We start from the raw sequence: 72,089 nt of genomic DNA on the forward strand, positions 1-72,089 counted from the left end.
TGCTATTCTCAAACTCTGTGTTTGCTTTCTTTTGTAAGTTTGTATTAAGTTATTATTTATTATTTATTTTATTTTATTTATATCCCGCCCTTTCTCCCAGTAGGAGCCCAGAGCAGCAACCAAAAGCACTAAAACACTTTAAAACATCATAAAAAAACACTTTAAGATATATTAAAACACAACCATTAAAAACATATTAAAACAAAACATCTTCAAAACATTTTTTAATAAAGCTTTAAAAACATTTATAAAAAGATTTAAAATATATTAAAAAACAATTGTAACAGCTGCAGACTGGGAAAAGTTTCTACTTCAAAGGCTTGCTGAAAGAGGAATTTGTCCTCCTTACACATAGAAATAATTCAATAGGTTTCTTACGAATATAGATTGATAAATTTATGGAAGAGTAGATATTTATAATATGTTGGAACAGAAATGATAAAATCATGTTCTCTTTTTCTTCTTTTTGTGGTCTAACATGATTTAAAAAGTTTGTTTTCCCTTATCTAATATTATTATTATTATGTGCCAATTTTTAAGCAAAAAAAAATATAAGGGAGAGAAACAGTGAGAGTGAGAAGGATGAAGTATCTATGAATTTTGATAATTAACATAATATATATATATATTGTATATTTTTCTGTTTAGGACACTGGTGTTAGAGATATTGAAATAAAGAACGAGTCTGCTACTATGGAGTTTATACTGGTTGGCCTAACCAGCTCCCCGGTACTACAGACATTTCTTTTTTGGGTATTCACATTCATCTATGCCACTGCTTTAGCGGGTAACTGTCTCCTCACCTTTACCATATGCACTTGCAGGAAACTCCACACTCCCATGTATTTCCTTCTCATCAACCTATCCTTAGTGAATGTCCTATCCATCTCAGTTACAACTCCTAAATTGCTCCAGACTCTTTGGACCCACAAAAGGACCATCTCTTTTCATGGTTGCATCATACAGGTCAATTTTATACTTGGGGCTTTGGGGACAGAACTTCTTCTCCTCTCATTTATGGCTTTTGACCGCTATGCTGCTATCTGTCATCCTTTGCAGTACACAGTCATCATGAGGAAGGAAGTGTGTGTTGGCATAGCCACTGGAGTGTGGGTTGCTGGGATGGTCCATTCTGCTATTTATGCTGGACTGATGTCACAGCTTTCCTTCTGCAACTCTAACATCATCAATCATTTTTACTGTGATATACCCCCACTATTAGAGCTCTCATGCTCTGACACCAGTTTAAATGAGTCCATGACATTTGTCTCAGATGTGATCTTTGGAATCGGTAGTTGTGGGTTGACTCTAACGTCCTATTTTTTTATCCTGAGGGCTATTTTCAGAATCCGTTCCACTGAAGGGAAGAAGAAAGCTTTCTCCACATGTTCCTCACATCTCATTGTAGTCAGTTTTTACTTTTTCTCAATCATCTACACATATATAAGTCCCAGCTCAGACAATGCTCTAGAAAAAAACAAATTTGTTTCTCTCCTTTACTCAGTGGTAACCCCAGTTGTTAATCCAATTATATATACTCTAAGAAACAAAGATTTTAAAGAAGCACTCAAAGCCCTCATTGGAAGAGGCAAGCTGCTCCAGAGATTTCATTCCTGAGCTACAAAGAGCTTCAAATCAGGGGTGGGGATAGGTTTTGTCTTGTAGCCAGCCTTCCTTATCTCATGGGGTAGCCACATGTCTAGGTGGGGCATGGGGGAGATGCACATAGCACCAGCCAATCCCCCCACTGGTGAAGAGGATGTGAGGGCTAGGCCAGAATGGGGAAAATCAATGACCTTCCCCATAACTCCTCCTCCATCCAGAGTGTGTTAATATAAATGAATGAAGTTTAATTTGTTGAATTGTCTCACACTTTTTAAAAGAGATCTCCAGGATTACCAGTCACAAAAGCTTGATTTTGCCTATAGCTACAGTCCCCTTTTACCTATGGTCTGTCCTGTACTATAGGATGTGTTTGTGAACTCCTCCTTGAGAGTCCCTCCTTCTAGTTTTCTTCCTGGCCTTTTGATTTTCCTTCCTCTTGGAAAACGTTTTAATTGGTTGTTATATAAAGGAGAACTAAGCAATTGGTAACTAATTATGGAAAGTATCTGGAATATTTTTTAACTGGTTGCTGGGTTGGTTTTTCGGTCCAGAAAAGGCCTCATGCTGAGCTGTACATATTGGGAAATCAGAAATTATAAGTGAGTTATAGCTTAGGTGTCCAACCAGCCAGCTATCTAACTGTAGGGTACAGAGCAATATTGCTATTTCACAAGGGTTGTTTTCATCCTTTCCATCAAGTAATGAAGAAAAAGAAGAAAAAATAGCCATTGTGAGTATAGTGAGTGCTTTAAAAGCATAGCCATTTTCCCCCAGATCACTTTAAGTTATCTCTTTATTTCACTCTTTAGCAATAAGCACCTAATCCTGCTGTACTCATCATAATAACTGCAGAATAAACAAACTCTTCTTACTGCAGGCAAACAAGCATGCTTCTTCATGCTGGCTGGGTAGAGAACACAACTGAAAGTGAAAGTGAAAAGCAGAGCAAAGGAAAGTCCAAGGGGTGGAGCCTAACTCTATCCCATAATACAAAATTCTAATATTTAACTCTTCAGGAGTCATGTTACTATATAGGCTGCCCCCCCCAGGATCACTTAAGTAATTAGAGGTTGATTGTGATCATGAAAAGTCCACCCTCAGTCTAGAGTGAGCAGACTTTTTGGGGGGGGTATTCCAGATGAGGATTTTGTTGTGCACTCACCCTGCCTTCTTCACTGAATTTTTCAGAGGGTAGTATTCTGAAATTGCTGCTGTTCTTAAAAGAAGCTGTCATTCTTTAAATGCCACATATTAAAAAGGCCATTTGCTAAATAAATCTTGGGGGGTGGAAACACAGCTCTAGGAGTGGTGATACCTCCATTTGCGCGCGCCCCAGCTACAGGCCTGGGAAGATGTGGTAAATATTTTTTTTAAATGTTGGCAGAAGTAAACTGGTGGATTTGTTCATGCAAAGTAAAATGTGTTTCATATGTTTGGGAATCTATTCTGGAACATAAACTTCAATAACTATATGCATACATAGCTTTTTTCTTTCTATAAAATACAAGCAAGTTGTTATAAAATCTTCCCCTTCCTCAGGTATTTTGAAGGGAAAAAAACATGGGATTTAACAGATACAGGAGTTTTTCATGCTATATTATTATTATTGTTATTTATTATTTATTTCATTTTTAAACCGCCCATAGCGAGTAGCTCTCTGGGCGGTGAACAAAACGAGATTAAAATACAATATTACAATAAAATCAAAACGAACAACAACAAATTAAATGAAAAACATTAAATGGAACACATTGAACATTAAAATGCCTGGGAGTATAGCCAGGTCTTAACCTGGCACCTAAAAGAAAGTACCGTAGGCGCCAGGCGTATCTCCTCAGGTAGGCTGTTCCACAGTTCGGGGGCCACCACAGAAAAGTGATGTATGTAGTGATGATGTTGTTAGAAATAGCACTTTGCAGCACGTAGCCGGGAAATGAAGGCGCACGACGAGGTGAAGTGTGGGTAACTCAAGGGCCATGTTTATTAAAAACAGCCAATTAAATGCTTGATTGCATAATCAATTATCTGCACAGACAAGTGCGGAACCTAACTCATACCCAATCGAGTGAGGACTCCCTGCCATGGGTAAGGCGGTGGTCCAAGTGCAATCCTGTTCTCTAGGCCCCATCCCTGCAGGATGGTTAGGGAGGCCTTCCTGCTCCACTCCCCCTCAGGGCCACACAACTCTGAGTGGGTGTTACAGGTTAGCCCAAAAGGTGAGCCTTTTCCTGCCAACAGGGCACACAACCTAGAAGACAGGCCTCAGAACCCACTGATCTCCTTAAAGGGTGCCTAAGGGTGGTCACCAAACCCTACCTTGTGAAATTCTACACATATCCACCACAGAAGAGGACAAGCCTCAGCTTAGTCCCTCTTCCCCCACCTGTGGCAAATTATTTCATGCAGGGAACTCTGCAGATCAGAAAGGAACAGATCATTACCCAAATCAGACATCCCATACTTCACCTCCAGATGATGTATTACCTTGTCCTGCTTATCAGCAAGGGCAAGCTGGACTTCCATATTTACCTTTCGACTAGCCTTGTTCATCCCCCTGGGATCAATCCCACCCCTCCATATCCTCCTTGGGAGGATATCACACCAAACAATCATGGTGACAGGCTACCTTCTGTGTATGACCTCAAAGTCCAGGCAAGCCTGAATGATAAGTGCTTTCCCCTTCAACATTCCCAGGTTGTTGCCACCCAAACGTATAATCAAAACTTGTGGAGGGTTCTGCACCAACGGAGCATCAAATAGCATTGGCAGGAGGCATTCTCACAGCATGCCATGTCTACCCGGCCACTGGACCAAAGCACAATGGTTGAGCCCCAACTTGGTTCCATCCTTGGTCTGCAACACCCTCCTCTTGACCCAGAACACCATGCTGTGGCCACAAATGAGTACCTTGACTCTCTCCAGCACCCTCCAGCCTGTTAAAACAGAAATGACAGTTAATAATACGCTCATTAGCACAACAGTCAATGTGAGACCTTGATTGGCCTAACATAAGCATAGAAAGCACCAGTAGTAATACTAGACCACCTCACGTCAAACCGCTATGCCACGCCTCTTTTGAGTTTGATTTGTGACGTCAGTGGAAGTCCCCCCGGAAGGCCCACCCCGGAAGGCCCACCACGCCATTTCTGTTTCCCGATGACCTCACTGGATATCCCATCCCCCAGAAGCCCCAGCCCTCGTGCCCCACCCCAGAAACGGTAGCCCTGTGACCCCCAGGAGCACGTGGCCCTCGCTGGACCAATGGGTGTATTTTTACTCAAAACGGGGTCCCGGATTGGTCCCTATAAGGGCATGTGACCCCTCTATGAGCATGTGGTCTCCAGGGGACCAATCTGAAGAGGTTTAAAACCCAAAGGTGAAAACAGGGTACCGGAATTGCACCCCAAAGGGGTGCAATTCCACTGCCCTCTCCAGACTGCTCCCTATAGGGGCATGTGACCCCTCTATGAGCACGTGGTCTCCAGGGAACCAATCTGAAGAGGTTTAAAACTCCTAGGTGAAATTAGGGTGCCAGAAATGGACCCTTAAGGAGTCCATTTCCACCCCCTCCTCTCCAGAACAGCCCAATAGGGATAAGTAACCCCTCTACAGCTACGTCACCCAATAGGGGGAGGTTTTGATTCCCTAACCAATCAGGAGGGGGGACGGAGAGACCTGGTACAGAGGTGTATTATGCATGCCCAGACACGCTCTGAGGATCGAACATGGAACCTGCCAGCACCCCTTTACGGAATTAACTATGCCACCACCTGCAGAGAGGCCTAACCCTCGAAAGCGCTTTATTAGCACAAGTTCTAATGAAGATGAACGTTTTTCACCAACTAAACTGCTAAAAGAGGAAGAGAACAGCCAAATGTGGAACAGCATGTTGGAGGCCATTGCAACAGATAACGCTGTAATGCCGGTAAGATTTAAGTGTAAACTACATGCGTGGAGAACTGCAAAATATAGGAGAGGCAAAAAATGTGAAAACATGTCCTTACTTTTCTAGGGATCTTCAGTAACTGAAAACTCTGCTGAAGCTAGCTCCCTGCCATGTCCAACACCCCTGTGGAAGACGGTATCAATAGAAAACATTCACATGCATGTTTGTAGTGGGATTATATGCATGTGTATTATAAAAACAAACAGAGGTATGTGTTTGATTTTTCTAATTTTTTATTTTGTTTTTTAGAACTCTGCAGATCTGCCAAGAAATCATCCCAGGCATCTCATCCTTAGAAGTATTCTTGGCATTCAAACCCATGAAACAGACAATATTTTACCAAGAAAACGGAAGACAGCAATGAAATGCATTGTCAGAGCAACTGTGTATGCCATTTTGAAGCACTGTTTAATGCAAAATATGTATAATTCTTGTGAGGGCTGCCTAATTCAGGCCCCATCTCAGAAAAGACATGACTGTGAACTGGACAAATCCTGTCCTTTCTAGAATGTTGAGAATTATATGTGGAAAGATCTGTTTTAAAAGTGTGCTCCATGTTGTTATCTTAGCAGCATACAGTCTGAATTGTCTTGTTCTAACACAAGCAACTGTTGATGCAGTATTAAATCTTGTTACCAGAGTAGGCCGTTCCCAGAAGTCTGTCAAAGTTGTTGAAAAGATACTGAGAGACACTGACCAGTCATATCTAAGCCACATTTTAAATGTTATTAAGAACAGAAGTTACAAAACTTTTCTTACATCTCTCAATGAATCTTCTGAATAAAACACTCTTTTGGAAACATAGTGTGTTTTTCTTTCTTTTTTTAAAATAAAGATGTAAATAATCTCCTCCTGTGGAACACATGAATGATTAAATTAGGCAGCCCTCAGGGTGGTGAGTTAATCATCCTCACCATTTCTGCTTTAATGCCAAAAGTAAATAAATATAATGGATGCTGACCATGAGCAGCTTCCTAGGATTTAATCCTATATGGTCAGCTTCTCCTAGGTCTTAATTCAAACTGGGGAGATTACGGTTTAAACAGAATAAATGTACAGTATCTGTTTTTTATATCCCTCTAGGTAAATCTCTGAAAACTAAAATATAGGGTTACCCGTGAGCTAAAGAAGCTGCCCATGCATGCAGCATGCTTGTAAGATGTAGGGTTTTTATACTGTATAATCTGAATGAACTGTGTTAAATTCAGGCTTACCAGAGAGCTTCAATTATAACACCCCCACCCCCCACCCCCTAACAACAAAAAAGAGCCACTTTGCAACATACTTGTAATATTGTGGAACCAATCACAGATCAAAGATACCCTGTTTTTCAGGATGCAGGTATCCCTGGTTATTTTTGTAAAACATGTGGTTTTTGCATGGCACCCTAGAAAATAGCCAGCCATGCAGTGTAAGGTCCTGGGAAAAATGGCAGCGACCACATGGGCCAGGAGAAAAAAAATGGCCACGACCACACGGTATGGTCATATGATTCTATAGGAGATCACCTGGTATTGGAACGACCAATACAGGACACTCTCTATAGGTAAAAAAAATAGCAATTCTCCAGGGTGTAGTGTAAACCAATCACAAAGCCAAGGTCTGCATATATTAGGTGTGATGATATAAAAGGGCCTACACAGCTCAGGATCTTTTTTTTATCTGGCATTGGTGTGTACCATCTATTGTTCTTCTAGCACGATTTAATAAGTTTGAGGCCATGTGGCTGTTACTAGCACTTTTTAAAATTCTTTTTAAAATAAACAATCTAATCTTCTAGAAGGTAATTGATTATTTCATTGATGTGTTGCATGGTTTAAACATCTATTGTTTTTCTAGCACGATTTAATAAGTTTGAGGCCATGTGGCTGTTTCTAGCCCTTTTTTTTAAAAAAAATTCCCCTGCAGAGGCTGCTTCTCTCTGCAAACACACTTTAATCTTCTAGAAGGTAATTGATTATTTCATTAATGTGTTGCATAGTTTTATTTCGTTAATATGATACATATTTTAACATAGTATAGAATAGTCTCTAGCTATTAATGGAAGTATATGCAGTTTCCTAGCACAATTTAAAAAGTTTGAGGCTGTTAGCGCTCTGCTGCAATAACAGGGTTTAAATTTACTTTTCTTTTTAAATATAGTATAGAAAAAGCCCTCAGCATCATAAGAGAATGTCTGCAAGTAAGCTCTTTTTTTTTCTCGTCAAGTTTGCAACATATAGTTTATTTCTGGTCCCACGTGAAGAATTCCCCCTTTTTTCCCACAGATTCTGTTCTTCAGGGTGGGAAAGCATCAAAGACAATGCAGCAAAATTTATCCAATCTGTTTGAAGGTAATTAATGTTTGTTTATATAAAGAAATCAGACACGAGGTCTAAAGTCCAGAGCATAAATTATAGGAGACCTTCTGAATGTTATGAGGCTTGTACATTTATTTTTCAGATAGAAATTATACAGGATATATTAAACAGGGAATATTAACCAAAACGGCGGATAGTAATTCTTGAATAAGTCCATGATTCTGATCTTCATATTGTGGAAAGGTCTCTCAAAATGCTTAACAAAACCGTATTCCTGCAATAAAGATAGAGAATATTTATTGTTATGGCTGAAGGCAGCTAATTTCTCAAACTTAAGAACAATATATTTTTGTCATACTCACCCATCCTCCATTTTTCAAGATCCATTCTGATTTTGTACTTGTGATGTATGCTGTGATGTAATGTATAAGCTGATCCTCATTGCTTTGTGTCAGAGGAACTCCACACATCTGTAATTTTTTAGCGATAATACCTCCAAACAGAAGAGTTGTTACAAGACAACCCCAATTTGATTTTCCATCAGCAAATACTGATTCTACAACTCTACCAAAAGTATTGCATGCTGCCTCTGTAGATTTAATTTCAAGAGAGTTCAAAAATGGGGCTATTTTTTCTTCAATCTCCTCTTGAATTGGGCGGGCAATATTTTCAAAAACTAGGACCAGTTTGAATTGTTGTATCTTAGGTACTGTTCTCCCACAAACAAAATTTAAGGAGCATTGAAACATGGTGAATGTATGGCTCTCCATTTTTTTCTGAATGTGCTGCTAAACCCTAGTCATGCTCTATATTGGTTCCAAGGGGGCAGGTCTCAACATGTATTCCTTATCTTCAGAAGCTCCAGGTCCAAGATTTTGCAATGTTTCTAAACTGAAGAGAAAGATAAGCACCACCCCTTCCAGGATCTCAAATAATGGTATGATAAAGGATTATGAAAAGAAACAATTTCTAATTTCAGTAAAATTCTCATGCGTGTAACGCGGATATGTTTTCTGGTTGTAGGTAACAGGGTTCAGGAAATTGAGGTGGCAGGACCGTCCCTTAAAAAAACAAAGAAAACGCACCACATAGAAGGACTGCAGACCTCAGATGGTATAGGTAAATAAGATATTTCAAGTTGTAGTGGTCATTTAAGGTCAATAAGGAAACCATCAAAAGAGCTAATATGTTTGTTATTCCTCACAGTGTACAACAAACCACCACCAACAGCAGAAGTTACAGACATAGAGATCCAGGCTGTTCCTGATCCAGAACCTATACAGAGAAGGTGTGACAACCCCCTACATTCATCACAAGGATCCCTAAAATTATGGATTCCCACACAGGGGCCTGAGGAGCAAGATCTACATAATTGCGTTGAGCAGTATAGATTGGTATCAAATACATATGAAGCTATTGAGAACATGGTTAAAAAAGCTAAGAATATGTTTTAAAAAGCTAGCATGATGATGATGAATGCCAAACAGTATCAAACATCTGCAAATCAGTTTTGTAGAGGGGGCTGTATTGATTCACCAGCCATGACAACACTTCTTAAAGAGATTAAAAAACAACAACAGTATCACTGCAGTGCTAATAGTATTGCTAAACATGTACAAAGAGGTGGTGGTAAACCCAAAAAAAGGTTTGGGAAAAGCAAACCAACCCAGTCCCAGTTGTACTGGAGAATGAGGATTAAAAAAATACTGTGCATGGCTAAAAAAACACTCTCAGCCTCTAAAAGCCATAACCGTTCAGGTAAAAAAGGCTGTAAAAATACTCCATCTCTAGGCACAGCAGTTCTAAAACATTTCCAAACACCACAGGATGCAGGGTCTTCAGGCTCACACATGTCTACACAAGCTCAGGATGTGGAACCTATAGGGACTGTCTCGCATTCATCTACACCACATCCAGATAGTGAAGGTGAATGTGCACCCAATGATCATGAGGGGCTGGTATATGTAGAACACGTTGCCACATACCAAAGACATTTTGAAGGCTTCCAAGCATTGCGCATTACTGAGGTATTTTGATTTATTAATCTAGACCGTATCAGATCATATGCCCATGCTGTATCTGAATTATACAATGCCATCCAGATGGTTCTACAAGATATTAATAGTAGAATCACTCCTGAGGATTTTGTTCAAATAAGGTCAGAGGGTGGGGGTCTATCAGATCCACTATTCTCAGTCAGAAGGGATAGGGATGCCCTGAATGCCGAGGACTTTCTAATGCACATGAGCAACCTCTTGCAGAGCAATGCACAAATACTTGCAGATGTCTCTCTGCGTTTGGTTGTTACAATTGTGAGGCCTCCAAATGGTGGAGGCCATAGGGCAATAGGTTCTATACCCAACAGTGCAATCATCAGTAAAAAAAGACAATATCTGGTAGACTTAAACTCCATGGGTAACAATCTCTGTTTTGCTGGGGGGCTCTTAGCTGTTATGGCTGAGAAGACCCTTACAGATACGGAATTGTTGACAGCAGCAGGAGATTTGCATAAGGAACTAGGCTGGAGTGATCAAAAGAAAGTTGCCCTTAATGATGTTTCCTTTTTTGAAGACCTTGTAAAGGTCAACATCCAAGTAGGCCACTTCAATAAAAAAAAGGGATGGAATCTGTATCACACAATAGGACCAAAATACCCCAAAACCTATACTTTGCTTCTCCATGATGAACATTATTATGGAGTACACAATGTAAAAGCTGTTTTTGGATCTAAAAACTATTGTGAGTATTGCAATACATTATACACACACATGCATAATTGCATGTATCGCTGCAGGCTTTGTCTTAGTACAGAATGTGTTAGTAATGTTGGTACACTGCAGAGATGCAATAATTGTAAGATGGTTTGCAGATCTGCATCCTGCTTATTTAGACACAGACAATTGGTCTCTAAGAAAAGTGTAAAATGTGAGCACAGAATCTACTGTGTAAAGTGTTCCTCTCTCCAGAATCCAGGGCATGATGACCAAAAATGTAAAGGAAGACAATGTAGTGTTTGCTGGGGGTTTATCACATTGGACAAGAATCATCAGTGTTACATGGCACCTATTAAGCAACCTAAAGTGTCTGTAAAATATGTGTTTTATGATTTTGAGTGTTATCAGTCAACAGGCGTTCACATTCCAAATTATTGTTTTGCACAAGCGTTTGCAGGGGAAACTGTGGAATGTTTTAAGGGTAGGTGCAAGTATTGCAAAAAGAAAGGGGGGAACAAACAGAGGAAGAAGCCAAGCCAGAAAAAGAATGAGTGGCCCCCTGCAGGCAAATCTTGGGAGTTTAAGGGTGAGTCATGCCTTGCTGAGTTTATAAACACCTTCACTAAGGATAGCCAGTTCAGCAACAGCACATTTATAGCTCACAACTCTAAAGGTTACAACTGTTATTTTATAATTAGTCAACTGATCAAGGAAAAAATGGGTGTAGATGTTGTTGCTCAAGGGGGGAAACTGCTCTGTGTGACAGTAAACAGGCTAGGTATCAAATTCATTGATTCCCTTAGTCATTTACCCATGGCCCTCTCTAAATTTCCATCTGCTTTGGGTTTTGAGGGATGTAAGGGTTATTTTCCCCATTATTTTAATACTCCTGAGAACTGGAATTATGTGGGACCGATGCCCAGAGTTGAGGACTATGGTGTACATCAGATGATGCCCGAGGAAAGGGAGAAATTTTTAATTTGGTATGAGAAGAACAAATCAAACATTTTTGACATGCAGAAAGAGTTGGCATTTTATTGCAAGCAAGATGTAGCAATTTTAGTGCAAGGCTGTACCAAGTACAGACATGAAATCATAGAAATGACCAAGGTTCAGAAAGCAGCAAAGTCTGGCACTGAATGGCACGCTATAGATCCATTCCAATACCTCACACTGGCTAGTGTGAGTTTAGCAATGTTCCGGTTTAAATTTCTGAAGGAGGACACCATAGCCCTACCCCAACCAGACAACTATCACAGAGATAGTTGTAAGAGATTCTCTACCTCTTCAGTACAATGGTTATCATACTTAGAACATAAAGAAAATATTCAGATTCAGCATGCCCTAAAGGGTGGTGAATTCAAAGCTGGTGATTATTTTCTTGATGGCTATGCAGTCACAGACAATAAGAAAATGGCTTTTGAATTTAATGGGTGTTTTTGGCACAGCTGTGTCCTATGTTATCCTCCTGCAAATAGGAATCCTTTGATGGGTAAATCTTACGAGTCTCTTTACAACTCTACAGAGAAAAAAACTGCTGAACTTAGAGGGTTGGGGTATGAGGTCAGGAGCATATGGGAGCATGAATGGAAGCAAATGTTGAAATCAGATGAGGAGCTTAAAAACTTTCTGACTTCAGCAGGGTTTCCTGAGCCTCTAGAACCTAGAGATGCTCTCTATGGTGGACGCACTAATGCTATCAGTCTTTATTATAAACCAAATGCTGAAGAACAGATAGAATATTTTGATGTCTGCAGCCTGTATCCATTCGTTCTTAAAAATAGAGAATATCCCTTAGCACATCCAGAGGTAATATATGAGAATTTTGAACCCATCTCTAATTATTTTGGGATTGCGAAGGTAAAGGTGTACCCTCCCAGGGGTCTTTTCTTCCCTGTACTACCTGTTAAGATGAATGGAAAACTCATGTTTCCCCTCTGTGCAACCTGTGCAAAAGCACACATGGAAGCCTGCAACCATTCTGATGAGGAGAGGGCTCTGATAGGAACGTGGTGTACAGTGGAGCTGGACGTTGCTATAGAGAAGGGCTACAGGGTGGCAGAAATCTATGAAGTGTGGCATTTTGAAAGGACATCCACGCAGCTGTTTTCAGAATATATAGACACGTACCTTCGTCAGAAACAGGAGGCATCAGGATACCCTGAATGGTGTGTCAGTGGAGACGATAAACAGAAATATGTAGTTGACTTTCTCAAAAAAGAGGGGGTGTTCTTGCGCCATGAACTGATCTCTGAAAACAAAACAAAGCGTAATATTGCCAAACTGTTTTTAAATTCTTTGTGGGGGAAATTTGCTCAGAAACCCAATCTGGCTAACACCCAGGTGTTGAGAGATCCTGATGACTTGTTTAACATTCTGTTTTCTGATGCTTTTGAGGTTTCGATGTGTGAATTTATTGATGATGATGCTGCCTGTGTGGCATGGAAACATTCAAAAGATCGTATGACAATCTCAGGTGGGAAGAATGTGTTCATAGCATGTTTTACAACTGCCTATGCATGCCTGAAGCTCTACAGCCTGCTTGACAAGTTGCAGGAGCGTTGCCTGTATCATGACACAGACTCTGTTATATTTGTGAGCCAGAAGGGACAATGGGTTCCACCTCTAGGTGACTTTTTAGGGGAACTCACAAGTGAAATCCCTGCAGGTCAATATATCACAGAGTGTGTCTCCGCAGGTCCTAAAACGTATGGTTACAAATTGTCAGGAGGGACTGCATGCCTGAAGGTCAAAGGAATAACCTTGACGGCTGATAACTGTACAAAAATTAATTTCAATAGTCTGAAGGACTTAGTTTTTGCCCACGTCTCAGACAGTAAAGAGCTGCCGCAGCATGAGATAGTGGTACAGCAACAGGGTATTGTTCAAAACAAAAGGTCCTGGACTCCCTCAAGGAGTCCCTCAAGGATCGGTATTGGGACCTGTACTTTTCAACTTGTTCATTAATGACCTAGAATTAGGAGTGAGCAGTGAAGTGGCCAAGTTTGCTGATGACACTAAATTGTTCAGGGTTGTTAAAACAAAAAAATTTAATTAAATTAAATTATTGTGAAGAGCTCCAAAAAGATCTCTCCAAACTGAGTGAATAGGCGGAAAAATGGCAAATGCAATTCAATATAAACAAGTGTAAAATTATGCATATTGGAGCAAAAAATCTTCATTTCACATATACGCACATGGGGTCTGAACTGGCGGTGACCAACCAGGAGAGAGACCTCGGGGTTGTAGTGGACAGCACGATGAAAATGTTGACCCAGTGTGCGGCAGCTGTGAAAAAGGCAAATTCCATGCTAGCGATAATTAGGAAAGGTATTGAAAATAAAACAGCCGATATCATAATGCCGTTGTATAAATCTATGGTACGGCCGCATTTGGAATACTGTGTACAGTTCTGGTTGCCTCATCTCAAAAAGAATATTATAGAGTTGGAAAAGGTTCAGAAGAGGGCAACCAGAATGATCAAGGGGATGGAGCGACTCCCTTACGAGGAAAGGTTGCAGCATTTGGGGCTTTTTAGTTTAGAGAAAAGGCGGGTCAGAGGAGACATGATAGAAGTGTATAAAATTATGCATGGCATTGAGAAAGTGGATAGAGAAAAGTTCTTCTCCCTCTCATAATACTAGAACTCGTGGACATTCAAAGAAGCTGAATGTTGGAAGATTCAGGACATACAAAAGGAAGTACTTCTTTACTCAGCACATAGTTAAACTATGGAATTTGCTCCCACAAGATGCAGTAATGGCCACCAGCTTGGACAGCTTTAAAAGAAGATTAGACAAATTCATGGAGGACAGGGCTATCAATGGCTACGTGATGGCTGTGCTGTGCCACCCTAGTCAGAGGCAGCATGCTTCTGAAAACCAGTTGCCAGAAGCCTCAGGAGGGGAGAGTGTTCTTGCACCCGGGTCCTGCTTGCGGGCTTCCCCCAGGCACCTGGTTGGCCACTGTGAGAACAGGATGCTGGACTAGATGGGCCACTGGCCTGATCCAGCAGGCTCTTCTTATGTTCTTATGTTCTTATGACTCTTGAAACTAAAACTCTCAAGAAAACCCAGAAAGTTGTCTATGACAAGAGAGTGATTACCAAAGGGTTTAAAACCATTCCTTACGGGTTTTAAATGGATACATGGCGGCACCACGCCTTCTCGGCCATTCTAGCGGGTCCTAGTAACTGCGGTAAAAGTTTTTTTATAAAAAACATGATGGACAATGCTCACAGCGTACTTGCAGCTATGCCTGATAATGTTGTATGGTTTTACAATGTCTGGCAACCATTGTACCAGGAATTGCTTTGTAAATACCCTTTTATTAATTTTGTGAAGGGCTTGCCTGAGAAATTTGATGATGACAATTTGCTGCCTCCTAATAAAACAAATTATGTTATTATTGATGATCTGATGAATTGTGCGTCACAGGATCAAGAAGTGGAAAAAAGCTTTTACACAGTACGTACATCATAGAAATCTGAGTATTTTTTTCATTACGCAGAATATTTTCTGCAATGGAAAAAGCAACCGCACCATCAGCCTAAACGCTAAATATATGGTGTTGTTTAAGAACCCCAGAGATAAATTACAGATTGCAACTTTAGCACGGCAGATGTACCCTAGAAATGCACAGTTCTTCATGGAAGCTTTTGCAGATGCAACACAAAAACCTTATGGTTACCTGGTTGTTGATTTAAATGCATCCACACTTGAATCTTACAGATTAAGATCAGGGCTTTTCCCTCCAGTCTGGCCTGTGGTATACACTATGAAAAAGGCCACTCGTGGTTACAAAAGGCGGTAGCTTAACTGCTCTGTGTTCTTTGAGTCTGGTTAGCCAGTTGGTCAACATGTCCAGCCGCATAAAAAGAAACCTCCCTCTCTTAAATCTTCTTATTAAGGCTCCTCCACATCAGAGGAAAGCCATTTTATGTGCAGCATCAGATGATCTCATTGCTGCAATCTCCGAGATAGCCCTCAACACTTTAAAAGGCAATATTCCTCTGTCTCCCCGCCAGGTGCGTGTATTAAGAAAAAAATGCAGCCTTATCAAAAGCCTCAGCAACAAAAGAGTCTCAATAAGGAGGAAGAAACAATTAGTGAAACAGTCTGGGGTTTTTCTTGCACCGCTACTAAGTTTTGCCATCCCTCTAATAACAGGACTGTTGACTAAGCAGTGATGGAGTATGCTGAAAAGATGTACCTGGTTCCCAGCCATCAATTAGAACAATTGAAAGGAACCCCTCCTAAGGAGGAAGACATCAGAAAAGCCACAATCTATTCACTCGATACTGAAATGAAGGAAATTCTTCACAGGTCGGATTTATCTCAGGATGAAAAAGTCAGACGTTATGATGCCCTGCTTCAGAGATATCTAATTCATGTAATACATAGGGAGGCAGAGAAAGAAAAACTAAACCTGTTTCTACCACAGCCCCAACAGGCCTCTACAGAACCCCCTATAAATTCTGATACAATCATTCAAGAAATACTGGACAGTCTGCCTGCTAGATGTAAGAATCATGCTAGGTTGTTGTTAAACAAAATGCTACAGAACAAGAGTGTTTCCACGTGGAATGACAACGGCGTCTTTGTGTATAAGGGCAAAGCTATAGATGGATCCAATATTTTGGACCTGATTAAAGGAATCACGCAGTCCCGCGCCCTCTCTGTAAAACACCGCCCCATAGGTTGGGATGTTTTTATGACAGCCCTAGCTGAACTAAACATTCCTACATCTGTTGTGGGCAATGCTGCCAACAAGGAATCTTTAGACATGTTAAAGAACCCTTCTATATCTTCTAAAAAACATGTTGCTGCATGGCTTGACCTATAGTATGTCTGCTGAATGTTTTATAAAGAAATAAAACTTTCAAATGTGTGCTTAACCTTATATGCTGACTGTGTCTGATTGTTTTACAGGTATAAAAACCACCACAACAGTATAAATTATTTAAACCCTTAGGGGTGCTTTATTGGGAAACGTGGCTATGAAAATCATTGCAGGATATACAGCTCTGGAATGGTTGAAACACAGATGAGGAAGGTCTGGGCATATTTCTCTTGTTTACAATCTGTTCCACCATCTGATCATTTATCTCTAAATCATAAGAATACAGTTCTTGAACCTGTTTAAATGTTAAACCCTTACAATGCTGTTGTAGAAAAAATATGCAGTGGTAGCCACAGGCGACAGAATCTGGGGCTAGTAATTGTCGGGGTTGAAAAGCAATCCTAGAGGTATTTTTCCTTAGAAATTTTATAATGGTCTTCGGAATCAGCGGGTGGTCTGGAGGATGTCCATAGGAATAAAAAAATTCACCACTGTTATCTTCTGTCAGGTAGATGGCTAGCCAGTGTTCTCCAGGCATGTTGTTTGGATGGGTATTGACTACTAGCCCCACAGGTCTTTGTAGTAATCTCTCTTTGGGGAGTCTGTCACAGGGAAACACACCGTAGAAAGGTTTTCGCGTGTAGGGGTTTGAAGAGAGGATGCGTGTTAACTGCACGCTGTCCATGTTTACATATAGTCATACAATACATTTCTTCTGTGATTTATCTCTATCACGCTGTCAAAAACTCCATACACTATCATGTTGACTGTAGCTGGTAGAGCCCTTGCAAATCAAACTTCTGCTCTCAGATTCCCTGTTTTGATCAAAGAATAGTGATCCCCGCATTCTTGTTCTGGAGACAGGTCAAAAGCAAAAAGAGTGTAGCCTCTTGCAAACTCCTTGCGGTTAATTAAAAGAGCCCTATCTTCCATATGTTTGCCAGCAGTTTGCACCAGGCTCATGTATTCTCGAACACAGTTCCCGGTTTCAAATTCTGGCTGATGAGGCTTTGTGGGAATTTGGAAACCATCGACGTACAGAGATACAAAACTGATGTCATAATGCTTAAAGTTAAAAGGGTTTTTATTGTATATTCCACTGAAGGAATCATTATCCACCAACCCTATAACTACTTGCTTGGGTAGCTGGCCCAAAAACAGATTCTCCTGATTGCTGACACGGCTTCCTCCAGGGATGCTAAACACTTTCATGCTGACCCGATCCACAGGGTATTTGGCATTGGATGTCAACAATGCCTCTGCATGTCCTAACCGGACACCTGGTGCCACTCTCACCTTCTTTACGAAAAGTGAAGCTGATAAAATTTGCAATTTGTGGTGGCTGTTTGCATCATTTGTCATCAGGCAGAAACCGTCTTTGTTGCGTGTCAGTTTAATTTTCACATCCACACCGTTTAAAAGCAATTTTTCTTGAAAAAACAGATCAGCATGGAGATGTCCTAGGAGGTCTATTTTCTGGCTTTCAGCTGTCAGTGCAGCCCTTCTAACAAATCCTAAATTATCCCCATCCAGGGTTGCTGTTTCATGTTCTCCAGGTGTGTCTTTGAAAAATAGCCCTGCAGAGAATTGTGTGGCTAGTGTATCATCACTGTAGTTCAGCACATATTCTAGGAAGGCTCTATAAGGGTAGCAGTTATTGCTCTGACTGATTAGCCGGTCTCCCAGGGTCACATCCAGTTGACTAAAGATGGAGGCCAGCGGATAATTCACTAAACCCACATTAGCATCTCTGGCCAGGTTTGTTCCATCATGGTTCACAATTTTGCAGCACACATATAGCATTGTATTGTTTAAATCCATATAATCTTCACCATTTCCAGCAATGTAGAATTCTAGTGGTGCAGTTTCCGTTAGCGCTGCCAATGGAGGGACCTCGATAAATAGGCTTCTCTCAATACTGGTCTGGGTAGGCCCAATCTGGACTAGATCTAATTCAGATTTAGTGCATTCCTCAGAACTGCAATGGATGAAAGCCATGCTGATTAAAATATATCTCTTTTTCAGGCCGGTACTGTATGCCTCTTCTTTCTTGAAGCTTTCTGCTTCTGAGGCTTTTTCCTCAACGGCGGTGCTCTTTTAAGAGGTCGAGGAGGGCCTGTTAATTGTACCCGTGATGCTTTTCTTTTCAAGGCCTTTCTCCTTTTAATATACATCAGCCCTGAGCCCTCTTGTTGGGGTTGTGGATTAACTCTATTCAAAACTGCCTGAGTAACCTGCCCTACCACATCTTTAGCGATATTCCTAGCAGCTGTTTTAGCATGTGGCTTAATAATCTCTAGGCCTCTTCTCAAAAGTGGTATGGCTTTTTGAAAAAGGCTCCTGAATATCCCCCCGATTCCTGCCCCATACATAACAGGTGTACCATGGTACCCCGGAAGAGCATTTCCAGCCTGGGCCCTGTAATAATTCCGGTACAGGGTTGGGTCACCGTAGGTTTTCAGTATCACCATTTTTAAAACAGCAAACCTCTGCGTGGGTGAAAGTGTACCTTCACAATCACCTTTCCAAAACGAAATGGTACGTTTTTGTTCTGATCCGTCTTTATTTCAACATTGATGGTGTCAATATGATGCTTACTCACAGGAATATAGTGTGGTTTGTCATAAACAATGTTGACACATTCGTTATTCTGTCCATGCACTGGTACAGAGCGCAATAAGGGTACATAGAAGTCCCCAGCTATCTGATGCTCTACGATGTTGGTGTAAATGTATAAAGTGTTGAAGCCTCCTGTAATGTCTGCTGTAAAAGGCAGCTGATGTACATGGATGTTGGGAAACAACCCTAATATGTGGGCTAGTTCTTCGCTGCTTTTAAACGTGCAACCATCATCTGATTTAAGTCTAACCATTCTAGTCACTTGGTCATAGTGTAGGACGATATCGGGGTGCTCACTGCTCTGGTCTAGTATAAGGCTGTTCATGTTTTCCAGCAGTTCAGGGATGCTTGAGTAATAATCACATCGCAGACAATAGGACCATGTTTTTTCTCCATTACCAATTTCAAATCGGGAATCAGATGTTAGATTGTTCCAGCTGTGTGGGTACTGTATCTCAACCAGACCTACTTCCCACGCCCCTGGTAGATCCAGGGGCCTTGCTAGGCGAATAGTAAAAGCTGAGCTAGTGTTCTGCGGAAAAACAGTTACACAGGCATTGCTAGGCAGAGTAATGTAAAAACCGCTATCCCCCATTCTTCTGTGCAGGTTAACAAAGATCCGAAGCAAGTACCCAACTGTTGAACTTACTGGGCCAGCCTAACCATTTCACTAAATGATACTTTTTCCTACCCCTGCCTTTTGTTGATAGAATTGATTAAATCCTGCACAACTTGTCCTGTTTGTCATTAACCTTCTGCAACTCTTCAGAATAGAAAGAACCAATTACAGGCTCACCAGCATAATCTTTTAACAGGAAGACAGGTTTCCTTCCTCTTCTGATGACCTGATCCACTATAAACAGCTCTGTGGTGAAATCTTGTTCATACCCTTTGACAAATACCCCCTTGCTTTTAGAAATCCTCACGTGGTCTCCTTTCCTGAACAGCTTTGATACCTCTTTTCTGTAAATACAGTCTCCATAAATGGTTTTCCATACCGACAGGGCATTAGAATGGTTAATATCAATAGGCCTTGCTCTGATAGTTCTATGAAAACTATGATTATAACTTTTTAAGAGTTGTGGCAGGATATCGATATAACTATAGGTGTTGTTAGCTGTAAAATACCTCCACATTTTTTATTTCAGAGTACGGTTAAATCTTTCAACAATAGCAGCTTTTACTTCATTATTGCTGACAAAGTGGTAAACTCCATGCTGTTTTAACAAGCTGTTTATGGCTCTGTTTAGAAACTCTTTGCCTCGGTCCGTTTGGAGCTTTCGGGGCTTTCTTCCACTCTGACTGAATATAACGTTAAAAGCTTTAGAGACCTCTTTGCCTGTCTTGTCTTTTAAAGGCAATGCCCATGCATACTTAGACAGAATATCTATGACTGTTAAAATGTACCTATAGTTCTTGTTGTGCTTAGAAAATTGTTGCATATCTACTAAGTCAGCCTGCCATTGGGCATCGATATCAGACACAATAAACTTGTTTCTTTTAAAATGGATTCTGGCTGGCTTATGCAACGTGTAAGCATCTTGGTCTGAAAGCCATGTCATAACATGTTTCCTTCTTAGTGTTTTACTGTGCTTTTTTGCCTCCTGAAATAGATGGTTCACTCCCCCAAAGCTCCCAGCCTCCTCAGGTGTGTAATATGTGGTTTTTAGAATTTCATCATGCTCTCCCATATTGCTGGTTGATACAGGTATGGACACCATTGGCTAAAGTAAACTATTTTTATTGGTACAAAAAACTCCTGCTTCAAGCTTTCAGGGTTCAGGCTTGGGACAGACACATGAAATGCAGGAAATATTAACAGCCTGCGAACTCTCAATGTGTAGATTTTCCATATCACCATCATGCATCACATCTTCCTATAGAAAAAAAAAGAGAGGCACTTTAGCACTGGGGTTGCACCAAACTGGGAAAAACAACACACTAATAAAAATACAGCTCAGAAGCACCTACCTGTAGACGCCCTTGCTCCATGCCTTCATTTAAATCTTCCAGCCACTCATTTTCTTCAGCCTCCATTTCCGCCATGGGTTTTAAAAGTACACTTCCATCCACAACCTCAGCAGATTTCATAAGTTCTTCTTCCTTCAGGAAATGAGCCTTCAGATCACACCCACAATCACACACTGTGTCGGACATGGATTCACTAGAATTTGCCTGGAATGAGGTTTCAGGGTCTGGATACAGTCCGGCAGTGAACACCGCTACAGGTAAGTTTGGGGTTGAAACAGACCGTTTTTTTCTAAAATGCTTTGATTCTTCTTTTCCACTGCTAATTTTTATACTCGCTGGTGGAAACGATAATCTCCTAGGCTTTACCCACCTTTTTGAGTGCATTTTCAAAGGAGCTAGAGGATAGGAAAAACCTACTAGCCCATATGCTGATTCGCATGCAGGTTCCATGTTCGATCCTCAGAGCGTGTCTGGGCATGCATAATACACCTCTGTACCAGGTCTCTCCGTCCCCTCTCCTGATTGGTTAGGGAATCAAAACCTCCCACTATTGGGTGACGTAGCTGTAGAGGGGTTACTTATCCCTATTGGGCTGTTCTGGAGAGGAGGGGTGGAAATGGACTCCTTCAGGGTCCATTTCCAGCACCCTAATTTCACCTAGGAGTTTTAAACCTCTTCAGATTGGTCCCCTGGAGACCACATGCTCATAGAGGGGTCACATGCCCCTATAGGGAGCAGTCTGGAGATGGGGGCGGAATTGCACCCCTTTGGGGTGTAATTCCAGTACCCTGTTTTCACCTTTGGGTTTTAAACCTCTTCAGATTGGTCCCCTGGAGACCACGTGCTCATAGAGGGGTCACATGCCCCTATAGGGACCAATCCGGGACCCCGTTTTGAGTAAAAATACACCCATTGGTCCAGCGAGGACCACATGCTCCTGGGGGGTCACAGGGCTACCGTTTCTGGGGTGGGGCACGAGGGCTGGGGCTTCTGGGGGACGGGATATCCGGTGAGGTCATCAGGGGAAACGGAAATGGCGGGGTGGGCCTTCCGGGGTGGGCCTTCCGGGGGGACTTCTGCTGATGTCACCCATCAAACTCAAAAGGGGCGTGGCGTAGCGGTTTGACATGAGGTGGTCTAGTATTACTACTAGCACCCAATTACCAGCGCCCCACTGCCTGAATCACTGTGCTTCCAAATCCCAAACTAGCTGCTGTGGAAGCCACACCTATCCTGAAAGAGTGTGTACCAAACACCCCGGGATCCAGACCCAAATGTGACAAGGCCCATCTAGTGATGGACCAAACCTGAAACTTAGTCAAAGGCTGGCCATTCTGATGAAAAAACAGAAAGCCCCCCCTGACTCACAAAAATGAACTCAAAGTTTAGACTGGACACAGCTCACCTACTGGGGAAGAGGCCAACATAATAACAGCTCCTTGCCCCCTCTGGTCTGTTTTTGACTTGTGCAGACAAATCTGCACACCACTGTTGTCTACCATCACATCACCTACCACCATTGCCCAACCAGACCTGTCAGTCCTCGAAGAAGCAAGCAATTCTCCCATGTGTCACCCCCAAAAATGCTAGAACAGCAACTGCATGAAATAAAGCTGCATAGAACTACACAAGGACCCCCAAAGCCCATGAAAACCCAACAGAATCTCAGGTGTAATGGGGCTATGAGTCTCTGGTGCAGGAGGATGACCCCTAGACCACTCTTCCAGCATCTTTCTTATCCTAAAGTCCCTGGACGAATCAGTCACACCCCCCAGTTTTGCCAGGAATCCAATTCCTGCTAACTTACCCCTAATGGTCTTCAATGAAAGTCCCTGGTGGTGCAGAGCCATGCAAAATTCCATCAACCAGTCCACTGGTATGGGTCAGGGAAGAGAATACCCCCTGCTCAAACAAAAAACTATCAAACTACCTGCTCTCAAATAAGAGTTTCTTGTGCTGGTGGCAAGGGACAGCATTATAGCCTTCTCAGCTTCAAACTGCCAAGTTCCCTCAATGCCACCGGCATTGGCTCTGGTATAAGCCTGGCCAAAGGGGCCAACTCCTGAAAATGTGACATCTGATGATGAGACAGTGCATCAGCCACACTGTTGTCCAGATCAGGAACATGGCGAGCAAGAAAAAGAATATGAAATTTAACTCACTGAGTTACAAAAGCACCTAACAAAACCACCACTCTAGCTTTCCTAGAAGTAAGAGAGTTGATAACATGTACTGTGGCCTGGTTATCACACAAAAAATGTACCACAGTTAGCCAACTCAGCCATCCACAGGTGCACAGCAGCCACTAGCGGGGAAAAACTCCAGAAAAGTCAAATACCTAGTGATGCCAGCTTCTGCCCATGCCACCAGCCATGCCTAAAAATAACCCCAAAACCTAAAGCCCCAGAGACATCCGAGTGAACTTGCAACTCCACCTCCAACAGCAAATCCCTACGCCAAAATGAAACCCCATTGAACTGCTCCAAAAAAATGTGACCAAACTAGCAAATTCTCCCTCATGTCCCTAGTAACTCTAACTCAATGATGAGGCCTACTTAGACCCTTCATCAGGACACAAATCCTGTGCAGAAACGCTCTGCTAGGTGCTATGACTGCACACAAAGTTCAAATGCCCTACCAACTCCTGAAGCTCCCTGAGGGTAACCTTCCTAGCTTCCCTCATGCTATCAACCCTGCATTTCAAATCCCCTAATTTGACTGCCGGGAAATGACAAGCCTGTGCTATTGAGTCAAGCTCAATACTCAAAAAGGTGAGCACAGGTGAAGGGCCCTCAGTTTTTCCCTGGCCAAATGCCCACCTAACTCCTCTGCTAACTGAAACACCCCTATCAGCTGTCTACACTGTTGTGAACCAGCAGGACCAGCAAACAGAAAATCATCTAAATAATGCATTACTGTATCACAGCCAGCTTGCCTCCTGAGAGCCCACTCAAGGAATGTACTAAAGCATTCAAAAGCTGAACATGAAATAGAACACCCCATGGGCAAAGCTCGATCTACATAAAACAAACCCTTAAATGAAAATCTCAACAGATCAAAGTCCAAAGGGTGGACTGGCAAGAGGCGAAACACTGACTTAATATCACGCCCATGAGAGGGCCCTGGCCAAAACACCGGACCATCATAACTGCGCTGTCAGAGGAAGCGTAGCACCCAACACAAATGTTCAGGAATAGCATCATTCTCCAACTTCTCCCAAGGGTAAGAGGTGATGAATGAGCCTAAACTGTTCAGGAACTTTCTTAGGAATGATGCCCAAAGGGGAAACCCTTAGTGTGAGCATAGGAGGGTGATCAAACAGGCCCAAGAAATGACACCCCGCTCACCGCGCAGCCTGACGAGCGGGGCATGGTTGCAGATGGGGGTGAAGCTGCCGCCTCCATCTTTATTGGGGGCAACGTCATGCATCACACCTATGACGAGAGCACGATGTGCAGTGTGGAGGAGTGGAGCCTCTGGGCTTGTTTAAGTCCAGCAGCCCCTCCTACCTTCCTCTTTGCAGGTGCAACGCCCACCCCGCCCTCCTGTGTGGCAAGCTACTTGCTTATAGACAGTTCTGCACCTAGGTTTCCCTCTGCAGGTCACTTTAAAATGGGTTTTGTTTGCTATAATTTTAAATAAAGTGGCCGTTGTTCAACCCAAGCTGATGTTTCTCTGTTTTATTTTGCCCCTCAACTGCAACCCCTCCCTCAACCACCTCCTTATTAATTTTCTCCTCCACCACTAACTTCATTCCCACTACCGACTTAAGATTCCCTGACATGTAGGTCCTATGCTCCATCCTAAAACAAAAACAAAAACTTTCTCCCAAGTAAACGACATCTGCCCGCCTAGGATATTGCTGTAGTAAATGCAAAAGCCGCCAAATATTAATCGGGGTGGGGCCCTTACCTGAAGGCTGCCTTCTAGGTCCAGGCTTTTCCCCCTTCTGAAAACTCTTAAATCCCCCAGCCAGAGCAACTGGTAAGGGATGGGAGCCAGCACAGATGGAACACTTGTGCCTAAATCTATACGGGCTCCTGTTACAAAAGCCCTTCATGCTGAACTCCCAACAGAGCAGAGGGCATTGAACCCCTTGCCCAGTGAACCCACAGGTAGAAGCCACACTGGCAGACTTAACAAGCAAATGCCCACTATCTGCCCTGTCACCTAGCACGGGTCGAGCTGCAGACATAAACTGCAACCACAACTCTGGGTCCTTCCTGTCCTATTGCAGATAAACATCCACTGCTGCCTTCCGCCTAAAAGATTTGTCACAGACCAGCCATGCTGATCCCATTAATTCTGTATGTACTCTAAAAATCATATCAAGGTACTTCACCAAGGCTGCCACCCTCATTGGCTGGTGCTGGATCACTACCCCCATATAGATCAAAAACCCTGCCAACCAATTGCCCCAGGTCCTATCCACCATTTTCTTTTTAAATTTCTCATTGTCCCTTTCCTCTTGCTTATCCTTCTCCTTTTGTTCGGGCAACACATCGACTCCCCCCTGTTTCCATAAAGGAACATTTCCACATCATTGCAACTCTCATATAGTTAGTTCATGATGTTTTGCTGTTACTGTTGAGTTTGCAGTTAGGCTGCATACACCTAAAGACAAATGAAGTCTCTGCACAGATGCTGAACATACATATTTTCTGCAACAAGTGGGCTCCTGCTGGGAGGAAGGGTGGGATATAAATCAAATAATAAATAAATAAGTGGGATTCCAAAACGTACAGTGATTACATCCACACCATATGCTTAAAACATTTTTATAACACTTTAACAGTAATGGGTTCCCCGAAAACATACTGGGAACTGTAGTTTGTTAAGGGTGCTGACCTCACAGAATGACAATGCTCAGCAACCTTAACAAACTGCATTTCCCAGGATTCTCCATGCTTGGTTCCATAACTACAAGAGTTGTCTATTAACAATTGAATTTCAGAGTATGAACTCTTTCTAAGCACTCTGCATGCAGAACTACCCATGAGCAGGGAGAGCAGGGACAAGTGTGCTAAGCTGTCACACTGTCCACCAGCTTAGGGAGTGTGAAGCAGTAGTGTAGGGGTAAATTCAGAAGTGCAGGGTCCCTTCATGATAGTCACAGCCACACACCCTTTTTTGCCACTGTGTTGTTAATGATATCCTTGTTAATGTCTTCTCTCACAATGACAGATGTCCCTAGGAGCCAATAAGCATGAAAGGGGAGTTAGCTACTGAAAAGAGTCTTCTCAGTGGCTGACTCACCACTTTTTACTTTGATTGGCTCCAATCAGCAGAAAAGAAAAAAGGAAGCATGTTGACTCTTCTCAGTGGCTAACAGACTTTCCTCTCATGCTGATTGGCTCATAGGATCCTGGAGACATAGGGACTCTGCTGGGACCCTTCTCCCAAAAAAGTAGAGGGTCTAAGACTCCCCCAAAATGCTGGATGACCACACCCCTGGTGTGAATCTCAGAAGCAGTGGGCCTCCTATACATATGGAGGCTCCCACATGATTTAAAACCCCAATTAAGCAGGGTTCTAAATGTCACAGTGAGCCTCCATGAATTAAGGAGTCCCTTCACATACACACTTCAGACCTTTAACCTCCGTGAGCTGGAGGGGTAAAAGGGAGGGACCCAGTGCACTCATATCTGCTCCTTTTGCTCACATGTAGCCTTTAGATGTGAGCTGAACAGGGTTTGCGCAGGGTTTTAATCCCTGCTCAGCTGGTGAGCTAGGATTAAATGCTGCTGCCTTGGCTGTGCAATCTTATTCCCTGCTGGGAACAGGATCACACAGCCAGTTCAGGATGAAACTCTGTCTCCCATCAGAGGACCTCACTGGGGAAAATTGCCTCAGGGCCAAATGGGACCCCTTGAAGTGCCATGATTGGCCCAGATGTTGTTTAGGACTTTGTACAGAGCTATGGTGTGATGTAATTCCTTTCCTCCCCCCTTTTTAAGACAAGCAATTTACACAGATCCTGTTATGCTCTTTATGTAACTATTGTTCTTATCGAGTCTCAAAGGTCCACCCCCCAATGACATCAACACCTTATTAAAGGTGGCATGTGGAACCCAATAAGATGTTGTTCTGCTTTTGTCAAATAAGCATCAGGACAATACAATATTGGTTGGGCTGGGAATAAATTCAGTCCAAAGGATATCAGTAATTCCTTCCAGCCATCAAATATTCAGAACAAGAGCTCTGATGCTTTTCAGGAGAAGACTATACATTAAAATGATACATTGCTTCACAAGAAACTGGAACTGAGGTGAGGATTTGATCCTTTCTTCTTATGTTTAGATAAGTGACAACTGAATTTAAAGGGGCTTGCTTCTGAGTAGATATGTACAGAATTTCACTGTAAAGCCCACTAATATAGATTCTTGCCTGTAAACATTGTTTGTAGCCTAATATTGTTTTAAAACTTAGCAAGCATCAGTTACTCTTATTTTTATTATCCTTTAAATAAATGTCAACCATAATTTTCTCATATGCTATTATTAGTGGGTTGACTTTGTTCACTGAGTGAGGGATCTCTCCTATCAACTGACATGATCTCTACAGAGTGATTTGTTTGCCTAGGTCTGCAGAATCCTAGTCTTGGAAATGAAGAACCAATCTACCATTACAGAGTTCATCTTGGTGGGTCTTTCCAGCTTCCCTGAACATCAGATGTTCATCTTTTGGGCATTCTTCTTCTTTTATGCAGCAGCATTGGTAGGCAATGCCCTAATCATCCTTGCCATCTGCACTTGTAGTAAACTCCACATGCCAATGTACTTCCTGCTCATCAATTTGTCTATCATAAATGTGTGTTCTATTTCTGTTACAGTTCCCAAAATGCTGCAAACTATTTTGGCAATGAGAAAGACCATTACATTTCCTGGTTGCATTACACAGGTTTATCTCTTCACCTTGGCTCTAGGGACTGAACTCTTACTCCTTGCATTCATGGCTTTCGATCGCTATGCTGCTATCTGCCACCCTTTCCAGTACTCAGTCATCATGAGGAAAGAGGTTTGCATTGGGGTGATGGCTGGACTGTGGCTCATAGGCATGGTCAATTCTACAGTTCACACAGGACTTGTAGTGCAGCTTTCTTTCTGTAATTCCAATGTCATCAACCATTTCTTCTGTGAGCTGCCACCCATGTTCAAGATCTCCTGCTCAGATACAAGTCTGAATGAAATCATGGTTTTTGCAGCTTCTGTGATCATTGCCATAGGTAGTTGTGCATTAACATTAACATCCTATTGGTTTATCTTGAGAACCATAATCAGAATCCGCTCCACGGAAGGGAAAAAAAAAGCCTTCTCTACATGCTCATCCCATCTCTTAGTTGTGAGCTTTTACTATTCTACAATTATCTATACTTTCCTTCGGCCTGCCTCAGCCTATTCCTTAGAGGAAGACAAGGTTATTGCTATCCTTTACTCAGTAGTAACCCCAGTCTTCAACCCGCTGATATACTCTCTGAGAAACACTGATGTTAAAGAGGCTCTCGCAAAGGTAATAGGCAGAAGGTTCTTCCAGAGAGACTAGTTTCTCTTCTATGTCTAAATGTTCAAGGGACTGCACAATGCATGATGACTGAATGCATGATGCACAATGCATGATGACTGAATCAATGCATATATTAACATTAACTTCCTATTAACAAGGTAAGCCTGCTGGCTTGAAATATTGGTCTGGTTCACACGTAACACTGAGCCATGCTTTAAGTTGAACATCCAAACCTGGTCCAGTGGCTTAACCATGGCTTATTAATCATGAAGAAACCTTGCTAAGCAGCCATGATTTGTTGTTGGTTTATAAACCTTGGTTAATATTAACCCTCACTTAGAATTATGTGTAAACCAGGCTATTGTATGTTAGAACAGAATGATAGAAATATATATATACATGAGGTGTTATGATTTCTTAGGCCCAGTAGATGAATTGAAGATTTATTTGTTTGAGGAAAGAAAATGAATACCAAAAATCTGGCAGTGATGAGTCAAAAGAATGCATTTCACAAATGGATACAATTAAATATGCATAGAAAATTCTGAAGATAGTTACTGTGCATCTCCATTTGGCTCCTTTGTAATGGATGAACTGTGAGAGGGAAGAAGTGGGAAAATAGAAATATATTTTACTGCTGATTAAACTTAAGACAGCATACATACTGTATAATTCTCCAAGTAGCCTCCCATCCAGCCACTGTCCAAACCCACTTCTTAACTTCACCAAGGTTAATTCATTACATGTCTTCAGATCATAGCCCTGGCCCTGGGAAGAAGAAATCGAAAAATCTTCCCCAAAAAGTGGGATGACAAAATTTGGTGGTAATGTTCCCTCTAAATAGTGACAAAATATTGTACTGTATAAGTGAAGCAAATGACCCCTTGAATTGCACATCTTCAGTGGATTTGTGACTAACCTTCACAATTTTTCCCAATATTGTTGAACACAAATCTTGTAGAAGAGTTTAGATTTGTTCCCCTCAAAAATGGGAATGTCTGATAGATGTTATTGAATGTGTGTTTGGTGTGATGTAGTTACAGAAATATAACCCTGAGGGATTTTCTAATTTGTAATAATTGGGATTGCATCACTGTCCAAAATTCCCAAGCATATCTTCTAAGAATGACAAATATGTTTAGGTAGGCTTTTCTGCAAAGAATAGGCTATATTTTGGGGGGGTGCTGTTTTGAATTTCTGTATGTGAGAAACTTGCCAAAACCCATCTTGTCCTGAGATTTACTGTTCCTTCAGCAAGCAGTTGTATTCCATTCCAATAATACTGTGTTTGTAAATAACTTCCAATGTTTCCTGAAGACTACAAAAGCTATTTTTATAGGATCAGAGAAATTGTTGTCTGTGTGTACAAATGGGTCCCAAAGCATGGCAGCATTGCCAACATGCCGTCAATCTATTCAAAGGCCAAAATAGCTAGCAACCAATCTTAGCTTGTTGGGAAATACTTTGGTCATGTACTGTTACCTGTTAGAACTTTATGGCTCTAAAGGCTGCTAGCTACAAACACTGCATTGAGGCCTCCCACAGATGTCCTGCTCTGCTCACCCAAGCACAGCCTGGGTGGGCTGGGTGTAGTTGTGGCCAGGGGTTGAAACCCTGGCTACCATTTTAGAGGAGGGTAGCAGTTGCAGTTTGCATGTGGAGTGCGCATGCAGTGTATTGTGTGGGGGTGTGGCATCAGGGCTTATTTAAGCCCATGCACCCCTCCTAAACCTCTTCTTGGCACACAATGCCCACCTCACCCTTCCATTGGCTATATCATCATGACAATGAAAGACAACAACTGTGGAATACCTATTGAAGCTATATTATCAATTATACCATGACTGAAAAATGCCATGGCAATGTCCTTCAGTTAACCACAAAGATGATTCAAGATCCCTTTCTATCAGAACCTCTCCAACTGCTAAACATCTTGGAGTAAAAAACCTTAATTTCACATATATGTTCATGGGGTCTGAACTAGCGGTGACTGACTAGGAACAAGACCTTGGGGTCATAATGGATAGCTCAATGAAGATGTCAACCTGGTGTGTGACAGCTGTGAAAAAGGCAAATTCCATGCTAGGGATCATTGGGAAAGGCACTGGAAATAAAACTGCTGATATCATAATCCGTTGTATAAATCTGTGGTGCGACTGCATTTGGTATACTATGTATAGTTGGCAGTTATCTCACCTCAAAAAGGATATTGTAGACTTGGAAAAGGTTCCAGGACATGGATCAAATCCCTTATGAGGAAAGTGTTGTGAGCTGGCCCCATGTTTAATGTTTGTATTTCACATCTAAGAGTCTTTATAAGGTATGTATGAATCCTCATGTATAGAATATTATACATCTAGATATGCAGACCTCCTTATAGCTTTCAGTCAAGCCTTAAAAAGATCAAAAGGGGAAAAACTTTTTCTGCTCCCTCCTCCCTTCCCTAGTTCTGGACCAATGTACTGATAATGGCACATAGCTACCAGCTCCAGCTGCCTGTGGACAAGTAGGAGCCAGAGGAGGAAGTTCCTTATATGGTGTGGACAACACCTGCTTCTAAACCTGTTGTTTGAGTTTAGCAAGTGCAACAAAAAGGCAACACAAAAAGACAGCTGTGAGCTCAGGGTCACAGGCTTGAGAACATATAAACAGAGGAAAGATAGAGCAGTTTCTTATCAGTCTTTCAGACCGATCCATTGTACTGCTATGCTGCTGATGCTAGCTGAGAGGTCCGAGGCTTGCCTTCAACAAGGGTGAGATTATTCCATTTATTTAAAGACAGAAATGTGTAGAAATGCACTAACCTGTATGATGTTGATTCTTTGCAATATAACTTCACCAATATTGCAATGTAACTTGCATAATGTCTACGTGTGGATTAATAGCACATTATACTGTAAGATTTGTTAAATGTATATTGAATATAGAAGCCTAATACTGTATAAGCTGATATAAGACTAAGCTATAATAAATAAGAGTGCTACTGGCTAAGACCACCATATGCCATTATATGCATATGAATGAATGAATTTATTATTACAGCCAAAGGCCAATACAATATCATCACACAATGTTTAAAACCATTATTAAGACAAGCTAAAATAGACATTCCAATTCCGGGTCTCACATGTAGACATTTGAGTTATCAATGTTCTACGAGTTGTGATAGCCATGGCACAGAATCTAGCAATGATATATGTGATTTGTGGGTAGTGATCTTGCAGCAAAAATTTCGTGTAAAATAAAGGATCACGACCAGGAAACGCTTGGACGATAGGGGTAATGCTAAAAGAACGAATGTTTTGATAAAAAGTACAATATAAGAGCACATGCGTTATAGTCTCGACTTCTCCGATCCCACACGGGCACAGCCTAGCTGTGCGCGGGACTCCACGAAATCTGCCCTCAAGGAGAACTGACGGCATTGCGTTGAATCTCGCCATAGTAAAAGCTTTCCTGTATCTAACAATAGAAAGGTTACTAAGATATTGAGCTGGTATGAAGCCCGTGTAGGCAGAAATGAGTTTGAACTTATCAGATGGTACGGTTAAATGGGTTTGCAGTTCTATATCCATTATGCATTGGGAGATGGCTGACCATGCTTTAGCATACCCCAGTTTAGAAATTATAGGAGGTGAGAAACCTAGGGATGACACTTTCTTAATCAAAGAGTTCTGCCAAGAGGATTGAAAGGTGTCAAAAAGTACTAAAGGGGCCAGGCCTACAGGTAGAAATTGAAGTTTTAGCCATAGTTTTAGCTTGAGTTTCCAAATTCTTGCTTCTATGGTAGGTAGGCTGGCTTCCATTCTTAGAATGTTGTTTGAGACACATGATGGAATCCCGAGGACAGCCCTCAGAAATTTTGTTTGTATGGTTTCAAAGGATGGTGTTTTCGGAAAAGTAAAAACCTGCGAGCCATATTGCATCTGTGAGATGACCTTCACCACAAAAACTTGGATGGAAGAAAAGATGTATTGTCTACCCTTAGTATAAAAAAACGATAAGAGTGCTTTCGAGGTCCTCCGAGCACTAGAGATGGTGTTCTTAACATGGAGATGCCATAGACCTGAGGCATGAAAAGTCACTCCCAGGTATTGGAAAGATGAAACCTGTTCAGTTTTAAGGCCATTCAGCTGCCAACTATGTCTCACCTTTCTCTTAGAGAACACTAATACTTTTGTTTTAGCATGATTAATAATTAGCTGATCGGCCTTTTGGCTAAGATTTAGTGTAGTTAACTGACAACGAGCCCGTACTGAGAGCTTGTGGCATGGGCAAAAGCTATGCCAAACTCATGCGCAAGCTGATGGTGTCAGATACCATCCGGTGGTCCCGTGATATCTACGTTGAATACATCATAGGCCACCACCAGTATGAGGAACCAGCTTGCCCCCCTAACCCAAGAGGGGGAGAGCCACAAATGGTCCATCCTCCACAATCGCTGTCAGGACGGTCCAACAAGATCCTGAGTAAATGGCTCACCCTCCTAACCCAGAGGAGGGGAGCCACCACCACAAGCTTGCCCTGCTGCGCCCAGAAGGGGCAAGCCACAAATTGCTCCCTCCTTTGTGAGGAGGGAGCCCCAGCCTCTTGGTCTTCCCCCAAGCAGGGTCAGAGCCAAGAGGCAACACCGCGTTGCGGACAAGCCCAAGTCCCCCCCATCTGCTGAAGGAGCCTGGATCCACCCTGCTCCCTAGCTACAGACTCTGCGTCAGAAGATTCACCCTCGACCCATCAGCGCAATTCCCGGAGAGGACTTACATTCTAGATGCTTGTACTGCATCCAACCTCCCAGCCATCTAAAATGCTGCATTCTACCTGTGCTCTGCTTACTGCATGTAACCTTATGCTCTGGGAACTACTATGTGTGCCCTATAACCGTGCCATCTAAATACGCCAGATGCACCAGCCCCACCACAGAGAAAGCCTTTGGAAGAGCCCCCTGCCTTGGAGAAGAAATCCCACTACCCAGGACCGACGACTGGAGGCTGCAATCAGTGGAAGAGGACTGGCCCGGCTTACCGGCCTCACACAAGGTGAGACTGACTCTGCCCTGGTCTCCCTTCCTGATACTCTGAAAACTCATTTATGGGACTTGAATCTGGACTTGCCACCTTCCCTAAAAGGACTTGCATGCCTTACCATATATTGCTTATTTATTTTATTTATTTATTATCACTATTTTTACCCTGCCCTTTTTCCAAAACTGGAACTCACGGCTTATGAGAACTTGTTCTGCGTGCACCTGACTTGTAAGGGAATTATATATGCTGCTTCATTGCCTGTATACTGATCTGTAATTGAAACATTCTCATTATATGCATATAACCATTTAGGACCCTGACCCTGATCTATATGGTTCTGATTCCCTGGCAGCAGCCAGACGCTTATGTGTGACTGGTATATATAAGGAAATGTGCACTCAATTAAAAGTATAAAATCCTTCCTCTGTGAATTTCCATTATTTTTCCTGAGATATCCCTAAATCTTAGTATGTTACTTGGTGGGAACTCAACTGTAGTTCACCTAGACAGACCCAGACCTAACTGCTGGCAAAAACCATGGAAGCTCAAGTGACCACAATGTTTGTCATATAAGTTGTGTGTGCAGATATGGACTAGGGGAATACACAAGAAGCCTCAGCTCTGTGTTTGTGCATCAAAGAGATGGTTCGATGGTTCGACACCATTTCAAATGGTTGTAGCATTTGGGCCTTTTTGGTTTAGAGAAAAGGCGAGTCAGAGGCAACATGATGGAAGTGTATAAAATTGTGTAATGCATGGAAAAAGTTTTTCTCCCTTTTATAACACTAGAACCCATGGGCATTCAATGAAGCTGAATGTTAGAAGACTCAGGACAGAGAAAAGAAAGTACTTCTTGATGCAACACATAGTTAAACTATGGAGTCTGCTTCCACAAGAAGCAGTGATGGCTACCACCTTGGATGGCTTTAAAAGAAGATTAAACAAATTCATGGAGGATAAGGCTATCAATGCCTACTAGCTATGATGGCCATGCTCTGCCACCATAGTCAGAATCAGTATGCTTTAGAAAACGAGTAGCCGCAGGAGGGGAGAGTGTTCTTGTACTCAGGTTCTGCTTGTAGGCTTCCCATGGGCTTCTGGTTGGCCACGGTAAGAACAGGATGCTGGACTTGATGGGCCACTGGCCTGATCCAGCAGCCTCTTCTTATAGCCTCATGTTCATCTCTAAAATATTTGCTCATGTATTGGATTTGGAAATCAGCACAGAACCATTTGTTTTTAAACTGTTTTTATTGTTTTAAAATTTCTATTTACACTAGGTTAGATATAAGATAGTTTGTGAAATTCTTTATTGCCCTTGACTTGGAAATCAGGATATAAATACCTAAACAAACAAATAAATAATGTTGAGATTAGTAGTGATGGATCTTTAAGATTACATTTAAAAAAACACACATCAAAGATATTTTTTAACTTGTGTTAACTAAAGCACAACTGTGAATAAATCCACATGCACTGACTTAGCACTTGTATGGAAGAGGGGCTTCATTTGCAGAATCTAAGTAATGCTTGTACTGTCCTCCAGGTTAAGACCATGCGGGGCCAATGTGTCCAGATAGTATATCCAAAAGTTCTCCCTTTTAGTCAGTGTTGCTGGATCTGTTGGCATCTCTATAGCTGTTATAGAAAAGTCTAACAGGCTGTTGCCCACAGTGTTGAAATGTTTTGCAACTGGTTGATCCACTTTTTTTGTTAAGATTGCAGATTTGTGGCTTCTGAAGCATGTGCATTGGTCATTTGGAGTTTTTCCTACATATTGGATATGTCATCCTGGTGTTTTGCATTCTATGACATAAATCGTATTGTAGGACCTGCAGGTGATGTTCTGTTTGATGTAATATGTTCTGCCTGTCCTAGTGCTTTTGAAAGTAGCTGTGTCCATTAGGTACACACTGATGATACAGTGTTTGGAGTGACAAGGATGAGATCCAGGATTGCTGATAGGTGGCTTAAGCACAGCTCTCACTAACAGTCTGCGTAAATTAGGAGGCTGTCGAAATGCTACAACAGGAGACTTGTTAATGGCTCCAGCAAGATGTTCAGAATTTGCTAGCAATGGGTGGCTGTCCCTGATTGCTGATTTTATATATATATAAAAGGCATATAAACATGTTTGCCCTTTCCAGGAAAGCAATTTCTGGATGAAATTGCATTTTTGTTTCCCCCACTGCGTAAATCCCTAAAGGTGGCTAATAAATGTAGCATATCAAAATTTACTACCACATAAATTCATCATCTCTCACACATTTCCTTTTGGCCCCACCCACCACTGGGATGTGCCCACAGAAGGATGGCTAGAAGAGAATCCAGCCTTCAGGCTGAAGAAGGTTCCCCACCCCTACTGTGTACAAAGAAGAAAATGTAAGGGACCCTCACAACAGAATGGACCTCATAATGGACATCTATAAATCACCATATGTTCTGCTAGAGTTGTCCTCTCCATACCTCCCAAGAGAGCAAAAACGGAACTGAGACATTTATGTTAGTTTTTAGCCACCTCTCTCTCCCAGAGGTAGAAAGAAAGAAAGAAAATTGTGCTTAATGAATACTTTGGGGATAGTGCTTAAGAGGGTTTAAGATCATTCTGCTTTGGTTACTTCTAGTCATCGCACTTATATAAAAGATGTTTGTCTTGCTGTTTCCATGATCAATAGCCATAAGATCATTGTTTTTGTTTTTCTTCAAAAGAAGGTTTTGGCATGTTAAAGTTAAGTTCACATATTCAAGTTAAATAATCAGATTAAAAAGCAGAGAATGGAGGTGAGCATTTTATTCATTTTTCCTTTTTTCCTCTTCATCATAACTATTGTATTTAAATGTTGGATTCTGAAAAAAAAACATTCGTAAATTCCTATATCAGAAACTTTATAGGAGAATGAAATATGAATTAAAGCCCTCTTCAGGCATTATAATCCTCCATGCAAATATCACGAGTGTACTGAGCTCTGCAATCCCCTCCCCATTGCCATCCCATTGACTGAACTCATGGAGCCTCCCCTTGCAATTTAGAACCCTGGAAGGCTTCATCAGGCACACCAGCTAAGGGCTGCAATATATCACTCTAAATAATCAGTTTGATGAATACATTCAAAATATTTATTGACTATAAAGTTGCACCTGATTAATGGGTATTTTTTTAAAAAAATTATATGGTTATTTATAAAAACTAAAGATTACAACCACCATCTTAAAAGAGGAGATCCTTCCCGGGAAAGAATGGGAAATGTTCTTCTTAAGTAATGGTTACTTCTGTGCCAAATGTGTGCATCATCAATAACAAGAGAAAACATACTTTTCCCCCTTCAAAATGATTATTTTATCATATGCAAATTTATGCAAATTTATTTAATTATCTAATGAATTAATCATCAAAAAGTCACACAATTAATGATCTATGGCTATATTTTAGATGGAAATAAATTCCATTACACTTGTCTGAGTAAACATGCTTAGATTGCTATGTACTATCTTTATTGATTTATATGCTACTGAAAACATTTTCAAATAAAATGGCAAGAAAGCCCCCTTTGCTCCCTTCCTGCTTTTACAGCTGACAGTACAGAATGTATGACATCAGACTCTGCCTTTGAACTAATTTCCTTTCCTCTCTATTCCTGTCCTACCACCATCACCAAAACTCAAGCAGGTCCTTGGCAGATATTTTGTTCTATATCTTGAATGTTATATGACATACAGTAGATAAACATATAAAATTAGCCAGCTCTAAAAGTGGATAGAGAAACAACAAATAGAGTTGTAATAAGACATGCCCCCTCCAAAAAAATAAAAAATGCTGCCATAGTTGGATGGCTTTAAAAGGGGTTTAGATGAATTCATTTATTTATTTTATTTATTTATTTTATTCAATTTCTATACCGCCCACAGCCAATGGCTCTCTGGGCGGTGAACAGCATAAATATAAAATACAATATACTAAAATCACATAACAAATACGGCGCACATAACAGAAATTCCCAAAGCTAAAAACATATAACACAATTAATTTAGTATACCAAAATGTAATAAATATACTAAAATATATTAAAATGCCTGGGGAAAGAGGCAAGTTTTAACCTGGCGCCGAAAAGAAAGCAGTGTTGGCACCAGGCACACCTCGTCAGAGAGACTATTCCATAGTTCGGGGGCCACCACTGAGAAGGCCCTAGATCTTGTCATCATCCTCCGGGCCTCTCTATGAGTTGGTATCCGGAGGAGGGCCTTCAATGTTGCACGCAGCGTACGGGTAGGTTCATTGAGGATAAAGGTATCAATGGCTATCAGCCATGATGACTATGGAGTGATGTCAGAGGCAGTATGTCTCTGAATACCAACTGCTGGGAATCAGAAGTTAGGAAAGGGCTGTTGCATTTAGTTCTTGCTTGTAGGCTTCCATCTGGTTGGCCACTGTGACAACAGGATGCTGGACTAGATGGGCCTTTGGTCTGATCCAGCAGGGCTCTTCTTATTTTCCTGTGGTTTAGTTGAAAAGGTGGTGTGAGGCAGAGGGATCCATAATCTAATCCTCAGGCTTCACAGGCTTTCTAAAAAGGGTTGCCAGATGTTTCAAAATGTATCTCACCTTCCTCTTTTGAAAATGGAAATGGACTGCCTTCTAGTCGATTCCCACTTATGGTGACCCTTTGAATAGGGTTTTCATGGTAAGCGATATTTAGAGGTGGTTCCCTCTAAGGCTGAGAGGCAGTGACTGGCCCAAGGTCACCCAGTGAGCTCATGGCTGTGTGGGGATTTGAACCCGCGTCTCCCAGGTCATAGTCCAACACTCTAATGACTACGCCACACTGGCTCTCATTCCTCTTTTAATATAAGCAATTTATTCATCCACTACTAGATCTAGCATACATTGATCATCTGGAGACAGGATGATTTGTCACTGTGGGCATATGGTATATTTGGCTATAGGAGTGGATTGGTGTTTTCTTTTTAAAATATATATATATATGACTGTAAGATCAGCTGACTCCATTGTAGGGATCAGTTTGTGTGAAAATATCTTAAAATGGCATGATATTTATATCTAGGTCAGCAACATTGCAGGCATGGAAAAGAACAACCACAGTGTTACTTCTGATGTGAAATTCACTCTGGTGGGTATATCCAGTGCACCTGGGCAACAGATTTTCATCTTTTGGGCATTCACCTTCATCTATGCAGCAGCTTTGGCAGGCAACTTTCTACTAATCTTTGCCATTGGCACTTGTCGCAAACTCCACATGCCAATGTACTTCCTTCTGGTCAACCTATCTGTAGTGAACATGTGCTCTGTTTCAGTTACAGTCCCCAAAATGCTACAGAACATTTTGGACAAAAAAAGGACCATCTCATTTTCTGGCTGCATTGCTCAAGTGTTTCTTTTTGTATGGGCTTTGGGGACAGAGATCCTGTTACTAACATTTATGGCTTTTGACCGGTATGCTGCCATCTGCCACCCATTGCATTACAGGGTAATCATGAAGAAAGAAGTGTGCATTGGCATGGCGGCCAGTGTATGGGTTGTGGGCATGATCAACTCTGCAGTTCATGCTGGTCTTTTGCTGAAGTTGTCCTTCTGTGTTTCTGAAGTCATCAACCATTTCTTCTGCGACCTGCCTCCACTGTGGAAGCTCTCTTGCTCTGACATCAGTCTTAATGAAACCATGGCTTTTGCAGCTGATGTTACCTTCACAATGAGTAGCTGTGCTCTCACTCTAATAACATATTTACTTATTTTAAGAACAATACTTAAAATCCAGTCTGTCAGAGGGAGGAAGCATTCTCTACAAGTTCCTCCCATCTCTTGGTAGTTAGCTTTTATTTTTCCACCATCATCTACACTTATGCCAAACCATCCTCTGCCAACAACGAAGAGGAATACAAAACCATCGCTATCATTTACTCAGTGGTAACCCCAGAGCTCAATCCAATTGTATATTCACTTAGAAACAAAGAAGTTAAAGGGGCGTTAAGAAAACTCATATGTAGAAATGGGTCCCCCCAGCAACAATGACTTTCATTTATCCACTTCTTTAGATCATGTATGAGTTTACTAATAAAAGATAAAACATTGGAATTGACTTTTGAAGCAGATGCGAAAGTATACTGTGTTAACTGTGACACTGTGATCTATGTAGAGTCTGTAACATTTCAGGAGGGATGTCTGTACAAGATGCATAATTAGTTATTGTATACTTTAAGTACCATATACTCCAGCTATAGTTATAAACTTATGTGAGCCATTCAAGGCTGAGCACTTGTAAGGTGTGTTGATTTTACTAGAAAATTTAGGTAGAAATTTAAACCTGTCCCACTGAATGATCAGAATTGTGCATCCATTCTCACTAAATAGAATAGAGAGCCACTAAACAAAGAGAACCAGTGTAGTGGCTACAGTGTTTGTCTGGGACCTGGGAGACCAGGGTTTAAAGTCCCACATGGGCATAAAGCACACAGGGTAACCTTGGGCCAGTCAGTGTCTCTCAGTCTAACCTACCTCACAGGGTTGTTGTGAGCATAAAATCAGGAAGGGGGACACCATATTTGTACACCACCTTGAGCTCCTTGGTGGGATTCCAATGCAGTAGTAGAAGTAGTAGTATTTGGAAGAAAAGCCTGTTCAAATCAATGAGATTTACTTCTGAGTAAACATAGTTTGAGGGAGCAATCCTGAGTCATGGAAGCCAGTATAATTTACTCTGGCATAAAGTATGCAATATCCAAACTCCGTTCAGAGTGGGGCTATTATCTACTAAGCCGGCCAAAACCTGGCAGAGGGGAAACAAGCCTGGCAAAACCAGTTTGACTTATACCAGTGTAGGTTCAGCCAGGTTACCGGGTCATGGGACTGAGCTGAACAGAGTTAGAATAGAGTGTGAGTCCTGCTCCCTTGGTCCTGCCCCTGCCACTCCCCCAGAATGCCCATTTTTCAGGGCTTATGATGGCATAAATTATGCTGGTCTCAGCTCAGCTGCCTGACCTCAGCTGAGCCAGGATGAGGAAATTAAGCTGGCCTACATCAGGCTGAGCTGGAGTGAGTAAGTTATCCCGGAGTTGGCTGGCTGAGCCAGGAACCAGCCAGCTGAGCCAGAGATCCATCTAATTATAACTCACTCATCCCAGTGGATCTTGGCTTCGGATTACATACTGAATCAGCCCTTAGACCACACAACTTTAATATCAGTGAAGATCAACACTGTGCTGACACTAGTTATGGAATTCAACAACATGATTTCTTAATAATTATATATTAAAAAATTTTCTGGTTTTTTTTTTAGATAATTGTTGTCTCCCTAAGCATCAATTAAACAAACAAACAAACAAAACTGACAGGCTCTGCCATCAGGCTTACAATAATATTTACTTGTTTGTTTACTATTATGAATAATATTGTAATAATATACTGTGTAATGTTTAAGACAGTTTCTAAATTGTTTACAAATAACTATCACTATATATAACTATATACAGTATAACTATATCAACAAGTCTCCTGTTGTAGCATTTTGCCAGCCTCCTAATTTGCGCAGACTGCTAGTGAGAGCCATGCTTAAGCCACCTATCAGCAATCCTGGGTCTCATCCTTGTCACTCCAAATGCTGTATCACCTGTGTGTACCACAGGGAGACAGCTACTTTCAAAAGCACTAGCACAGGCAGAACATATTACATTAAACAGAACATCACCTGCAGGTCTTGCAATCCAAATCATGTAACTGAATGCAAAAGACCAGGATGTCATATCCAATATGTAGGAAAAACTACAGCTGACCTATGCACACGCTTCAGGAACCACTAATTGGCAATCTTAACAAAAAAGTGGAGCAACCAGTTGCAAAACATTCCAACACCTAAGGTTACAGCCTGATGGACTTTTCTATAAAAGCGATAGAGATGCCAACAGATCCAGCAGCACTGACTGAGAGGGAGAACTTTTGGATATGCTCTCTGGACACATTGGCACCACATGGCCTGAAACTGGAGGACAGTACCAGCATTAGTTAGCTTCTTTTCTAATGAATCATGTCCTCTCATGATGTGTCCAAAGTATGATAACCTCAGTTTCATCATTTTGGCTTCTAGTGACAGTCCTGGTTTAATTTGTTCTAACACCCAATTATTAGTCTTTTTTGCAGTCCATGGTATCCGCAAAGCTCTCTTCCAACACCACATTTCAAATGAGTTGATTTTTCTCTTGTCCGCTTTTTTCACTGTCCAACTTTCACATCCATACATAGAGATCGGAAATACCATGGTCTGAATGATCCTGACTTTAGTGTTCAGTGATACATCTTTGTATTTGAGGACCTTTTCTAATTCTCTCACAGCTGCTCTCCCCAGTTCTAGCCTTCTTCTAATTTCTTGACTATTGTCTCCATTTTGGTTAATGACTGTGCTGAGGTATTGATAATCCTTGACAAGTTCAATGTCCTCATTGTCAACTGTAAAGTTACATAAATCTTTTGTTGTCATTATTTTAGCCTTTTTGATGTTTAGCTGTAGTCCTGCTTTTGTGCTTTCCTCTTTAACTTTCATCAGCATTCGTTTCAAATCATTACTGGTTTCTGCTAGTAGTATGGTATCGTCTGCATATCTTAAATTATTGATATTTCTCCCTCCTATTTTCACACCTCCTTCATCTTGGTCCAGTCCTGCTTTCCGTATGATATGTTCTGCATATAGATTAAATAAATAGGGTGATAAAATACACCCCTGTCTCACACCCTTTCTGATGGGGAACCAATTGGTTTCTCCATATTCTGTCCTTACAGTAGCCTCTTGTCCAGCGCATCAGAATAATCAGATGCTGTGGCACCCCCATTTCTTTTAAAGCATTCCATAGTTTTTCATGATCTACACAGTCAAAGGCTTTGCCGTAATCTATAAAGCACAGGGTGATTTTCTTCTGAAATTCCTTGGTCTATTCCATTATCCAACTTATGTTTGCGATATGATCTCTGGTGCCTCTTCCCTTTCTAAATCCAGCTTGGACGTCTGGCATTTCTTGCTCCATATATGGCAAGAGCCTTTGTGGTAGAATCTTGAGCATTACTTTACTTGCATGGGATATTAACGCAATAGTTCAATAATTACTGCATTCCCTGGGATCCCCTTTCTTTGGAATTGGGATGTATATGGAACTCTTCCAGTCTCTGGGCCATTGTTTAGTTTTCCATATTTCTTGACAGATTTTTGTCAAAATGTGGACAGATTCAGTCTCAGTAGCTTGTAGCAACTCTATTGGTATGCCATCTATTCCTGGTGATTTGTTTCTTCCAATATTTTAAGAGCAGCTTTCACCTCACATTCTAAAATTTCTGGTTCTTCATCATACAGTTCCTCCATGAATGAAAACAAACAAATAAAAATCCTAAAAAACCAAGAACATATCAGCACATTTAGAAACATCTGTATAAGGCAGGGATCCCTTCCCTTTTCAGCCTCCCTCTTGATGAGGCACATCTTGATTCACAAAACATTACACATCACATCCAAATTCTGCCTTACATTTACACAAATCATACAATTACCTACTACTCATTCAGTATCACTCATCCCATTCTACTCCCACGCATCTACCAATACACAAACACACCATCCATGCAATCACTCCAATATGTCTCCCTCAAACACCAACCACTATCACTGTACTGCAAATGTACTGCAAAACACCAAGGATACAATGAAACCATCCACTGACAGAACAAAATATTAATAACAACACAAGTGGCCATCCACCAGTCACACAGATGTGCTGTTCCCATCAGCAATCTGGCTCTCATCCAGATTATTGAAGCAGATGTAGCCTTGATATTGTGTAGTAGTGCTCTTATCTTCCTGTCCAAAAGATGAATACTGGCATGGGGGTATAGCTTGCACCTGTGAGTCAATCCAACCACAGTTCTACTTGTAGTGTAATCACAGTTTTGCAGGCTGTCATCACATATATGACACAATATATTCACATTATATTCACACAACGGTATGTGTGAAACAATGGTGGGAAGCTTGTATAGTCTCATATATGGCATCTTAATGGACATTTGAGACATATAAGAGGGGTTTTTGTATCCCAGGGGGGGAAAAAACACAGGCAAAGTTGATAATTATGTGTTTAATAGCACCTTGATGTGCAGAAATTAGCAGGTCCCCCAGACAAGGATTTAAGTAACGTTATTTGCTGCTAATGTCTCCACATTGAGCAAAAAGTATATGTGCCATTATAGAGGGTGGCTGAAGAGTGATCAACCTTAAAGTGAGCAGTAGTGGCAGCAGTATCATGGTGTCAAGCAGCTACAGAAGTTTCTGCTAGCTAATGCAGCATCACACAAACCATCCATGAACATCCATAATCATCCAGCATCATTATACACTGCCATAAAAGTTATTGGCTTATTCGATACATCATTTGTCCAATGTGTATGTGTGTGTGCTCAGCTTGAGAGTGAGGATGTTTCTCCATTTCTTCCCTTCATATGTAAACAAAATGTGTGAAGGAGAATCCAGGACCATTCTTCTCCCCACCCCCCACCCCCACCCCCACCATGTATGTCTGGACCCTGATGTCTGTGTGTTTATCATGGTCGTATGGAATCTTGGGCCTAGAAACCAAATGTGGTCCTCCAGGCCTCTTGCTCTGGCCCTTTGGAGTCCCCAGGCTACATCTCCTCCTCAGCATCACCTCTGCTCCACAGACCATACCCCTCACTTTGCACCCTCCTTGAGTCTTTTTGCCTGATTAGAATACGCCCATGAACTTTCATAATGCCTCTTGATTATCTGGATGGAATATAGGCAGGGGTGTGTGAATGGGTGTAGAAACTAGTCTACTGCCCAAAGTAAAATCTGCATTTGTTGCTCTGCCCATTTTTGCCTGTGGCCCTGCCTACCAATGGCATGTGGTCACCAGAAGATTGCTTAGAAGGAAATGTAGCCCTTGATCTGAAAAATCATCCTCACCCCTGGTTTAGCAGGACATCTTAACAGGGGTATCTCTATGCATTCATAGAGCTGTATGTACACATGCAGGCCTGCTGAGGGTATCATGCCAAGGCTCCCAAAAATTCTGGAGCCAGCAGGTAGGCATTCCATTTCAGACATCCAGCTGAACATCAGGGCGTGAGACCAGAGTGGTGTAGTGACATCAGCATCAGGAGCAGCATACACAGTCCATCTTGCCTACATATACTTAATCTATGAATAAACAGATGAAGTGTTCTTCCTCTGCATAAGAGCTATGTTTTCTTGACTGAACACTTTTATATCATTGTAGAATTAAATACAGAAGATGTTCACTTCCATTGTTGTCAGACAACCTGATCACTATATATAGCAAAACATGCAGTAATTTGGCATATCAAAATCAAAAACAGGGTTGTCACAGGGTTGCCAGGCTCAGGGCCTGAGAATGATTCTGTATCTTGCTGCCTCCAAGAGGTCTTCTGTATCCTTAAAAGTTAGGCAGGGAGAAGGGAGAATTCCACCTTGTGGTTTTTCCCATTACAGTGTTGCAAGAAAACCTGCACTTGGCTGGATTTTCTCTTCTCTTAAAGATACAGAATCATTCTCAGGCCCTGGGCCTGGCAACCCTACTTGCCAGTGCATCAGCGGAAAATAGCCAGGCCTGCACTTCTGCCTTTAACGGTAATTTGATCTGCAGAAGTCACAGGTGAGTCTTTTCAAATTAAAGAGGCAAGCATTCCTTCTAATATCAGCAGGGCAAGATGATAAAATACAGAGAAACTGGAAAAAAAGTTGGCAATCACACAGCTTAATCTTTTTATTTACTCAGGAGGAAGTCCCACTGTGTTAAGTGGGGCTTACTCTCAAGTAAGTGTGCACAGGACTGGAGCCTTTAATTGCAATTTTAAGCATACTTAAAATGCATTGAAAACAGCAGCACTGAGTTCTGAATTAACATGAACAGGATTTTAATGTTTGTCACAGAGCCCTGCCTGAGCTAGCCTAATGAGATTTCCTGAAGCTAATTATGTGGTGTTCAAATGCAGCTGATAAAGGGAAATAAACTTAGTAAAGTAGTTAGTGATCAATTAACCTATGTTTTGGAGAAAAATAAATACAACTCTTTATCTCAGTCAAATACCATTATAATCCAAGTATACTGAAATAACATCATAGTACTATAATTTGGTTGCTGTGGCTGCCAGCTAAGTGTATTTACTTGTATTTCTTATTCATTGCTGCCACCAAGTGACTAGAATAGTTAAATGCATTGACTGAGTTATTTCTTTTATTTTTATTTTGTCCTGGCTTTAACCTTGTTAGTGTTTGGGTGAAGACACCATCACTTCAGTGGAGAACAATATTGCCTAAAATCAGTAGTAATCATAAATTACATGATGACACAATTTACTTATTTATTTATTATTGGATTATTGGAGGAGAGACTGAAAGAACTGGGCATGTTTAACCTGAAGAAGAGAAGACTGAGGGGAGATATGATAACACTCTTCAAGTACATGAAAGGTTGTCACATAGAGGAGAGCAGGGATCTCTTCTCGATCGTCCCAGAGTGCAGGACACAGAATAATGGGCTCAAGTTGCAGGAAGCCAGATTTTGACTGGACATCAGAAAAAACTTCCTAACTGTTAGAGCCATACGACAATGGAACCAATTACATAGAGAGGCAGTGGGCTCTCCGACACTGGAGGCATTCAAGAGGCAGCTGGACAGCCATCTGTCGGGAATGCTTTGATTTGGATTCCTGCATTGAGCAGGGGGTTGGACTTGATGGCCATGTAGACCCCTTCCAACTCTACTATTCTAGGATTCTATGATTTATATCCCACCCTTCCTCCCAGCAGGGGCCCAGGGCGGCAAACAAAAATGCTAAAAATACTTTAAAACATCATAAAAACAGACCTTAAAGTACATTAAAACAAAATAACATTAAAAACATTTTTTTAAAAAAAGCTTTAAAACATCTTTTAAAAAGAGTTAAAAACATATTGTTAAAAATATTAAAAAGCATTTCTAACACAGACACAGACTGGGATAGGTCTCAATTTAAAAGGCTTGTTGAAAGAGGAAAATCTTCAAAAGGCACCGAAAAGATAACAGAGATGGCGGCTGCCTAATATTTAAGGGGAGGGAATTAAACAGGGTAGGTGCCACCACACTAAAGGTCCATTTCCCATTTTGTGCAGAATGAACCTCCTGATAAGATGGTATCTGCAGGAGGCCCTCACCTGCAGAGTGCAGTGATCGACTGGGTATATAAGGAGTAAGACGGTCTTTCAAGTATCCTGGTCCCGAGCTGTATAGGGCTTTGTACACCAAAACTAGAACCTTGAACTTGGACTGGTAGCAAATGGGCAGCCAGTGCAATTCTTTCAGCAGAGGGTGACATGTTGGCGATACCCTGCCCCTGTGAGCTGTCTAGCCACCACATTTTGCACCATCTGAAGCTTCTGGACCAACCTCAAGGGCAGCCCCACATAGAGAACATTACAGCAATCCAGCCTGGAGGTTACCAGAGTGTGGACAACAGTGGTCAGGCTATCCCGGTCCAGAGATGGCTGCAGCTGTCTCACCAGACAAAGCTGGTAAAAGGCATTCCTAGCCATGGAGGTCACCTGGGCCTCTAGCGACAAAGATGGATCCAGGAGCAGCCCCAGACTACGGACCTGCTCTTTCAGAGGGAGTACGACCCCATCCAAAGCAGGCAACTGACCAATTATCCAAAGTCAGGAACCACCAACCCACAGTGCCTCCATCTTGCTAGGATTCAGACTCAGTTTATTGGCCCTCATCCAGCCCACCACCCAGGCAGCGGTCCAGGGCTTGCACGGCCTCTGCCGATTCCGATGTTATGGAGAAATAGAGCTGGGTATCGTCAGCATACTGCTGACACCTTGCCCCAAAGCTCCTGATGACCGTTTCCAAGGGCTTCATATAGATGTTAAACAGCATGAGGGACAAGATGGTACCCTGCAGCACCCCGCTGCACAACTGCCAGAGGGCAGAAAGACAGTCACCCAATGCTATCCTTTGAGAATGATCCTGGAGATAGGATCAGAACCACTGTAAAACTGTGCCTCCAATACCCATCTCACCAAGTCAGCCCAGAAAGATACCACGGTCAATGGTATCAAAAGCTGCTGAGAGATCAAGTAAGAACAATAGGGTTGCACTCCCCCTGTCTTTCTCCCGATAAAGGTCATCCATCAGGGCAACCAAGTCCGATTCAGTCCCATAACCAGGCCTGAGCCCAGATTGGGATGGGTGAAGATAATCTGTTTCATCCAAGAGTACTTTCAGTTGATATTAGATACAATATTAGAATACCATTCCAAAAATAGCCAAAGATTCAAATCTGTCTGAAAATCAGTTAAGTCATCCAAAACAAAACAAAACCCTTATCCTTCATTGCAGATACATGGGAGTCAGTTCTGCAGATACTACGCACATGTTCAGATGGTGATGATGATGATATACAACAATTCAATAATACTTTATTAAAAACAGTTTAGAACAAATAACAGTCAGAAGAATAGGGTGGGTCCACACACATGCACTCACACACACACATATCAAGTGTCAGGATGAAGAGGTAAATCTTCAGAATACAATGGAATCTACATAATGAAAGTGCCACAGACACACCTCTGTGGTGAGGGCATTTTCCAACTTAGGGGCTGCCACAGAGAATGCCCTCTCCTGAGCCACCACCACCCCAAACTTCTGAGGCTGGTGGAACTACCAAGAAGGCACTCTCTATTGATCTACCTGAGAAAATTTGTAGGGAAAGAGGCAGCCTTTCAGATATTTATGGCCTAAGTTGCTTAGAGCTTCAAGCACTAATGTGAACACCTTGAACTGGGTCCAGAAATGAACTGGCAACCAATGCAGCCCTTTTAAAATAGGGGTTATATGAGGTCTAAATGAAAGAGCAGCCAGTAATCTGGGTGCTGCATTTTGGATCAGCTGAAGTTCCTGAGTTCTCTTTAAAGGCAGCCCCATGTAGAGAGCACATTAGGAACATAAGAAGAGCCTGCTGGACTGGCCAATGACCCATCTGGTCCAGCATCCTATTTTCACAGTGGCCAACTAGATGCCCATGGGAAGCCCACAAGCAGCACCTGAGCGCAAGAGCACTCTCCCTCCCCCCACACACTGCATTTTTCAGCAACTAGTATTCAGAAGCATACTGCCTCCGACTGCGAAGGCAGAGCATAGCCATTGTGGCTAGTAGCCTTTGATACAATTATTCTCTTGAATATGTCTAATCCGCTTTTAAAGCCATCCACGTTGGTGGCCATCACTGCCTCCTCTGGGTGGCTATCACCTCACATTGCAATAATCCAGTCTGGATATGATTCTCTTAAGACTAGATTTAATAAAACAAAATGACATCAAGACAGGGGCCAAGGGGAAAATCTAGAGAAATGAACGATCCTCTGGTACTATGGCCAAAACTATTTGCTTAATAAAGTTAGCAGGAAACTTGGGTTGATTCATAAAGTTTGGATTTAAAAACCTAGAAACAAACTCCCTGTTCAACTGTTACCCATGTAAAAGGTTAAATCAGGGGATGGGGAACCAGTGGCCCTGCAGATGTTGCTGAACAGCATCTACCATCATCCCTGACCATTAGTCATGCTGATGGGAATAGGAGTCTAACAACATCTGGAGGACCATAGTTTCTCCACCCCATTTATACAAACTTAACTAGGAGTAAGTCCCATTGAATTCAGTGTCATTCTTCTGAGTACTGCATTATTCATGGTACTGCATTATTAGAGTAAGGATTAAGATCTGTGATTTTTAAAACACACACACACAAACACATTTGCATTGAAATTTGTATTTAATTATGTATTTCATCACAAAATACATATTTAAATATGCATATTGTCTCAATGTGCACTGTCTAAACATATTTTACCTCAAAGTATTCATTTTAAAACACATTTTTGGTACATTTTTTTTAAGTGAAGAACTGTCACAAAAGTGGAAGATCCAAAAGTTAATTACAGTCTGATTCACATGTTCATCTGGAAGGTGTGGATCAGATCAGTTCACATCAGAATTCACAGACATTTCTCAAGCTTACTAGTAATTAGCCTTTGGTTTTTCTTTTCTTTTCCTTTCTTTTTTCTTTTCCTTTCTTTTTTCTTTTTAAAAAAGCCTCTCTTGCACACTCCTTATAATTCTTCCATTCTCATGTTCTTAAAACACATTTTCTTTTCACTCACAGTGTTTATTTGGAATCCCAGCTATGCTGCTAAGGAAGGCAGAAGCTGGAGTATTTAGACTACCCAGGGCCATACAGTGATTTTCATATTTTATTATTTCTTAGTAATAATATTCTTGTATCTTCAGATATGGCAAATGCTGTGATTGTCTTTTATTGATTTGTCTTTGTGGTCATCTATTGTATATGGTATCCGATGCCGAGACCTTAGGGGAGGGGTCCTCAGCCTTTTTGGGCCCATGGACACTTTTGCAGATTGGAGCACCCCACACATCCCACAACCAAGCCCACTGCAACCTAGTTTATTGACTACAATATAATGCTTCTTTCAAACCTAATTTCAGTGCGGGTAAGGAGAAGGGGTAAGGAAGGGTATCCTGGAGGAACCTGAGAAGATCTCTGTGGGCACATGTGCCACTGCAGATACCATGTTGGTATCCCCTCCCTTAAGGTGAAGGGTAGGATTTAACTTTTTAATATAAATACATAAATGAAGTAGTGTTGATCAGTACCCTTCTGGGACACTACTTTTTTGCAGAACTATTTCCTTTCTTTTGGCTTCCTCTTTTCAAACTGGCTTGAACACAGGAGAATTATAGAAAACACATTGGCTTTGTGGCAGATATTGTTTTATCTTGACTCTTTTGCAGAAGCCTAGAGAAAACCAAATAATGCTAACACCACATAGGTCTTTCCTAGTGGGGAGATACTCTCATTTTGCTCAAGTCCCATTTTCATTGCAATGCTAATGCAAACATTCCTTCACTCTCTGGGCAACTAATGGAATTTATCAATGATTACCCTGCTGCACTCAAGAGAGACAATTAAATGACCTGACATCCAAACCACCCAGCTCTTCCTTCTAAATACACATTGGATGCAACATGCATTATAACTGTGTGTGTGTGTGTGTGTGTTGCTCATCGAAGTTCAATTCATGATGCTGCTTTTCTTGTTAATCACCCTCACTGGGATGCCTATTTGGAACTAAGCTTTTCTGTATATTGCTTCCTGCTAATGGCTCCCAGTAGACCCTATTACCATTTCACATAACTTTGTTTCTAAACTTGCCTTTAATTTCTTGAGTGGAATGGGAGCATTCTAGGCTTCCAGCCAGTCTACAATCCTCAAAAGGAATTTTAGATGTTGCTTTCAATTAATTAACACAGCGTGACCATATAATCTTGTTTATCAGCTACTTGTTGAAACAAGAAGGATCAATTATGTTCAATAATATGCCTGGTCTCTGGTTCCAGCTGGCCAAAGTCATCATTATTGTTCTATGATCAGTAGTGGCTACTTAATTATCATTAAAAAAGGTCTCTGCTAGCTGGAACTGCTCATTGAAATATGTTGCATAAACAGCTTTATTACCTGTAAAATTCTAGCATACACTTTCACAGTCAGGAATATGTTCATTACTAAAATAATAATAAAAATGGTTACTTATCAGAGCAATTTTAAAGGGGAGGTTGATGAAAGACAGGAATGATGACCAATCATGTTCCACATACGTTCCAAGGCGATATATACAAAATAATAAAATAGCTAAAAAACAGTTACAAAACAGCACCAAAAAGTGAGTTTGCCACCCAGGGCTCCTACTGGGAGGAATATATATATATATATATATATATATATATATATATTCATCCATCCCAACATCTGTTGATGGCAGCTTGAGGTTCAAACACACATGTGACAGAGACATATGCTTAAATCTTGATCTAACCTGATCATATTTAAAATAGAAATGCAGTGATGGAGGGTGTCTGATTTTTTTAATCTTCCCTATTCCTCCCCCAACCTCCCCCAATGCTTCTCCCACACCTGATATCACTTCTGTTGTTGTGTGAGACTATGTGGTAAACTATGTGTCAGTAAACCACCAAACGTTGGCAGAAAGTGTGAGAACGGGAATGCCCCACCCATTTTTAACTCTAACCCCACCCACTACTGGCTTCATTCCCACCCACCACTGGTTCTGGCCTCTCTCACTGCTGATCATGCTCACAGCCAGGATGAGGTAATAAGGCCTTTGAGAAAGAGAAAAAAGTGTTTCCCAGCTCTGGTGTGTAATATTGCACTCATTATTTAGTACAGTCACTACAGTAGTTGTCTCATGGAAATCAAAAGAAGATTTAGGATAATGCATACTTGATGGACAATTTGAATGCTTCTTTCCCAACTTGTATCTTTACATTTGGGCGCTGCTTGGCAGGGGTGATTGCACCCTCCCTATATCCCCGACCATATGAGAATGTTCATTATGAGTACTTTAATCTCTGGTTACTGTGAGGTATAAAATAGCAACTCTAAACAACACTCTAAAGGCTATTTTCCAAAATGTACTTCCATATCCACACCAGCCAATGCTGCAGATTTGTGATGAGAATATCAACATAATGATACCAGGGCACCAGACAGACACTGGGAGAGCGTGGGGACTTGCCATATCTTGCATAGTTCTGCTCTTAAAATATGCTGCTTTCAGATAGTTTAAACTGAAGTGTCTTGCTGGGTGATGTGGAGCTGCTATGCTAGTTTCCCAACAGGTAGGTCACTGCTGCTTATTGGGAAGGGGAGAGGTGCTGGGAGGTCAGCCTGCTGGGAAGTTTGTGTCACGGCTCCACCCCACCAGGTGTACCATTTCTTAATTGTTTGTTTGTTTGTTTATTGCGGTCAAAGACCCATCAATGAATCTTAATGTGAAGTATTTGCTACCTACTGAATTATCTTCCCTCCTTCCATACCCAATCCTGAAATCAGGGCCAGCGCTAGACTGCATCACATCCTCAAAGGTGATGGCACAGCAGCACTATCACTGCCGCCAGAGGCTTAAATAGGCCCAGTCGCCATCTTGCATGATGACAAGCATGTACACACTAATGGGCTGACATGATCGGGTCTATGTAAGCCTCTGGCGGCAGCAGCAGTAGTGCGATGCAGGAAGTGGCAGAGCCAGCCCACGCCAGCAGCAGCAGGGGGTGTGGCCTGGGAGGGTGGCTCCCGCTTCATGATCCACACCAGCATTGTGTTGCAGGCACATGCCCCATGATCCAATGCTAGTGTGGATGGCAGAGCAGGAACGGCAGAGCAGCAGGGGCCCCACTCAGCTGCAAGGGCCCTTGGCCAGTGCCTAAACTGGCCACTCTCTCGTGACAAGCTCTTGAAATAGTGTTCTTGTATTTAAGATGGGAATAAGCATGGGTGGAAATGGGTAAATATATTTATGTGGCAATGATGCAGTATTATAATAGTTTGTGCTGTTACACCAGTCCAGTAAGTCTTGATCCTATGTTAACTTTTTTTTTATCAGACAGTTTAGTTTCTGCTGAGATTAGGATTATCTCTCTACTGACTCAGCTGTGAGTGATGAACAGATGAGATACTGAATGTATATCTGAATGCATAGATGGATTAACCCTGATTTGACATTCTTGTTTTTAAACAACTAAGAATTGTAGCAAAAGTTTAGCTGGGGAGCAGGACAAGCCTCAGCCAACTTCATGTTGATATACTTTTGGTTCTTTGAATAAATTGAGGTTCCTTCCCAAGATGAGTGGTGGAAGACATAAGAGTGTAAGGGTACAAAAAATCATTGGGTTTGTTGTATGAGGTTGCTCCTATACAAGTCATTGGGAGTTGAATCCAGCTAAGTCACTGAGTAAATGGAATGACTTCCACTCACACAATGGAACTTTTCCTTCCTCTCCTACTCCCCATCCCCACACCCACAAAAAAAAAACCTGGTCTTGGGGTTCTCGCAACCCTCCAGAGCAGATTTGGGGGTGGTTCAGGAAACAAGCAGGGGGAGAAGAAGGAGGGAAATTCCATTGTACAAGCAGTCATTTCGCTCACGTAATGACTTAATTGGATTCAACCCTGGGACTATTGCAGCCTCATAATGTGTGAGTTGCCAGGGAAAGCCTCCATGCAGGGTTGAGATTCTCCACCCACTAGCTTGGATGCATATAGGTAAATGATCCTTATTGACACAGTGGTTAACTTTATGGTGAAATACTGCTAGCTGCTTTGCAAAACAAACAAGCAACAACAACAGCAACAATAATAGCAAAACCTTATATTTTACCACTGGAATGGGTACAGCACAAGTGTACTCTTGACAAGGACCTTCATTAGGTTTGCATTGTTGTTAATTTAAGCCATCTAGATACCTTGTGCAGGAAAGGGTAATTTTGGCCATGTGGGAATGGGGGGAATATAATCACTGTGACTTCATGCCATTCCTTTCACTGCTAAAATACTTGATGACATTTTTAAATGGAGCTATCATTGCACAATAGCCAAAATTAAACGCATGTGTATACACATAGAAGCATTTTTGACACAAGGGCCATTTCTTTTTTCTTTATTTTTTGTCTAATTTTAATCAGTGCCACTGTTTTTTTTTAAAAAAAGCTTAAGAGTTGCATTCTGTCTTAGAAAAAATAATTTTCTGTTAACAGCTCCCTGTGGGCCCCATTAGAGTTATGCAAACTTTGTTTCATCTATTGCTTTAATACCTCGAGAGATTAATTAAAATCCCCACATTTCTGGTCCACAGGGGTGAAGCTAAATTGGTCACTGTGGACCTCATCATTGCTGTCCAGAGTCTAAGCTCTCAAAAGGGTTATTAGAGAACGAGGAAATTACAAGAAAAGTCATATGGGAAGATGCATCTTGTTAACTCCTAGGTAGATGCCCCAGGGTGACTAATTGCAAAAGTTTCATTTTTAGAAAGGAGTTGCAATTACACATTGCTTAATGAAACAAAGTGTAATTATTTTATATGTTTTATATATTTTTTATCTTCATACTATTCTGCATGAAATATGAGTAGACAGAGGTGTTCATTCAGTCATTTTTCCCCACACTTGATCTCTCTTTGAAATACAAATGTTTGTTTTGAGTTTAATCTGCTGTGCTGACGCTTAAATTAACCAGATATCACAATAATAAATTAGCCAGACTTTGCAAGAAGGACATTTATTTATATATTTATTTTTACCTCACCTTTTGTACATACCCAGACACCAAGACACTTCACAACAACAAAAATGCATTCAGCATTCAAAAGAAAAACAACAACAACCAGAAATAACAGCATGGCCTATGGCTACAGTCCATGGCCTTCAGACTACAGTCCTAAACAGACTTACTAGGGTGCAAGTCCTACTGAGCATACTGAGACTCACTTCTCAGCAGACATGCATAGGATTGTGCTGTTACTCACAGTAGCTCAGCTGATCACTGGGACGTGCCCCCAAATGAACTGCTCATGGATGAGAGAGTCAGAGCAAGGTCTTTTACAAATCTTAGGAATATGGTATACATGTCTGTGTTATTTCATCTCTGATGCAGCTTAATATAACTTTTTTTCTGTTAATTTAGACACAGAGATTTTGACCAGAGCTGAATCTTGCAAAACAAAAACAAAAACGAAAACCTATATTTTAATACAATAATGATAATGTAAAATATGTGTATATACAAATAGGTAGAGACAGGTCTGTTCAGATATCTGCTGCAGGACGTATACTGAGAGCTTCTGGAGGTGTTGTGTGCAGAAGGATAGTTGCAAGATGGGGCAGGGATGTGTATCTTTGCATTTTTCTCTTCATGGATCACGATACAGACACTAGGAAGGTCAATACTGCCTGGACTCGGTGGTGGGCTGGATGAGGGCCAATAAACTGAGTCTGGATCCTAGCAAGATGGAGGTGCTATTGGTTGGTGGTTCGCAAGTTCGGATAATAGGTCAGTTGCCTGCTTTGGATGGGGTCGTACTCCCTCTGAAAGAGCAGGTTTGTAGTCTAGGGGTGGTCCTGCATCTATCTTAGTCGCTAGAGGCCCAGGTGACCTCCGATGTTTTGATAGCTTTTTTAAGTAATGCTTTTGAAGATATTTTGTTTTAATGTGTTTTAAAGTTTGTTTTTATTATATTTTAATGTTTTAGTGCTTTTGTTTGCTGCCCTGGGCTCCTGCTGGAAGGAAGGGTGGGATATAAATAATAATAATAATAATAATAACAACAACAACAACAACAATAACAATAATAACAACAATGGATTTATTATTATTATTATTATTATTATTATTATTATTATTATTATTGAGGTTTGCATCCAATTCTAGTCCTTCTCAGAGCAGACCCTTTGAAGTTAATGGACGTGACTAACTTAGGTTCATTATTTTCAATGGGTCTACACTTAATAGGATTTAGTTGAATACAACCCAAAGCTATTATTATTTAGATACTGTTAAGTAATGCATTGCACCCAAAGCAGCTTATGCAATGTAAAAATAAGAAGAGAAAATTCAAAACCCTACTATTAAAACAATAAATAGCAATACTAGATACATAATAGTGTAGGAGTAAAAAATGATTTTTGAAAGTTTGGGTGGGACTTGCTTTCAGAATAGAAATATCACTTTACCTATTAACACAACTATCCCCTTATTTCTATATTTAAGAGAGGAGGGTGTCTGGCAGATCATTATATCACTTTTTCAAGTACATGAATCTTTGCTGCATTTGTTATCTCATTTGGAAGACAGTCATCCTGTCAATGTTCTTTCTCAAAAACAAATCCACACAATTCCAACACCCCTCCCCCTTATTCTGTACAGCCTTTTGTAACTGTGATCAAACTGGTTGGTTTGGTTCATGCTCTTTCAAGCCACAGAATGCAGCGTATTGATTTCATTTATTCAGTGTTGGTTTGCTAATCACTTGGAAGCTGCCCTGTAGGCGCCGAGTACCTTTAAGTCCATAGAGTCCACTGAGCTTGGGATAGGCTTCAGGAGTTTTATTATTCCTGGAATATGCACCCAGGTCAGTATCTCACGAAAGAGACAATGCAACTTTCCTACAGTGATCACCCTCTGTTTGCAACACAAATTAATTTGATTTCACTGACTCTTGTTTGGATGTGATGTTGAAAGCTGGTATTTGAATCCAACCTCCATTATGGAGATACATGAAAACTGAGGGAAAGATGTATCACAGACCATTGCTGAAGCTATTCTGGATAACTGTTGCATAGACTGGAATCTTGCATATGAGTCCAAAACATATGGTTGGATCAAAACATACAGATGGATCAGAACATAATGTGAATCAGCACAAATATGACATTAAACATATATATATATAAATCCAGAATATATTTTTTTGTTTAAATGACAACAGGCATGAAGGAGGAATTTTATATAACCCTGCTGAGGTCCTGAAAAAATCCTTCATGAGAAGCAGATCCTGTATTTACACTGGGAAGAAATACCTCATTGTCACCAATGTGTTCTAAATTTACAAAGCAAGTATGCATACTCGGGACCACTTAACAGTTAAACTAATGGATTAAGCAATGATGAGACTGAATTCAACAAAATACATGTAGGTTCCATTCATGGATGGATGGATGATACCACTGGCTTCAGTTTTGTGGGGACCCTAGGTGAAGTGAACTCAGTGCCTCCCCACCCCAACCTGGAATAATCTGTCAGTTACAGAGGGCAATTTGGGCGTGGTGGTAATAAGAGCACCAAACATATGGCCAGACTTCACCCCACCACAATTTTAATGTGAATTATAAAATCCTGTACATCTGGTGGGGAACCTATGGTCTATGGTCTCAGTTCTGTGAGGCCTCCTCATTTGGCCTGTGAGGATGTTTAAACCTAGTTACTCCCGCCTGACCCACATCTGAGATCACAGATGATGTCATATATACATTTGAAATTGCATTGTAGACAAAATTAAAATAGAAGTGGAGGTGATTCCAGTCATATGGAGTGTGGCATCCTTGTCTTCAATACAGAAAGGAAAGAGGAGGCCCAAGCCATAGATTAGGTTAGCAGCAATAGGCCCTAAGGGAGCACTGAGGCTCTGCCATTTCCCCGAGGACATCACTGGTGGCCCTCAGCCTGATGGATGAGCTCTCTTCAGTGTGAATCAGAAATTGGTCACTCATTGGTCACTCCAGAGTTTTCACCAAGTGGAATAAAATTCTTCTGCTCTTTTATTTTGAAGTGAATATGAGTAAGTACTTCTGAATAATGTTAATAGGTGTCTTACAATCCAAATTGCCTGAAAATGGTGAAAGTCCATTAAAATGAAGTTATTTTTCCTATTATGGTTATATAGCTAGATATTTTTTTTAAAAAAATCAAAATTGTAATCAAGATTAATATTCAATGAATATCTTTCCCCACAGTTTGAAGTTACAAAACTATTGGGTTGGTTCAAGAATAAGGGCACAATCCAAACTCAAGACCCACTGGGATGAGAGATCTGATGGATCTCCAGCTCAGCCAGCACATTCCCAGCTCAGCCAGGCTATGCTGACATAACTTGCTCATCTCAGATCCGATGGAGATGTGCTGGCTTAACTTCCTCACGTGGGGCTCAGCCACCTGAGCCAAGACCAGTATAACTTATGCTAATACAATCCCCTAAAAATGGGGAGTGGTGGACTGCTGGATCTTAACTTTGTTCAGCTTCAGTCATGTGACTAGGCAACCCAGCTGAATTTACACCAGCAAAAAGGATGGTGTAAGTCTAACTCTTATAGGCTTGTTTTTCTTCTGCTAGTTGTCATAACTCAGCTGGCAGTAGCCTCACTCCTGAATGGGGTTTGGATCTGGTGTACTTTATGCCAGCTTAAGTTAAACCAACATAAATTATGCTGGCTTCCCATAGTTCAGCCTTTCCCAACTAGTGGGCCACCAGATGTTGTTGGACCACAACTCCCATCAGCCTCAGCCAGCATTGCCAATGGGCAGGAAAGATGGGAATTGTGGTCCAACAACACCTGGTGGCCCACTAGTTGGAAAAGGCTGGTTTAGTTAGAATTGTTCCCACGCAGAGCAATCCAAATGACAGGGAGCTGATGGAAGAGGGACTGGCAGAGGAGCCAGTGGAAAGCCCCATGGGATCCTCCTCCTGCTCAGGAGTCACTAGCCTGGCTGAATACCAGCTCAATTGGCAACCATGTGCATGAGCCAGCTGGGAAGGGCCAGCTGCCATGAACAGGGAGTAAGTGCTCACCATAGGCCACCATAAAAATGTCTTTACTCTGCCAGCCTTTTGGCTGGTGGAGATTCTAGGCAGATCAGGACACGTGGGAGGGCTCTGAATGCAAAGAGTATCTTGCACAAATCCCGCCATGGCTCTGCCCCTCCATGCCCACAAAACACCCCATTTTGGGGGCCTAGCAGTGCCACGATTCTGCCATGATGGAGGCCTGCTGCCAGTGAAAGCCAGTAGAGGCTGATGGTGCTGGAAGCCTGCCAGTGCAGTCAGGGGCTACAGCATCCACCTTACCCCAGCCCAGTGAAAAGGTGAGTTGGATTGCACCCTTTGTTGTATTGAGAGTAGGCTAGGGTTGGGCACTGACTGGAAGATTTGGTTTAGACCCCAACTGAGCACTTCAGAACATAAGAACATAAGAAGAGCCTGCTGGATCAGGCCAGTGGCCCATCTAGTCCAGCATCCTGTTCTCACAGTGCCCAACCAGGTGCCTGGGGGAAGCCCGCAAGCAGGACCCGAGTGCAAGAACACTCTCCCCTCCTGAGGCTTCCGGCAACTGGTTTTCAGAAGCATGCTGCCTCTGACTAGGGTGGCACAGCACAGCCATCACGGCTAGTAGCCATTGATAGCCCTGTCCTCCATGAATTTGTCTAATCTTCTTTTAAAGCCGTCCAAGCTGGTGGCCATTACTGCATCTTGTGGGAGCAAATTCCATAGTTTAACTATGCGCTGAGTAAAGAAGTACTTCCTTTTGTCTGTCCTGAATCTTCCAACATTCAGCTTCTTTGAATGTCCACGAGTTCTAGTATTATGAGAGAGGGAGAAGAACTTTTCTCTATCCACTTTCTCAATGCCATGCATAATTTTATACACTTCTATCATGTCTCCTCTGACCCGCCTTTTCTCTAAACTAAAAAACCCCAAATGCTGCAACCTTTCCTCGTAAGGGAGTCGCTCCATCCCCTTGATCATTCTGGTTGCCCTCTTCTGAACCTTTTCCAACTCTATAATATCCTTTTTGAGATGAGGCGACCAGAACTGTACACAGTATTCCAAATGCGGCCGCACCATAGATTTATACAATGGCATTATGATATCGGCTGTTTTATTTTCAATACCTTTCCTAATTATCCCTAGCATGGAATTTGCCTTTTTCACAGCTGCTGCACACTGGGTCGACATTTTCATCGTGCTGTCCACTACAACCCCGAGGTCTCTCTCCTGGTCGGTCACCGCCAGTTCAGACCCCATGAGCGTATATGTGAAATTAAGCTTTTTTTGCTCCAATATGCATAATTTTACACTTGTTTATATTGAATTGCATTTGCCATTTTTCCGCCCATTCACTCAGTTTGGAGAGATCTTTTTGGAGCTCTTCACAATCCCTTTTTGTTTTAACAACCCTGAACAATTTAGTGTCGTCAGCAAACTTGGCCACTTCACTGCTCACTCCTAATTCTAGGTCATTAATGAACAAGTTGAAAAGTACAGGTCCCAATACCGATCCTTGAGGGACTCCACTTTCTACAGCCCTCCATTGGGAGAACTGTCCGTTTATTCCTACTCTCTGCTTTCTGCTTCTTAACCAATTCCTGATCCACAAGAGGACCTCTCCTCTTATTCCATGACTGCTAAGCTTCCTTAGAAGTCTTTGGTGAGGTACCTTGTCAAACGCTTTTTGAAAGTCTAAGTACACTATGTCCACCGGATCACCTCTATCTATATGCTTGTTGACACTCTCAAAGAATTCTAATAGGTTACTGAGACAGGACTTTCCCTTGCAGAAGCCATGCTGGCTCTGCTTCAGCAAGGCTTGTTCTTCTATGTGCTTAGTTAATCTAGCTTTAATAATACTTTCTACCAGTTTTCCAGGGACAGAAGTTAAGCTAACTGGCCTGTAATTTCCGGGATCCCCTCTGGATCCCTTTTTGAAGATTGGTGTTACATTTGCCACTTTCCAGTCCTCAGGCACGGGGGAGGACCCAAGGGACAAGTTACATATTTTAGTTAGCAGATCAGCAATTTCACATTTGAGTTCTTTGAGAACTCTCGGGTGGATGCCATTCGGGCCCGGTGATTTGTCAGTTTTTATATTGTCTATTAAGCCTAGAACTTCCTCTCTCGTTACCACTATTTGTCTCAGTTCCTCAGAATCCCTTCCTGCAAATGTTAGTTCAGGTTCAGGGATCTGCCCTATATCTTCCACTGTGAAGACAGATGCAAAGAATTCATTTAGCTTCTCTGCAATCTCCTTATTGTTCTTTAGTACACCTTTGACTCCCTTATCATCCAAGGATCCAATCGCCTCCCTAGATGGTCTCCTGCTTTGAATGTATTTATAGAATTTTTTGTTGTTGGTTTTTATGTTCTTAGCAATGTGCTCCTCAAATTCTTTTTTAGCATCCCTTATTGTCTTCTTGCATTTCTTTTGCCAGAGTTTGTGTTCTTTTTCATTTTCTTCATTCGGACAAGACTTCCATTTTCTGAAGGAAGACTTTTTGCCTCTAAGAGCTTCCTTGACTTTGCTCGTTAATCATGCTGGCATCTTCTTGGCCCTGGTGGTACCTTTCCTGATCTGCGGTATGCACTCCAGTTGAGCTTCTAATATAGTGTTTTTAAACAACTTCCAAGCATTTTCGAGTGATGTGACCCTCTGGACTTTGTTTTTCAGCTTTCTTTTTACCAATCCCCTCATTTTTGTGAAGTTTCCTCTTTTGAAGTCAAATGTGACCGTGTTGGAGTTTCTTGGCAATTGGCCATTTACATGTATGTTTAATTTAATAGCACTGTGGTCACTGCTCCCAATCGGTTCAACAACACTTACATCTCGCACCAGGTCCCGGTCCCCACTGAGGATTAAGTCCAGGGTTGCCGTCCCTCTGGTCGGTTCCATGACCAACTGGTCTAGGGAATAGTCATTTAGAATATCTAGAAACTTTGCTTCTTTGTCATGACTGGAACACATATGCGGCCAGTCTATGTCCGGGTAGTTGAAGTCACCCATTACTCCCACATTTCCTAGTTTGGATGCTTCCTCAATTTCATATCTCATCTCAAGGTCTCCCTGAGCATTTTGATCAGGGGGACGATAGATCGTTCCCAGTATTAAGTCCCTCCTGGGGCATGGTATCACCACCCACAACGATTCTGTGGAGGAGTCTGCCTCTTTTGGGGTTTCGAGCTTGCTGGATTCAATGCCTTCTTTCATGTATAGAGCGACTCCACCACCAATACGTCCTTCCCTGTCCTTCCAATATAGTTTATATCCAGGGATAACCGTATCCCACTGGTTTTCTCCATTCCACCAGGTCTCCGTTATGCTCACTATATCAATGCTCTCCTCTAAGACCAAGCACTCCAGTTCTCCCATCTTGGTCCGGAGGCTCCTAGCATTAGTGTACAGGCACTTGTAAGCAGTGTCTCTCTTCAAGTGTCTTTGGCACTTGTGGTTTGGCCTGTGGTAATTTTGCTCTTCTGAATTTATATCCTGTGCCCCTGCTCTCACAATGCCTACTTCTAGGCCTACCCCTTTTAAAATTTCATCATTTCTTTGGTTTTTATCCCAGGGGGGAGGTTTATTCCGAACCGGACCTTTCTCAGCTCCTGTCGGGTTTCCCCCCTCAGTCAGTTTAAAAGCTGCTCTGCTACCTTTTTAATTTTAAGTGCCCACCTTGGTCTTGAACTGAGCCCACCTTGGTCCACAGCACTTTAGAAATTGCCTGGTTTGTTTCAGGGTCTGAGTTTGAGTTTGCACTGGCAAAACAATGAACCAAACATCATTTCCACTCATTCACTAATGGCAAATAACAGCAAAAGAGCTGTAACATTTTCCACTTTTGACAGGAGCGGATTAAATCTGCAGGCAAAGTAACCCCTCCAGAGTGCATTAAAGCCTGCCAAGAGAGCGAAAAACAGTTCCAGAGTTTTTTTGTGTTGGGCATATTTATATAATATTTTAAATAACAACAAACAACAACAATGAAAATACAAATTTGGAAGAATTGGATGGAATTTGCAGATATATCTGCCCCTTTAAAGGGAATGAATCCTGCCAAATTCCAGAAGGATAGCTTCGGTGGATGCACTCTAATCAAGAGCAGCCTTTACAGTTATGGGGTTGGTAAAAAAGGATTCACTTAATCTTCTCCAGTATTTTGTGGACAATTGGCCTGAAATGGCATATACTATGAGGTGAGAAATCTTTCAAATTTCAAAAAAAAAAAAGTCATGATTTTTTCTGGATGCCTTTGAAATTCATTTGCCCCATCTGTCTGTCTGTCTGTCGGTCGGTCGTCGGAATTGGTTGAACTTTGCATGCATATTTTCTGAAGGGATGACCCCTTGCAAGCTGCTATGTTTACCATGCAAGGGCAGGTTTTACAGTGTCAGGGCATGTATGAAAAACATTTCTGTGTGTGTATGTGCATGCACACTTGAAACCTTTACAAGTGATTTTGAGAGGGGAGAACTAAAAGGGATCCTCTTTTCCTCCCCAAAGTACTGGGATTGGAGAGTTTGAGCAAAATCATTTCAGTTGATTAGAAGTGTGACCTGACAGCTCTTTCCCCACTCTGGTATTTGCTATAACTCCCTCTCACACTCAGCCAGGCCTTGCCTTGTATGAGAAGCTTAGAAACAAGTTCATTTTCACATGTGTAGCTTTTTTCTTTTTCTTTTATCTGAGTCACTGAGGTACCATGAGGCACTTGAGGGATTGACTTGGAGCATCTTGGATAGATCCTGATTCACTTTGGATGAGCCCAGAATTTCTCCGAAGCACCCCACTTCAGTTTGGGACTTGGGATTTATCTGAAATGACTCCACATTCCTAGAGCAGACAGACTGAGATTAATGAGAAGTACCATTTATTGGAACAGGCCTGCATTAAGTATAGTGGGCAGAGCAATCCTGAGTCATGGAAGCTGCCATAATTTATACTGTTTTAAGTTAAGATGACATAAAATATGCCAGTCTAAATCCCATTCAGAATGGGCTACTGCCAGCTAAACTGAGTCAAGCCTGGCAGAGGGAAAATAAATCTGTAAAACAGAGTTTGACTTACACTGGTGTAGGTTCATCTGGGTTACCAGGATGAGGAAGTTAAACCAGCATAACTCTAGCTCAACCAGGATGGGAGAGGTATGCCAGCATAGCCTGGCTGAGTTGTGAACCAGCTGGCTGAGCTAGAGATCCACCAAATCCTAACTCATTCATCCCAGTCGATTATGGGCTTGGATTGTACCCAAAGACACCAAGATTGGTGACTCTACTTTGGAATGGCCAAATATGTTGGAAGCCTTTTTAGAAGGTCAGGCTAATGTTTACCAGAAGACAGACATGGTTCTTTTTTGCTTATGTTACCTTATTAAATGATATTGCAAGAGCTTTGAAGCTCTCATAAAAGGGGAAATGGTGACATTACTCCTTAGGAGTTTTAATTGAAAGTGCTAAAACAATTCTGTAGATGTGGCACTTCCAGGCTTTCCTGTCAGAAATAAATGCTAATCTTTATATTTACAGATGCATGTTGACAAGATGGGCACCAGGTGGAAGCATAGGATAAGTCATGAGCAAAACAATGCTGTAGCTCTTCTATGATCATCCTAATAACCCAACAAAAAGAAAATGACCCAGTAACATTTAATCTTTGACCAAATGCAGACTCAAATTCTGAAACTTGTCTGAGTTACTGCTGCTTCACCTTAAAAAAAATCCTTGTTATCAAGAATTCTGCCTCATTATTTTGGCTTGAATTTTCAATAGGCCAACCTTCCCCAATTTGGTGCTGTCCAGATGTTGCTGCATCACTACTCCCACCATCCCTGACCATTGGTCATATTGGCAGGGCTGATGGGCAGCTCCATCCAACAGCATCTGGTCCAACAGCATCTGGAAGGCACCTGATCACAGATTGCTGCAATAGACCTGAAACCTGCAGTCCTATGTACACTTATCACAGAATGTCCCACTGAGCTCAGTTCTGTGTAGACCTGTACAGGATTGCATTGTTAAACTCTCTTCCTGGGCAAGTGACTTCCTGGGCAAGGTCCTTGAACAAGTGGTGGCAGGCCACCTCCAGACACTCTTGGATGAGACCAATTATCTGGATCCATTTCATTCGGGTTTCAGGCCTGGTTTTGGCATGGAAACAGCCTTGGTTGCCTGTCAGGAGAGAGACAGCGGGAGCGTGACTCTATTGATTCTCCTTGATCTCTCAGCGGCTTTTGATAACATCGACCATGTTATCTTTCTGCAAAGACTGGCTGAGTTGGGAGTGGGAGGGACTGCATGGTGGTGGTTCCGCTCCTACTTGGCGGGTTGGCTCCAGAAGATGGTGCTTGGGGAACATTGCTTGGTACCCTGGACTCTCCAGTATGGGTTCCACAGGGGCAGTTCTGTCCCCCATGCTGTTCAACATCTACATGAAACCATTGGGTGCAGTCATCTGGAGCTTTGGAGTGTGTTGCCATCCGTATGCTGATGACACACAGCTCTATTTCTCCTTTTCATCTTCTTCAGGTGAGGCTGTCAATGTGCTGAACCAGGGCCTGTCTGCAACAATGGACTGGATGAGGGCTAATAAACTGAGGCTCAATCCAGACAAGACTGAGATGCTGCTAGTGGGTGGTTCTTCTGACCAGATGGTGGATGTCCAACCTGTCCTTCATGGGGTTGCACTCCTCCTGAAGGAGCAGGTTCGTAGCTTGGGGGTTCTCCTAGAACCATCTCTGTCACCTGAAGCTCAGGTAGCCTCGGTGGCACGGAGTGCCTTCTACCAACTTTGGGTGGTGGCCCAGCTATGCCCATATCTGAACACGGATAACCTGGCTTCAGTTGTCCATGATCTGGTAACTTCCAAGCTAGATTACTCCAATGCGCTCTACGTGGGGCTGCCTTTGAAGATGGTTTGGAAACTGCAGCTTGTGCAAACTGCAGTGGCCAGATTGGTAACAGGGACCAGATGGTTTGAATACATAAAACTGATTCTGGCCAGCTTGCATTTGCTGCCTGTATGCTTCTGAGCTCGATTCAAAGTGCTGGTTTTAACCTATAAACCCTTACACGGCTTAGGACCACAATGCCTGATGGACCACCTCTGCTGACATGAACCCACCAGTACACTACACTCAACATCAAAGGCCCTCCTCTGGGTGCCTACTCGGAAGGAAGGTGGGAGTCTAGCAACAAGGGAGAGGGCCTTCTCAGTGGTGGCCCCCAAATTATGGAATGATCTGCTTGACGAGGTGCGCCTGGCGCCAACACTGTTATCTTTTCGGCACCAGGTCAAGACTTTCCTCTTCTCCCAGGCATTTTAGCATGTGTTTTTTTTTTTTTTTTCAATAATTTTTATTCAAATTTTCATAAAACATACAAGACAAAATCATAAAACATTCAAAGACAAAAAACAAAATCAAAAATAGTTAAACAAAAAGAAAAAAAGAAAAAAAAAAAACAAAAATAAAAAATAAAGAGTAAAATATTGACTTCCCATTTGTCAAAGATCAAATCAGTTATAAGTCTATAATATATAGCAATCCTGTCTCTTAAGTCATATTATAAAATCACTTTCCTCCAGTAGTTATCTTACTTAATCATCAAATCTCATAAACATTACTTTATTCTTTCCACAAAAAGTCAAAGAGAGATTTCAATTCTTTAAGAAATATATCTATCAATTTTTTTTTTCCAGATAAGCATATCGATTAATCCATCTCATTACTAATTATGATAATCTTATTGTCATAACCATAGTCAAAATAAACATTTCAATTAATCCATCACATCAGAATCTGTTAGGTTCAGTAATTTCAGTAGCCATTGTTCTATTATCTCTATTAGTTCCATTTTCCATCTTCCATCTTCAGTAGTCTTGTTAAGTCCAGTAATTTCAATATCCAATCTTCCATTATCAGTATTCCATAATAATCTTGCTGTCAAAGCCATAGTCATATAGTAAGAGTCTGATGGGAATTACCTCTATCCCAAATATTTTCTTGCCATCCATTCTGAATAGGTTGCTGAAATACTGCTGTAAAATCATATCTCTGTTCTTTTTTTCAAAATACACTGGGTCATCTCTTAAAAGTTTTTCCATTGTCACATGGCTGCAGTTAATTCCATAGATTTTCTCTATATTGGGCTCCATCACATCATTCCAGTCCAGAAGATAATCCATGCCATTGATAACTTTATCTCTAGAATCTTCATTAATTTCTTCAGAGATAACATTGAGTTCCAAACAATAGATTTTATTTCTAAAGTCCATAGACTCCAAATCTTGTTCCTGTTCCACGTTTGTTCCAATCTCCGGGATCTCCTCTCTCACAGGGACCCCTATTCCAGTCTCCAGGGTCTCCTCTCTCACAGGGACCCCTGTTCCAATCTCCGGGGTCTCCTCTCTCACAGGGACCCCTTCCAGGGTCACCTCTCTCACAGGGACCCTTATATCTTTAATCTCCTGCTTCATTTTACTCAATTCAATTTTCGTTATCTCAATCTCATCCATTATTTTCTGAAACATAGTTATTTCCAGATTCTCAGCCACTTTCTTAATTGCCATTTTAAAAGAAAAATATAGGAAAACCACTTCTTATTTCAGCAACAATTGGGTTAATACTCCAGACTTGGTGACATCACAGTATAAACAGAGCAGACAGCCTTATCTCTCCAATAGTTAAGTAAACAAAATGCAGTTCCCAGGATCGAAACAATTAATGGCAATCGTCAAGAAACAGATTCGTCAAAATAAAATAGACCAAAAAGAGAGTAGTCTCAAAACAGTATAATATTTTTTCAAAATAAAAATCTGGAATAGAAATCCCTCTTCTGTGTGTATCTTTAGAATGCAAATCCAGGACAGCTTTTTGCAACAAAAACAGAGATAAGCTATTAATTAGTGCGTAGCAGAGAGAAGTTACGGCTCCCCAGTGAGATGTCAAAAACCGATCAATCTGGCAAATCTCTTTTAAACAGCAACAATTTAAGTCAAGTAAAAGAAAAATATAGAAAGAAGGGTGCTTGCCTGTTAATGCGTTCTCTCTTAGAAGATAAGATGAACGTTCGCTTTAACAGATAGAGCTTGCTGTTGAAAATCCGTCCCACCTTCGTCGGCTGGACCTCGTCCCATAAATTAATGAGATCTGGTCGTCCCAACAAAAATAGGCTTTGAGGTTAATCTCTTCGTTTCTCCCTACCCGGGAGAAGTTTAATCAGTCAAAAAAAAAGAAAAAACTGACTGATATATCTGAATAAGCTTCTTTTGAGGCAGGAGCCCGTCTCAAAAGCAGGCACAGGCTAAGTCACCCTTCCCGGAAGTCCCGCATTTTAGCATGTGTTTTTAAATTGTTTTTAATTTTTTAAAAATTGTGTTTTAAATTTTTTTTGTGTGTTTTAAAACTTGTATATTTGTTTTTATTGTTTTTAATTGCTGTAAATTGCCCAGAGAGCTTCAGCTATGAGGCGGTATATAAATGTAATAAATAAATAAATAAATAACTCTCAAACTGTGGGTTGTCACATTTAGTTCTTGCTTTCTTTTCAACTCCCATTGAAAAAAGAAAGAAAGAAGTGGCCTGCCTTGAAGTCGATCCCGACTTATGGCTACCCTATGAATAGGGTGTTCATGGTAAGCGGTGTTCAGAGGGAGTTTACCATTGCCTTCCTCTGAGGCTAGTCCTCCCCAGCTGGCTAGGGCCTGCTCAGCTTGCCACAGTTGCACAAGCCAGCCCCTTCCTTGTCCGCAACTGCCAGCTGGGGGGCAACTGGTCTCCTTGGGACTATGCAGCTTGGCCACGGCTGCACAGGTGGGAGGGCACATAACCCCTAAGCCACTTGGAAAAGTTACTTTTTTGAACTAGAACTCCCATCAGCCCAATCCTGTGGCCATGCTGGTTTTGCTGCCCTCAGCCAGCCTCCATCTGCTGCCTGCTTACTTACATCCAATTCAGGGGGTGATACTGGCTGCCAGCTTAATCTACCTTAATCTCAGTGTTGCCACTATAGAACTCAGTAGAAAGGAGGATGGGGCAAAAGTAGAGTTGGGTGGTTCTGCCTGTCGTTGACTCTCCATCTAGCATTGGTGTCCCTGCCTTTCACTCTCCCAGCTCAGTGGGCACCAAGACAACATTGCAAGGTGGCTTGTACAAACATTCAGATAAATATTGTGCATACCCCAGTCTCCGAACTGTAAGAGGCTGTCAGGGGTTCCAGTGTCTCCCAAAGGATCATTTTCCTTCAAATGAAGGTGACTGAAGACTGTGGTGTATTTATAATACATGATTTTATTTACATATATATACAATGTGAGTATGAGATGGAAGGGCTTCACATTAATACTCCAACAGATCTTGATTTCCCATTACTTTCCTAGGGGGGATCCCCAAAGCCATAGTGGCTTTGGTTTCAGCACAAAGAGAAAAATTCTCTCTCTCTCTCTCACACACACACACACAATCAGACTAACCAAAAACACACAAGCTACCTCCTGGCTCAGCAAGGTGAGGAGAGCTACCCTCCTCAAAAAGCATCCCTGACCATTTGTTTCTATGGCAACACATCTGTTCTTGACTCTGTAGACATATTAATGGGGGCACAGACTTTACTGGACCTATTAACTTAAAGAAACTGGCTTAACCAGTTTAGCAGTTTCCTCCTAGGTATAGAATTACAGCCCTGGAGGATACCCACAGATGTCATCCAAACCAACCACTCAGTCCTATAACAATATGTTTATAAGCTTCCTTCAGGCCTCACCACACAATACAGCAAGGTCAGGGTAGAGTGAGTGGGACTGGTTCATGCCTCCCACATGTTTAGAATTTTGTGAAGCCTCAACAGTACATATAGTGTATATTACATTTTGAATTAGTAGACATGATTAACAGGTCTATTCATTTCAATTGGTGTACTCTAAGAAGGATGAACATTGGATACAACCCCCCAAAAGCGAGAGCTGACTATTGTTGCATACAATCATATTATTACATGAATGTTACTGAGTAGCACAATCAGTAACTGTTATTTGTTAAGATATGGACATAGAGCACACCAGAAAATAATTTTGTGTATCCAGCAATAGATCTTGTTGGACTGCAACAAGTTAAGTTAACCCGGTGCAAAGTATGCCAGATCCAAACCCTATTCAGAATGGGGCTAGCACTGGCTGAGCCAGCAAAAGCCTGACAGAGGAAAAACAAGTCTCTAAAATTGACTGTTTTTGCCAGTGTAAGTTCAGACAGGTTTCCAGGTCACATGATGAAGCTTAATGCAGTTAGGATCTAATGCAAGTCTCCCACATCGCACCCCTGCCACTCCCCTCGAATGTCCATACTGGGGAGCTTATGCCAGAATAAGTTATGCTGGTCTCAGCTCAGCTGGCTTACCTCTAGTTGAGTTGGGATGAGCAAATTAAGACGGAGTACACTGGCTGAGTGAGGATCTGCCGGATTCTAACTTGCTCATCCTGGTAAATCTTGAGTTTGAATTGCACCTTTTGTGTTGTATCTAATAGTAGAATAATGGGTCTGCTCTGAGTAAAGCTTAATTAAAAGCAACCCTTTGTCCTCATATATTTCAAGTTCAAATTCTAAAATTCTGTAGGCTTTCTAAAAATTAATATATGCTATATGGCTCTGTGACATACAGTGTCAAAGGTTTGTTGAGCATCTGGGGTAGTATTATTTGGAGAGAGTGCCTACTACATGGCCCCACTGAATAACTGGTGGACCTACAAATAGTAGGAAGAGATACATTGGATTAGCAATGAGCAACAGTCTCCACATGTTTAAGTTACTTTCTCCTGAATTCGTACTGTCAAATCTCCAGTTCTGTGGATTTTCTCTGACTCTGTATAGGCATTCAAATGTATTTTATTTATTTATTTATTTATTTTATTATACTTGTATACTGCCCCATAGCTGAAGCTCTCTGGGCGGTTTACAGTAACTAAAAACAAATACAATTTAAAATACATCTTTTAAAAAACAATTTAAAACACAATTTAAAAATATTCAAATGTCATGAATTGTGAGTTTAAGCAATAACATGTGTGCGCACATGCGCACACACACACATGTTCAGGTGTGCTGTAGCAGTGCACACTATGCATGTAAGCTCTACTTTTCCTTTAGAAAAATACCTAGCAATCAGGGGACTTTAAACAGCTTGATGTGCCTTTGTTTTGGAATCAAAAAAGGAAGGAGGTATTTGTTGAAATAGATTGCATACACTGATTTACTATATGTTAAATATGTGATGGAAAACCTGTTGAAATGTCCCCGAAACCCACCATGAAATCAAAAAGACCACACATCAGAACCTCTTAACCTAACCTTATTATGATGGTTTCCCATCTCTATCATTGCACGAGTGATCATTCCATGTGTGATGGTGGGTGGGAAAGGTGTCTGAACTAATTTGTATTGCAGTATCTTTCAGTTTGGCCATGACTTTTGTCTTTCAGTTTGAAAACATCCTGAGAAAGTGGCTGAGCTGTGTAAGGCTCTGCTTAAGGTCTTTCTTACTTCCGGTTGCTAAGAATATAGATGATTGGATTGAGAAATGAAGACACCACTGTGTAGTGTATGGATACCAACTTGTTGAGGTCAAAGGTTTAAATGGCTTTGGCTCAGCTGGCTGATTTCCAGCTCAGCCGGGCTATGCAGGCATCACTCACTCATCTCATCCCAGCTGGAGATACACTGGCTTAACTCCCCCCAATTCTTGGGGAGTGGCAGGGGCAGGACCAAGAGGGGGACTTACACTAGATCGTAACTCCATACAGCTCAGACACATGACCTGGAAACCCAGCTGAACTTACACTGTTGTAAATTAAACTCTATTTTACAGGCTTGTTTTCCTTCTGCCAGGCTTGGACCGGCTCAGTCAGCAGTAGCCTCACTCCTGAATGGGGTTTTGATCTGGCGTACTTTAGGCTGGTTTCCATGACTCAGAATTACTCTGTTGGGTTTGTATTCACCTAAGTCTTTATCGCAGTAGACTCACTGAAATTTAATGAAATTTAGTCATGTTTATTAACTTTAATGGGTCTACTCTGAGTAGGACTAGCACTGAATACAACCAATGGGCTGCAGTCACACCTTTAACTTACTTTATTTAGATGTCTCTTGTTAACTGTTGAGCAGAGGAATCAATCCTGTGGGTTGCAGGAGTGCTACTTTGCAAGTGGCTTCTCTGCAGGAAAGCCGCTTTTCAAGAAGCACCCCAACAAATTGAACCCCCTTGCTCCTGGCTGGGGGGGGGCAAGAGACACAATGTTTCCTTTCCCACCTAGCTGTTATGTTGAT

The 72,089-nt window shown here is 41.7% G+C and overlaps 2 protein-coding genes across 2 annotated transcripts; both read left to right on the forward strand.

The window, feature by feature from the left end:
- The first annotated feature begins 27,602 nt into the window (after positions 1-27,602).
- On the forward strand, positions 27,603-28,538 carry LOC133367933 (olfactory receptor 13G1-like). Its single transcript, XM_061592020.1, has one exon. It carries the CDS (start codon positions 27,603-27,605, stop codon positions 28,536-28,538), a length of 936 nt encoding a protein of 311 aa, XP_061448004.1.
- A 10,063-nt stretch (positions 28,539-38,601) lies between these two features.
- LOC133367934 (olfactory receptor 13G1-like) lies at positions 38,602-39,345 on the forward strand. Its single transcript, XM_061592021.1, has one exon. The coding sequence runs from the start codon at positions 38,602-38,604 to the stop codon at positions 39,343-39,345; it is 744 nt and encodes a 247-aa protein (XP_061448005.1).
- Positions 39,346-72,089: the final 32,744 nt, after the last annotated feature.

This window comes from Rhineura floridana, chromosome 11 (genome assembly GCF_030035675.1).
Source record: "Rhineura floridana isolate rRhiFlo1 chromosome 11, rRhiFlo1.hap2, whole genome shotgun sequence".
Lineage (NCBI taxonomy): Eukaryota > Metazoa > Chordata > Lepidosauria > Squamata > Rhineuridae > Rhineura > Rhineura floridana.

Bases quoted from the DNA above. Each gene is read 5' to 3' on its own strand.
- LOC133367934 (XM_061592021.1), top strand. From the start codon at position 38,602: ATGGAAAAGAACAACCACAGTGTTACTTCTGATGTGAAATTCACTCTG.
- LOC133367933 (XM_061592020.1), top strand. From the start codon at position 27,603: ATGAAGAACCAATCTACCATTACAGAGTTCATCTTGGTGGGTCTTTCC.